Here is a 61,971-nt window from a genome sequence, read left to right as displayed (position 1 = left end):
TAAGAGATAGAGAACATTAAAAATTGGAAATTTGAAAATTTTTTCAATTGATATTTTATATTACATTCTTACACATGCATAACCATGTTTATATTATATAATTTCTCCCCTCCTCCCCCCAAAATGAACAGACTGGTATACATCTGTGTTATCTCTATGCAGAAATAGGACTAAGGGTAAAGAAAGAAAATCATGAGAGAAGGAAAATCAAAAGATAAAATTTTTAAAAGTGAACAAATAGTTGTTTCAGATTCTGTGTTTTTCGTTTTGCTTTGTTTTTGTTTGTTTTGTTTTTCTTCATTGGATGTAAATAACATTGTCCACAATGGATTTCCCAGGATTGTCATTATTCTGTGAACTGCTGAAAAGAACTACATCACACAAAGTTGATCAACTAACAATGTTATTGTTAATGTGTACACTACTTTCTTGGCTCTGCTCCCTTCACTCAGCATCAGTACCTATAATTCTTTCCATGTTTAATTAGAGTCCAATCATTCATGGTTTCTCATAGAATAATATTTCTCCATAAGATGAATATACCATAACTTGTTCAGTGATTCTCCAATCGATGGGAATCCCTTTAATTTCCAATTGTTTTGCTGCTACAAAAAGGGTTGCTACAAATATTTTGGAACTTGTGGGAATTTTCCTATATTTTATGATTTCTTCTGGATATAGGCATTGAAATGGTATTGTTGTGTCAAAAGATATGAACAGTTTTATTGCTCTGTGGGCACAGTTCCATGTGGCTCCCCAAAATTTTTGGATTTGATCACAACTCCAAAATAGTGAATTAATGTCCCAATGTTCCCACAATCTCTCCATCATTGATTGTTTTCCTTTTTTCATTTTACCAATCTGATAGATGTGAAGTGGTCCTTCAAAGTGGTTTTAATTTTCATTTTTCTAATAAGGAATGTTTTGGAACAATTTTTCACATGATCATATAAAGCTTCAATTTCTTCCTTTGAAAACTGCCTATTTATATCCTTTGACCAATTAGTAATTGGGGAATGTATATAACCTTCTAAATTTGATGCAATTCTCTATATATTTTAGAAATGTGAAATTTATCACGACCTTTAGCTGTTAAAATTTTATCCCAATTTTCCATTTCCCTTCTAATCTTGATAGCATTTGTTTTATTAGTGCAAAAATTTCTTAATTTAATATAGTAAAAACATACATTTTGCAATTTAAAATTTATAATATTACTTATTTGGACAAAAATTCTCCCTTTTCCATAGATATGGCAGATAGTATATTTTCTGATCAGTTAATTGGTCTATGTTATTGCCCTTTATGTCTGAATCCCATACCCATTTTATCCTTTTTTTGCTATCGTGTGTGAGATGTGGATCCATGCCTAGTTTTTGCCATACTCTTCTCCAGTTTTCTCAACAATTCTTGACTTTTAGTTGCTCCAGATGAATTTTGTTTCTATTTTACCTAGCTTAGTCAAAAAAATTATTTGGTAATTTGACTGGAATGGCACTGAATTAAGTAATTAAATATGGATGGAATTGTAATTTTTATTATATTATCCTGATCTAACCTCAAATGATTGACATTTTTTGCCAATTTTTTAGATCTCATATTATTTCTATGAAGAATGTTTTGCAATTGCTTTCACACAGTTTCTCTGTTTAGCTTTGGAGGTAGATTAACAGTTAATTTTGTACATAGTCACTTTAAATGGAATTTCTCATTCTATCTCTTGTTCTTGGACATTATTGCTCATATCTTGAAACACTGATGATTTGTGTGATTTTATTTTATATTCTGCTTCTTTGTAGAATTTTTTAAATGTGATTTAAGAAATTTTAGATGATTTTCTTGGGAACATAATGTATACTATCATATCATCTTTCAAGGAGTGAAAATTTTGTTTCCTCATTGTCAATTAAAATTCCTTCAAATTTTTTTCTCCCCTTATTCCTAAAGCTAACATTTCTAATATTATACTGAATAGTAATATTGATAATGTGCATCCTTATTTCGCCCCTGATCATATTGGAAATGTTACAAATTTATCCTGATTACATATATTATTTGTTGATGATTTTAGATAGATACTGCTTAATATTTTAAGGAAAATGCCATTTATGCCTATATTCTCTAGAGATTTTAATAAGAATTGACATTATATTTTGCCAAAGCTTTATCAACATCTATTGAGATAATCATATGATTTCTGCTGGTTTTGATAATAATTTGTTCAATTATGTTGAGTTTCCTAATATTGTACCATTTCTTGCTAACTGGTATAAATCTTACTGATCATGGCATGTTGTCCAATAATAACTTTTAATCTCTTTTCTAGTTTTGTATTTAAGATTTTTGCAGCAATGATCATTAAGGAGATTGGTCTAAACTTTTCTTTGTCTTTTTTTTCTCTTCTTGGTTCAGGCATCAACATTATAGTGGTATCATAAAAAGATTTAGGAAGAATTTCTTATCCTATTTTTTCAAAAGTAGTTTATGTAGAGTTGGAATTCATTACTTCTTAAATATTTGGTAGAATTCACTTTTAAATTCATTGCAAGCTGGAGACTTTTTCTTATGGAATTTATTGATGCTTTATTCATTTTTTTCTGAAATAGGTTTATTGAAGCTTTCTATTTTCTCTTTTTTAATCTTCATAGCTTTTTTTTTTATAAATATTCAGTCATTTCACTTAAGTCATCCAACTATTTGGCATACAGTTTGGTAAAGTAGTTCCAAATTTTCTCATTAATTTCCTCCATATTTGTGGTCAGTTCATACTCTTATAATCTTTGATACGGGCACTTTGGTTTTCTTCTTTCTTCATTTTTAAACTATATTAATCAAAGGTATATCTACTCTTTTGTCATGAAACCAACTCTTAGTTTTATTTATTAGATCAATAGTTTTCTTGATTCCAATTTTATTAGTTACTCCTTTGATTTTCCAAAATTTTAATTAGGGATTATGTTGGAGTTCTTTTATGGTACTTTTCCTAGCTTTTTAGTTGCATATGGAATTGATTTTTAATCCTCTTTCTCTATTTTATTTATATAAGTATTTTGAATTATAAAATTTTCCCTAAACACTGCTTTGGTATGCTATCTCATTGTTATCATTTCCTTAGATGCAATGATTCATTACTTCTATGATTTGTTGTTTAATCCACTCTTCTTTAAAATTAGGTCATTTATTTTTCAAATTTTTGGTTAATCTTTCTATGATCCTTTAGTATGTGTAATATTTTCATCATTATATGAAAAATAGGCATTTATAAGTCTTCCTGCATTTGAATGTAAGGCTTTTATGACCAAGTACATGGTTAATTTTTATATAAGTGTCATGCCTGGCAGAGAAAAAGAGTTTTTTCTTTTCTATCTTCATTCAGTTTTCTCTAGGCTATTGTCATATTTGCTTTCTAAGATTTTATTCATATTTTCAAATTCCTTCTTGTTTATATTGTGCTTTGATTTATCTAGCTCTGACTTAAGGAAGTTGAAATCCATTATTATAGTTTAGTTTGCTGTCTATGTCTCCTTGCAATTCAATTAGCTACTCCTTTAAGAATTTGAATAACATACTTCTAGGTGCATATATGTTTAAGAAATATCTAACTTCATTTCCTATGGTGCCTTTTGGTAAGATCAAGTTTCCTTCCTTATCCCTTTTAATGAGATTTATTTTTGCTATTGCTTTGTCTGAGACTGGGACCACTGTCCCTGATTATTTTTTTTGCTTCCACTGAACTATATTTTGCTCCAGCCTTTTAACTTTCCCCTGAATATATCTCACAGCTTCAATTGTATTTGTTGTAAATAAAATATTGTAGAGTTATGGGTTTTTTTTCTTTTCTAGGAAGAATTCACAAGCTTCATTTATTCTTAAAGTAACATTTTAGTGTCATTTATTTTCACATTGCCTAAATTCTCCATATTCACTCCCAATCCTAGAGAGTCATCCCACAGAACAAAGAATTAAAAAAAAAATCAGTTAAACTGATCAATATAAAAAAAGAAAAATCTTTGAAATGGCCTTCCTACTTCTGTGAAAGAGTTGGAAGGAGGAGTATCTTCTTATATCATATCTTTGGGGCTGTTCTAGCTCTTGGTAACTTTATGACATTCTTTTCATATACTGTACCAAAAACATTGATTAAGTGTCTATTCTCTCAGATGAACTTTTAGCTAACTCCTCCCCCCTCCTCCTACTCCAGGAAACACTTAGAAAGAATTAACTCTTTTTAACTGGAGTGTTTCTCAACCACCAATCCTCAATCTGTCCACCTCCCAGTACTTCTTTTTATTTAATTTCATTTAATGTTTATTTATTCTCATTTGGTACAAAAAATGTTTTTATACATTAATAAAATATTCTTGTTTAAGAGTAAACAAAATACCACCTCCCCCAAAAAACATATAGACTCACTTGAGCGATAAAGTAAAGGGGAGAGAAAAAAATTAAAATTAAAAAAATAGTAATAATTGTAGGTATAGCCAGGTGGCACAATGGACAGAGCACCAGCCCTGGAGCCAGGAGCACATGAGCCCATATCTGGCCCCTTACACCCAATAATCACTCAGCTGTGTGACATGCAAGCTACCCCAACCCCAGTGCCCTGCAAAAATGAAAAAAAAAAGAAAAACAATAACCAAAATAAAATAAAATAGTAATAATAGTAGTGGTGGCTCTGTGGCAAACAGAGCATTGGCCCTTGAGCCAGGAGCACCCGGGTCCCAATCTGGCCTCAGACACCTAACGATCACCCTGATATGTGGCCCTAGGCAGGCCACCCTGCCCCATTTGTCCTGCGCACCCACCCAAAATAATAATAATAATAAAAAATGTGCTTCAGTCTTTGTTCCAACACCAACAACTCTGTCGCAGATGGATCATATTATTTATGATAAGTTCATTGCAAAAGTTACTTCCATATTTTTCCACTATTGACATTGCTGATCTCAACTCTCTCCTTTTGTATTTCTCCACTACTATGTACTATATATTTTCTCTCTCCTTTCACTCTGACTCTTCTGTAGGGTAGCTGAGTGGTGCAGCAGACAGATCCCTGGCCCTGGAGCCAAGAGGCCCCGAGCCCCCTTACCACCCCTTAGCCCCAGCATCCACCTGGACCTATGGTCCTGGACAGGTCATCCAATCCCAGCCCCTTGCAAGAAGTGAAAATAAAATGCATTATATCTGACCACTCTCCACCCATGGTCCATCCTCTCCTCCATCACTCACACCACCCCCTTCCCCCTGTCCCCCTCCTTTTTTAGTCCAGATGTCTATACTCCATTGAGTATATATATATATATATATATATATATATATATATATATATGTACTATTTCCTCTCCTAGCCACCTCTAATGAGAGCAAAGATTCCCTCATGCCCCTTTGTGTTTCCTCTGTCCATATCATTGCAATAGTTCATTTTGATAAAGAAAAATCTTATTATATGAAATATCTTGCCCTATCCCCCCTCTCATTTTTCTTTCTCCCATGACATTTCCCTTTTTTCTATTGATTCCACTTTTACACCATATTTTATCTTCAAATTCAGCTTTCTCCTGTGCTTCAACTATAAAAGCTACTCCTACCTGCTCTATTAACCTAGAAAGTTCATATGAGTATTATCAGTGTCATTTTTCTATACAGGAATACATGCAGTTCATCATCATTAAGTCCCTCATATTGTCCCCCTCTCCTCCACTCTCTATGCTTCACCTGACTCCTGTATTTGAAGATCAAACCTTTTATTCAGCTCTGGCCATTCCAACAGGAACATTTGAAATTCCCCTGTTTCATTGAAAATCCATCTTTTTCCCTCATAGAGGACATCCATTTTTGTTGCATAGTTGATTCTCGGTTGCATTCCAAGCTCTTTTGCCTTCTGGTATATTATATTACAAGCCCTCTGAGATTTTAATGTAGTTGCTGCTAAGTCCTGTGCGATCCTGACTGCAGCTCCATGATATTTGGATTGTGTCCTTCTGGCTGCTTGTAATATTTTGTCTTTGACTTTGGAGTTCTGGAACATGCCTATAATATTCCTAGGAGTTGGTTTTTTGGGGATCTCTTTCTCAGTGGGATCGGTGGATTCTCTCCATTTCTATTTTGCCCCCTGCTTCTAGAATATCAGGGCAATTTTCCTGTAGTAATTCTTTAAAAATGATGTCAGGGCTCTTTTCCTGATCATGACTTTCAGGTATTCCAATAATTTTTAAATTATCTTTCCTATATCTGTTTTCCATATCAGTTGTTTTTTCAATGAGATGTTTCACATTTTCTTCTAATTTTTCATTTTTTCTGGTTTTGAAGTGTTGATTCCTGATTTCTTGTAAATTCATCAATCTCCCGAGGTTCTATTCTTTGTCTGAAGGATTCGTTCTCCTTAGAGAGCTTTCTTATCTCTTTTTCCATCTTGCCAATTTTACTTTTTAAAGCATTTGTCTCCTCCATAACTGTTTTATCCATTTGACCTAAGCTGGTTTTTAGCATGCTATTTTCTTCAGCATTTTTTGGATTTCCTTGACTAGGCTGCTGACTTCATTTTCATATTTTTCCTGCATCTCTCTCATTACTTTTTCCAGTTTTTCTTCTAACTCCCTCATTTGATTTTCAATGTCTTTTTTGAGGTCTGTAATAGCCTCAGCCCAATTTCTGTTTTTCTTGGAGTCTTTAGATGCAGGAGCTTGTGCTGCCTCATCTTCAGACTGAGTGTTTTGAACCTTCTTGGGCTCATATGCAAAATATTTGTCAATGGTGTTCCTGTTTTTCCTCTGCTTGCTCATTTCCCCAGCCTAAGCCTCTTTTGGGGGGTGCTTGCTGAGCTTTTGGGACACTCCCACAAGGGTCTCAGTGTTTGAGGCTGTGTCCTCCCTCCAGGTCTGTGAATGACCATATGTACCCCCCCACCACCACGGAGCTGAGGTGGGGGGGCACTCTGCTGTTCTATGAGGGGGGCCTACACTGAGATCAGGATCTGAATGTGGTCAGAACCACAGATTCCTGTCTGTTCCCACAATTTGTGCCTGGTGCTCCCTTTGGCATAGCTCAGCAAACTACCCTGCTGCTTGGGAGCCTCGGCTCCCAGCTCCCTGGGGCTGCCCCCGGGATGCTGAAGTTCATTCACTCTTGCGGGCCGCTCCTCCAATCCCCGGGAGCAGAGCCTTTCTGCTATTTTCCAGGTTACCTTGAGTAGCAGAACTGCCTCCCTGAGACCCTCTGTGGGTTCTGTCTCTCGAAAATTTGGTTGAAGTCCTTAGTTTCGAAGTTTTATGAGAGAGCACCTAAGAGACTTTCCTCTCTTGTCGCCATCTTGGCTCAGCCCCCCAGGGTTATGGTTTTTAATCCACTCTGCTATCCACTTCCATTTTGTGGGAGAGTTCATTCAATTTACATTTACTATTGAGATTAATAATTCTTTTTTCCTCCTCCATTTTAATTTTTCCTTTATGTACTTTTCTCTTTCCTTTCCTGTTATTCCTCCTCAGTTATGTTTTGTTCCCTTGTCCCTTTTAACTTTTCTTTTCAAATTTTAAGTCACTTTCACTTATATCTTTGCTTTCCCTTTAATCAGTCCCTTCTTTCCTTTTCTTCACCTTTACTCCCCTATTACCCAGAAGGGTAGGATCGATTTTTAAACCCACTTAGGAATGTATCTTATTTTATCTCTGGACCAAATCTTTTTAATAGGATTCATTTCATGTTCCTGCCTTCACTTCCTATGTTCTTCTATATAGATCTTTGTGTCTCTCCACTTGATATTATTTATCCATTAATGCCTAATCTCCTAGAATGGTCCTTTTATGCTTTTATTGGTTTGATGTCTTGTTATATCCCCTTTGTCAAAATATATTCCATTTATCTGACCTTATAGAAATACTGTTCTCAAATATTGATTGATTCATAGTTACTTAGTATCTCTCCTCTTTTTTCTTATTAGAAATACACTCCTCACAAGTTGTGAATTTCATGACTCAAATCAAATTATAATCATTTTATTGCTTACCCCTTTTCAATTACTCTCCAAGGAAACATAATCCTCATGAGCCAAAGCATCATGCAAAGTCAAATTATTTCATGAAAGTTTTGTATCATTGGCTTACCCAAGCATACTTTCTCCAATTGTAGCCAAAGCATCAATTAATTAAAACACATCTCTCCATGATGTTTCCATGTACAGACCTTCTAATTAGGCTCTCTCCCTTTGTCTCTATTCTACTCCAATCATAGTACTACAGCCCTTCTAAACCAAATTATGAGGTACCCTATCCCTCATTGTCCCTTTTGCATCCTAATCATTGAACTAAAAACATCATTAGCTAAAGTATGGATTAAGATTATATCACTTTCTAATCTCTTTATGTCCAGCTCCTTTAAGTGTTGCCCCCATCCTCCCACTTTCTTGACCTTCCCTACTCCTTTGATTCTAAAAATCTTTAAGTATCCAATATTTAAAACCACTTCTGATTTAATTATGTATGGAATCTCATAGTACACTAAGAATCTATATATCTTTCTCTTAAGAACTTTAGCATTGACTAAAAGGCATGGTAGATTCTGCTTGTTAAAGCATTCTTCTCCTCAAAAACTTTTTGAACTGTTTTATCCGTTTGACCTAAGCTGGCTTTTAAAATGTTATTTTCTTCATCACTTTTTGGATCTCATTTTCATGTGTTTCCTATATCTCTCTCATTCCTTTTCCTATTTTTTCTTCTATCTCTCTTACTTAATTTTCAAAATCTTTTTTGAACTCTGTCATAGCCTGAGCCCAACTTCTATATTTCTTGGAGTCTTTAGATGCAGAAGATTGGACTTACTCATCTTCTGATTGTGTGCTTTGGTCTTCCATGGGATCAAAGTAATTGTCTATAGTCAGGTTCCTTTTTTCCCTCTTTAATCATTTCCCCATCCTATGCCTCATTTTGGACTGCTTCCTCAGCTTTTGAGTATTATTGGGATCCCCACCCACAAGTACCTGAGTGTGTGAGGCTCCTACTGCTCTCCTGGTCTGTGAATGACCACAAGCTCACTCATCTGCCCCAGAGGCTGTGAGTTACAGTCATCGCTCTATGGGGGTCCTAGACTGTGACCAGGTTATGAATGTGGTCAAATCCCAGGGTCCTGTTCCAGCTACAGAGGACGGGCCTCAGTAGTCTCCATACACTCCCTTACCTTCTGTGGAATTAGCACTCAGGTTGTAGCTGTCTGAATGCTCCTGCTAGGTGGCTCCATGGGCCTCCTTCTGTTTCCTGGGACTTTGGCTCTGCTGAGTGCCTGGGCTGCACTGAGGGCCTGGGCTTCTGCTCACTCTGGCAGAGGCCTTCCTGCTGATATTCTAAGTAATGCTTGGTGCTCCCTGGGGTGCAGGTCAGGAAACTGCTTCTTCTGGTGGGAGCCTGCACTCCCAGGCAACCTGGGACTGTTCCTGGGTGGTTGAATTATCTTTGCTCCAGCATGGTACAGCCCCTACAGCCTCATGGAACAGAGTCTTCCCTATATTTTCAAGGTTACCTTGGGCTGGAGAATTGTTTCACTGGATTTTCCTGTGGGTTCTGTCTCTCAGTAATTTAGTTAGAGTTATAATTTTAAGGTTTTTGAAATATTTTGGAGATAGCACCTAAGAGAGTCTCTTCTACTGCTATCTTGGATCTACCTTCCCCTAAAACATTTTTATAAACAATACATGACAACTATATAAATAAATAAGTTATGTTATAAACAAATTGTTTAATATAAAAATGAATTATGAAAATTTCTTTTCAATTAAATTATATATATATATATATATACATATATATATATATATATATATATATATATATATATGTACATATGCTTCCTATGCTATTTAGGGAAGAACAAGACTTTAAAATTATTTGTTTTATGTTGTGTTTCTAATTAAATAGCTTCTCAAATTTCCAAAACCCATCTGCCTCTGGAGGAGAAAGAGAGTCTGTAACCTAATACAATACCTCCTCACCCAAATCCACATCATCATAACCTCAACTGTTGTTATGATATTCTTTGGGAGTGAAGGACAAAAATTAAAATTCCCAAAGCAATGTAACTTGAATTTTTCTTCTAATTCAAATAACACTTTTTATTCTTGTTTATCCTGTTCCCCCAGATGACAATTCTGATACAATTTAAGGTCTTTTAAATTTGCATTTAGTGATATATTTATAACATTTATTGAGTGTTTTCCTACTTTAGTTCTTTAAAATCTATCTACTTGAATAAATCTTCAAACTGGTTAAGTAAGCCTATGTAGGAATAGACAAGTATATAATTTAAGAAATGTATCAGGAAGTGAAAAGAAAATCATAGTGAGTATTGAATTGAAAACTGGGCATTACGCATGAAGTAACCCTTATCCTAGAATTATTATATACATTTGAGTTTATAGCATATTAATTTTTTGAAATATTTTAAATTATATAACATGGCTGATAGCATATTTACTTTGCAAGAAGTACTTGGGCATAATTCAAAGAAACATTTTTGCTCAGATGCCTGTAATATGCTTGGAAACTATTATAGAAATTAACTTGAAGTTCAGTTTTGCCAAATACATTCTGTCATGGGACTAAAAGGGAACATTTTGTTGAAACATCTCATTTATTTCAATAAGTGAATGTTCTCTATCCAACTCTCTTTCTTATGTCAAGGGATGGCATCAGTGTGGAATTAAGATTTTTATTATATTTATTCATGCAGAAGGTTTAGTGGATTTATTTAAATACTACCCATTACTAATTGAAATTCAATGAAGAACCACAAGGGGAGGATAAAGAAATTTCAAAAGGCAATTCTAGGGAAATGACACTAGGAATACCACAAGTGAAACTAATTCTAAGGTAGAAAACTGAAGTGAACTTAATTTATCCTTCCTTTTATCTTTCCCATTGTTTCTAAGTAAAAGGAATCCAGTATATTGTGAACTTTGTGTAAGCATATATATATATATATATATATATATATATATATATATATATATATATATATATATATATATATATATACATACACACACATGTATGTATATTCACATATATGCACATATATGTAAATATGTACACATACCTACATCTGTATATATAAATATATGTACACATATATGCACATATATACATATATTTGCAGGAACTGCATACATAATTTGTTTCTATACTTTTCAATTATGTAATCAATATATTAATAACTATGTGGATTTCAGGATTAATAGATAATTAACTAATTGAAATGTGAGTTCTTTGCTTCAGCAGCCTTCTGCTTCAGTTTCCTCATTCAATCCTAGAAAAAAAAAATTGCACTCAACAGAGAATGCAAGTCACATAGCTAAAATTCAGTCCTATTTCTTCTAATGACAACTTTACCACTGTTTACAGTGGACTATGCTGACTCTAGCCATAGAGGCATGGTTAGAATACTAGGACTAAGGGCTAAGATTAATATTATTTCAAATGTCTAATAGGAGTACAAAAGTATTAACTGTCAGATATAGAAAGAAGTGAAGCATTTATGACTAAACTAGACATTATGAAATATATGAAATATAATTTTGATTATATCAAATTGAAAAGGTTTTACATAAAGAAATTCAATGCAAACATGATTAGAAAGAAAGCAGAAATCTGGGAAACAATTTTTACAGGCAGCATTTCTGACAAACGACTCATTTCTAAAGCATATGGAGAACTGAGTCAAAGTTATTAGAATACTGGTCATTCCCTACATAATAAATGATCAAAGGATATGAACAGACCATTTTAAACTGAAGAAATTAAAACTATCTGGAGTTATAGAGGAAATGCTCTAAGTCATTCCAAATTAGAGAAATGTAAATTAAGACAACTCTGGGGTACCACATTTATCAGATCTGTTAAAATGACAAAAACAGAAAATGTTCAATGTTGAGGGGGATGTAGGAAACCTGGGAAAATGTTGGTTGGATTGTGATTTGATCTGGAAAGCAATTTGGAACAATGTACGAAGGGAAATAAAACAGTGCACGCCTTTTGATTCAGCAAAACCACTATTAGACCTGTATCTTAAGAAGATCATTGAAAAGGGAAAAGTTTACATGTATATAATTATTTATAGCAGTTATCTTTGCAGTGGTAAAATACTAGAAATTAAGGGGATGTCCATCAATTGTGGAATGCCTTAACAAATTATGTTGTATAAATGTTATGGAATACTACTGTTCTGTAAGCAATCATGAGGCACTGAACTTCAGAAAAGAATGAAGAAACTTGTATGAATTCATATTGTGTAAAGTGAGCAGAATCAGGATAACATTATACAAATTAAAAGCAATGTTATATAAAGATGAACACTGATGGACGTAAAACTTAACAGTACAGTGATCAAGGATAATTCTAAAAGTTTCATGATTGAAAAATGTCCTCAGCCTCTAGAAAAAAATAAGGAATTTGAATGTAAAAGGAATCATACTATTTTCACTTTTAAAAACTTATTTTGTTTTCATTTTCATTCTCATAGTTTTTTTTTTTCTTTTCATTTAATTCCCACTCTACAACATGACTAATAGGGAAATATTTAAGAAATGATTATATATGTATCACTTCTATAAGAGAACTTGTTGTCATGGGGGGGGAGGGAGGGTAGTAAAAATAAGGAACTCAAAAGTTTACAAAAATAGGAATTTTGAAAACTATCTTTGTGTGTAATTAGGAAAAAATGATAAAATAACATTAAAAGAATTTTTAAAATCTGTATTCTGTACTTTCACTACACATAACATCATTTGAAAACATACTTCACTTATATTTTAGTCTTTATGCATTAGAATTTGTTTTTCTAGAACATACATCCAAATAACCTATCAATTCAATATTTCTTGGTAACTGGAGTTTATCTACTCCTTAACTATTCAAGGTCTGGGTAATTTATTTTTAATTTCAGATTAGGTATCCTTGATGAAGTTTGGAACTATCATATTTCTTACAGGAATTGTTACTTAATCCTAGATGATGTTTCCCAAACATGGAAATTTGATACATTTAATATGATTAATATGCAAAACAGCCTACAGATAACAGATAGGGGAACAATATCATTTTAAGAAGGTAAATTTAAGAGGCTGTTATAAATGATAAATAATCACTTTCAATTTTCATCATATTTAGAGAGAATATATAGAATAGAAAGTTTGTGAAATGGATCTATTTTATAATCTAAAAACAGTAGAAAGTCTTTTTCATGAATGATCATGATGACAAAGAAAGGAATGATATACTAAAATGACATTTATTAAAATTTTATTAAAACATACAAAAACAGAAAACTGGGGAAATATTTTTAAGGGGTGAGAGTTATATAATGGGAGAAAAGGAAAGGAAATTATCTATCATAAAAGAGAGTGGGAATATTTTTACAGTGAAGAGGAAGACAAGCAAGATGAGGTGTGAGGGAATGAACCTTAGTCTCATTAGAACTGATTTTAAGAGGAGATAATATGAATAATCAGTTGTGTGTAGGAAAGTTGCTAAGGAAAGGAATGGGGTGTGATAGAAGGGTGGGGGCAATCAGAAGCAAAATGCTTTTGAGGTGGGAACAGGTGAAGGGTGGGAGAGAACAAAACCAGTGGGAGGAGGGACACAAGATGGAGGGAAATATATTTAACAATATTAACTGTGAAAAAAAATTTGAAGCAAGTTTCTTTGATAAAGGTCTCATTTCTCAAACAAAGAAAACTGAGTCAAATTTATATAAAAATAAAATAGAAACAATTCCCCAATTTATGAATGATAAAAAATATATATGTGAATGCTGGAGGGAAAATAAGGAAAATGGAAAATTAATGCAACATTGGTGAAATTGTGGACTGATTTCACCATTCCATAGAGCAAATTGGAACCATGCCAAAAAGGTTATAAAACCATCCATGCTCTTTGAACTAGCAATGTGATTACTAAGTCTATATGCCCCCAAAAAGAAGAAAAGCAAAAATTAAAAAAAAAACTTTTTTATACAAGGATATTTGTAGCAGCTCTTTACTTGTGACAAATATTTGGAAAGTGAGGGGGTTTCACTCAGTTGAGCAATGGCCAAACAAATTTTGGTATCCAAATTTGATGGAATGCTGTTCTGTTATATGCAGTGGTAAGTAGGATGATTTCAGTAAAAAATATTGAAAAGTACTATTCAAGTTAATAAAATTTAAATGAACCATGTACCCAGTATCAGCAATACTATAGGATGAACAACTGTGAATGACTTAAATTTTCATAGAAATACAATGACCCAAGACAAGTTTCATGAAAATATGATGAAGAATTCTCTTCATTTCTGGGAGTTTGGGAGGGAACTGATAGTTTTCAGAATATAGAGTGAAGCATCCTTTAACTTTCTTTTATTCCTTGAATTTTCTTTTCATGGAGATATTCTATTTTTCTTTCATGACTTGACTAGGATGAAAATGTTTTGTATTAATCACAATAATAACTTATACTAATTTGCTTGTTTTCTTTTTTCAATTGATATTATATTTTATTTTCCAATTACATGTAATAAAAGATTTTCAAAATTCATCCACATATATTAGCATCTTTTTAACTTACATAATTTCCTTCTGCCTTCCCTTCCCACCTCCCTTCCCTCAGTGGCAAGCAACCAGGTGAATATTGCACATATATATTTGTGGTTGATGTGTTTACAAATCACTCATTTCCAGTGAGGAATCAGGGTTTAGGGAAAAGAAAGAAAACCATGTGAAAGGAATGAAATACATAAGAGAATTTTTTTTCTTAAAGTGAATGCAATGCTCATTCAGATTAAGCAGGATTTTTTGATTTGTTTTGTTTTTCTTCCTATGGATGTGGATAGTATCATACATAAACAGTCTCCAAGGGTTGTTTTGGGTCTCTGAACTGTTGAATGGAGCTGCATCCATCAAGGTTGAACAATTCATAATGTTGTTGCTAATAAGTACAATATTCTCTTTATTCTGCCCTCTTCACTCAGCATCAGAACCTTTAATTCATTTCATGTTTCTCTAGCTTGACCATTCTTGGTTTCTTAGAAAACAATAGTATTCCATAACATTCATATCATAGATTTTTCAGCCATTCCACAATTGAAGGACATTCCCTCAATTTCCACTTCTTGACATTTCAGAAATAGTTACTGTGAATATTTTGGAAGCTGTGACACTTCTCATTTTTTAAAAAAGTTTCTTCTGAATATAGCATTGGAATTGTAGGGGCAAAGGTATGATCAGTTTTATTACTCTTTGGACATAGTTCCACATTGCTCTCCAGAATGGTTAGATCAGTTCACAACTCCACCAATAATTCATTAATGTCCCAATTCTGCCAAAAACTCTCCAGCATTCATCCTTTTCCTTTTTTGTCTTAACCTAACTGATAGTTTTGAGGTAGAACTGAATAGCTGTTTTAATTTGAATTTCTCTAATCAGTTATGAGTCTGAGCATTATATAGCTAATAAGTACCTATCTGGGTGACCTTAGGCAAGTCAATGAAGTTCATTGCTTTGTAAAAAACAAGCAAAAATTGTACTTTGGCTCATCCTGCATCCTCAACTTCAGGAGACATACTATGATGGATTGCACAGGAAAAACTGTTGAGATAATTTTTTCAAGATCATCAGCAAGGTCCTTATTGACATTAATGATGACAGGAATGAATGGGAAAAACACTGAAGCAGCAGCATTCAGTCAAATTGCAATGTACCATGAATTCAGATGATAACATTTACCAGGGAAATAGCCTTAGGCCTGAATATCATGGGAGGAATTAACCAGAATGAAGGTCCCCTGGTAAACATTCATGAAATAATTGCTGGAGGAGAGTGCCATAAAAAGGAAAAGTTAAAGCAAGAGGATCGCCTTGTGTCCATAAATAAGAAGTCACTGAATAGTGTTTTATTTTAAGTAGTTAAAACCATAATTACTAAAGCAAAAGTAAGGACAGAATCTGCTTGGGAGATAGGGTTTATAAGACAAAAGCTTATCCTGAGTCAGCAAGAAACTCCACAGTATTCAACCCTCTTGCCATCATCAGGAGAATGTGAGACTTGGGTTTCATTGTCTTCTAATATCCTCTCTCAACATATGAAATCTGATGAAAAAAATGTAATTCACTTCCAACACTGTACATGCCACCTTAATCGTTTTAAAAAACTTAGATAAAATCTGGATTCAAGAAAAGAGAGTTGTCTACAATTATTTCCCAAACAACAAACCCCGGGAATATGTCTAATACAAATAATAAACCCAATGGGTTTGATGACTCTGGATCTCTAGAAGAAAATATTTCCTTAGATCCCTCCATTTGTTTTAAGAATGAGAAGCTGGGGGTGGACCTAAATTATTGTGATATTCAGTACACCTAGGAAGAGCAAAAAGTCCTGAGAAAACAAGTGCAAATTTTCTCCAGGGGAATTGTGTCTTTTGGAGATTTTGTTCAGATTTCCTGAGAACTGTTCCACTTAATGAAGTAGGTGTTGGACAAAAATCCACAATGCTTTTATCCCATTTATTAGACTCAATGCTCTTTGCCTGTGATTATTCAGGAAGTGATGAAGTAGAAAGTTTTTTAATTTTTTATTAATCTAAGGGTTGAGTGATTTACCCAAGGTCATATAGCTACACTATTATTGTCTGAGTTTGGTTTTGTACTCAGATAGTCCTGACTGTAGGACTGGTTCTCTATCCATTACACAATCTCCAGCCCCCATAGAAAGTCTTAAACATGAAAGAAATCAAGCACTCCAGATTGTGAAACAAGAAGCTAAAGCCATGTTAGGAGAAATAAGAACTCTGTAAAAAATGCATCATCTCACTGAAGCAACACAGAGGCAGATCTATGGAATGGAAATATACTATGAGGGAGTAATTTGCCTACTAGAGATTGAAATTATGGAGCTAAAGACCCAGCTCACTGACTGGTAAGAGCAAAGAAAGTTTTCAAGACCTGAGAAAAAGAATCAAGGTGGTGGACTGCCAATTGCAGAAGTCAGAAACAGCTCTGACAACCTTAGAACTTACAACTGAGAAGTTGTTGAACTTCTCATAAGCCAAGGAGACCATCGAGAAAAATCCAAGAAGTGTTTTCTTATTATTTTTCAATAGTCAAATTTAAGTGACAAATCATCAGTGTTATAGTCTCAAACATTGTTTCTAAAGCTTGGAATGAAAGTATGAAATATCACAGCAAACCTTGTCTAAGAATCCAGGGAGCTTACTAAATCTGTTCCTGTTCATCTGGATGTAGACCTTCTGCCTTATGAATGGTAGAATGGTTACCCAGAGGAAGAAATCAAATACTTTGTCAATCATGTAACAGAGACCACATCATGGATTGTCCTGAATTTGTCCTGCTTGGAAGAGAATGAAGAAAATTGTCCCAGGGAATCTCCCAACCAAAAAAGTTGAAAGTTTCTATTAGAGAGAAGAGTTACAGGGTAGAGAGGTATCATTTTCAGATTAGTTTGAATTAAAGAAACTGACATACAATATGCAATTGGGACAAACTCTGTCATTTGAACAAGTATAAAATATGAGGCAATGAATTTATCTGGCTTGTTTAAAACAAACATCCCATGTACATTTCCTTTTCATTTCATTTAACATTTACTTATAGGATGTACTAGTGATATGCTGATCATTTTTTTAAAAAAGTAATCTCTTTACATTTTTCTGTATGATAAATAATTCATTCTTTGCAAAAATTATATGAGCAATTATTTCTTCCTTTGGAAATAAGATGTGATGTCTTTGAAATTGATTCATATTGAAATCTATGAAAAAATGAAAAAGTAAATAAATGTTTTCATGTTTTCCCTGAAACATTATTTGATAAGACAGTAATTCTTCATTAATTTGAAAACTGTCTGTTCATATCTTTGACCATTTATTAATTGGATAATGACTTTTAATCTAATCAATTTGATCCAATTTTCAATATATTTTATAAAAGAGACCTTTATTAGAGCCCCCAACTGAGAAAATTGTTTCCCAACTTTAGGTTTTCCTTCTAATTTTGGCAGCATTACTTTTTTTAGTCCAAAACCTTTTCAATTTAATATAGTAAAAACTATACATTTTGCTATTTATAATGTACTGTGTTTCTTGCTTGATCAGAAATCTATCACCTTTTCATAGATCTGACAGATAGAGTATTTCTTGGTCTTAATTGGTCTATGGTGTCCCACTTTATTTATATATCCTGTACCCCTTTTGATCTTATTTTGTTATAGGATATAAGATGTGAGTCTATATCTGTTTTTTTGCCATACAATTTCCAAGTTTCCCAATAGTTTTATTAAACAGTGAATTGTTATCCCAAAAGTAAGTCTTTGGGTTTGTCAAATAATAGATAGTAAATGGTCTTTTACTATTGTTTCTTTTGAACCTATCCTATCCAGTGCACCATTACTCTATTTCTTAAAGATTACCAGGCAGTTTTGATGATAACTGCTTTATAGAGTAGTTTTAGAGCTGGTAAAGCTAGGTCACTTTCCTTTATTTTGTTTTTTTTTTCATTACTTCCCTTGATATTCTTGACCTTTGCTAGATCCAGATGAATTTTATTGTTATATTTTTACTAACTTGATAAATAAGGATTTTGGATGCTATATGACTAGGTGCATACATGTTGCATAATGACATAGCTTCATTGCCTATGATGCTTTTTTAAGAAGAAGTAGTTTCCTTCCTTATGCCTTTTTAAAAAGATCATTTTTTGCTTTAGTTTTTTTCCTAAGATCTGTATTGTTACTCCTGATTTTTTTTTTATTTCAGCAGAAACAAGATAAGTTTTTCTTCAGACTTAAATGTGTTTCTTGTAAATAACAGATTGTAGTATGGTTTTTAATCCTTTCAACTATCCACTTTCATTTTATGGGAGAGATCATTTCATTCACATTTACTGATAAAACTGCTAATTCTATATTTCCCTCCATCCTATCCTTCCACATCTCTATTTTCCTCTTTGTTTTTCTATTAATCCCCTTCAACAAACTTTTACTCCAGTTCCCCTTTAACTTTTCTTAACTTCCATCTTGTTTATTTTGTGGTTAGATTTATCTAGATCTAAGAGAGGGAGGTTGAGATACCCCATTATTAAAGTTTTGCTGTCTATATCTCCTTGTAAATCGTTCAGCTTTTCTTCTAGGAATGGTATGATATACTTCTAGATGCCTATATGTTTAATAAATATATCTAACTTTATTGTCTATGCTGCTTTTTAAGAAGGTCTTGTTTGGGGCAACTAGGTGGTGCAGTGGATAGAGCACCAGCCCTGGAGTCAGCAGTACCTGAGTTCAAATCCAGCTTTAGACACTTAATAATTACCTAGATGTGTGACCTTGGACAAGCCACATAACCCCATTGCTTTGTAAAAAAAAACAAACAAACTTAAAAAAGGTCTTGTTTCCTTTTCTTTTAAATTTTAACTTTCAGTTTACTTTCCCTTATATCTGCCTCTGACCTTTTATCAGTCCATTCTCCCCTTTTTTTGTCCCTTCCCTCTATTTCACTATTAAATAGGGTAGATTTTTTAAAAACCTAAATGGGACTTATTACCTCTCTGGGACAAATCTATGGAAAGGAATTTACTCTGTGTTCACACACTCTGTTCTTTCCTTCTACTATAATAGATCTTTGTGCCTTGTTCTATCCATCAAGTATTATCAAAGTGCTATAAAACTAAGGTTAATTGATTGATTGCTTGACAGCATGATAAGCAGCATTGCCCCATTGGCTCTAAGTACTATTCTTCTGTCTCATTAGGGAAGCAAGTCTCAAGAGTCAGTAATCAGGACAGCTAGGTTGCATAATGGTTAGAGCACAGGCCCTGGAGTCAGGAGTACCTGAGTTCAAATGTGGCCTCAAACATTTAATAATTACTTAGCTGTGTGGCCTTGGGCAAGCCACTTAACCCCATTGCCTTGCGAAAAAAACACCTAAAAAAAAGAGTCAGTAATCACATCAATTTGTAATCATTTTATAACTGACTGTCTTTTCAAGTACCCTCCAAAAACACACAATCCTCATCAGACAAAGCATCATGCAAAACAACATCATTTCTTGAACCATTTGTACCCCACTCAAGAATACTCTCTTCTATACTCCCCTTACTCTTTAGTTCCCTAACCAGGGTACTTATACCATTGTTAAATGATTTAAGAATTAAGTCCAGTACTTCTAAGTTTATTTTTACCATGTGCCCATAAAGTCACTTTCGATACCTTCAGGAGAAGGTATAAGTGAAATAAAGTTTAGTCTCTAAGGGCTCTAAGTTCTGGGAAGCTCTTAAAGTTTCTCTTAAGAACTTTACAATTGATTGTAAGGTATGGGTTTCACTGACTCCAGACCATGCAGCATAGCATGACCTCATCAGCGAAGTTGTTAAGTTTTATGAGCAAGACAAGATTAATTAGGTCATATGAAACTGAGACACTTAAGTTTAGAGTACACACTCCAGTTTTTCACCTGGGCTTTTTGTGTCAAATATATTAAGTAATGTTATCTTGGTACTCTTCAATCAAAAGACAAGAGCCAAGAGCCATATACTCTAAATCCAGTCTCTTCAATTATATTCAACATTTTTACAATACTGACAGAAATACAATTCTGATGAGTTATGTGTTGTATCTTCCCTTATAGGGTACTATACAATTTGTTAGACTTGACTTAAATTTCTTATTTTCTTTCTTTTCTTTTACCTTTTCCATTCATCTCTTGAGGCTTGCACTTGCTTTTTATCTTTATGTTTTTGCAAGGCAGTGGAATTAAAAGACTTGCCCAAAGTCACACAGCTAGATATTTATTAAGTGTCTGAGGTCAAATTTGAACTCAGGTCCTCCTGACTCCAGGGCCAGTGCTCTATCCACTCTACCACCACTTAGGCTTGTATTTGGAGACTGAATTCTCTGTTCAGTTAAGTTTTATTATCAAGAAATTTTGGAAGTCTTCTATTCTACAGAACATTCATCTTTCCCCATGACAGAATATACTGAACTTTGCAGAGTAATAAATTCTTGATTGTAATACAAAGTCCTTTATCTTCTGCTGCTCCTTCAATTTTAAAGTCTATGTGAAATTCTTTTGTTTTTAAATTGACATTTTTTGGATGGATTGTCTCCTTTATTTGAGAATTTTGGAATTTAGCTGTGTTAACCCTTGGGGTTTTTAATCATTTGATCTCTTTCTGATGAAGTTATATGTATTCTCTCAAATGACTATTTTGTCTTCTTACTGTAATTGATTTGTACAGGTTTCCCTGATAATTTCCTGAACCATGTTTTTAAGCATCTTTTATGGATATAGGTTGTTTTCTAGTAGTCCAATGATTAGTAAATCATCTCTCCTGGACTTTTTTCCAGGCTGTTTATTTTTCTAAAAAGGTAGAAGAAAATTCTTTTAGGTTCCTCCTTCTTAGTTTTTCTTCATTTTTTACTGCCAGTTTACTCTAGTTGATGGAAACTTGTGGTGTCTTAGATTCATTGGTTTCTGTTTGACCAATGATAATTTTTAGTTTTTTTTTTTCAGTTAGCTTTTGTGTTTCCTTTTCTAGTTATTTAATTTTATTCTTTGCTAAGTTACAATTCTTTTCAAGTTGGTCAGTTTTATTTTTGCAACTGTTACATTCTTTTTTTAGTGATCATTTTTGGTTTTAAAGGAGTTGATTTCTTTGATCAGGATTTATAATTTTCCTGCAATTTTCCCCACTCTTCTTTGGATTTTAAATACTTTTTTAAATTCTTCTTTGCACTTTTGTGTTTGAATCTATTTCACAGACTCTTTTGATACTTCCTCTGCGTGTAATTTTTCTTTGTTTTCGTCTACTGAGTTATATTGTTATATTTATTTGCATATTAGCTTTTTATAATGATTGCTCCTTTATTTTTTTGCTCTTTTTTTTTTTTTTAGCTCTGATGCTGGGGTATAGGGAGTATAGACCCAAGATTTATTCTGGAGATGGGACCTGGTCCCTAGCTTGTTGACAGCTGAGATGTTGACTAGTCCAGGTATTGCTTCTGCAAAGGTTTGTTTTCCTCCTTTTTTCCAGGCTCAGCCTATGTAGTAGTTTGTTTCCAACCCAGTCCTGTCTTTTACCCTAGTGTTCCCAGGGTTCAGACTTTGTTTGGGGTTTGATCCCTCCATGCTGGTTTGCTCTCTAGCTGCCAGGACCTATGCTATTTCAAGTTTTGGGGACCTGGACCACACTGTGGCTAAAAGTCTCCTACTGACTTTTCTGCTCTTCTGCCTAGTTGGGCTTTACATAACTTTTGCCTTCAAACAGAAGGACTTTCACTTAAGATTCTCCATGATGTCTACTATTGTCAATGTCTTTGGATCTTGTCTTTATTGATGGAATCTGTACCTTTAATGTCTGTCCAGAGACTTCATTTCACTTTGTGTAGGGAAAAGATCCAGGAGTTTGCTAGCTTCATTCTGTTAACTTGGCTCAGCCCCTGAAATCCAAATTGCTTGCTTTCTCAAATGGAATGTATTAGAAATAGAAGAAAGCAGGGATTTTGAAACTCAAAAGTTTTAAAAGAATGAATGTTAAAAAAAAAAAAAAAGAACAAAACTTTTATATCCGCACACCAACTGCCAGGCACGCAGGCGGTCCCGGGAAGAGGAGGTATCTAATAGCTCCCAAAGGGGCAGGGGGCTGGCCCCTCTGTCCCCGCCACGGCGGGGCTTACCCTGTGCTGGCCTGCAGGCGTGGGAGCCCATGGCGCATCACATCGCTCTGCCTCCTGCCTCCTCCCTGGCGCCTGTGCCCGGGCTCCCGGGCCTCCTTGATGGGGAGGCGTGACTGGGGCTCGGGGTCCCGGGCCCCTGGGAGGCCAGTGTTTGGGCCATGGTGCGGCGCGGGGGGCCCAAAGCCCCTCGAGGCGGCTCTTCGCCGGGGGCAGATTTGGCCCGGTCGCGGGTCCCGGACAATATAAAGAAGAATCAAGTTCATCATGAATCCCAGAAGAAATGGTTGTAAATTTCAGTGGTGGGATCATCTGGTCTACTTGTTAGTCTTTTATTTTTGAATGGTGATGATGGTGTCACTGAAGTTTTGGCTCATCATAATGAAATTCTACATAACAGGTTTATTGAAGTGACTTGTTCTGAGGAGTATGACAGTCACAAAAGATTTGAAGGGTGTACACCTAGAAAATGCGGCAGAGGCATAACAGATAAAGTAATCACCAGAGAGGAAGCTGAACAGTTACAGCATAAAAGCTGAAAAGGGATTGTCACTAGGAGGATCTGAAGGAGGGGCTTCCATCTTAGACTTACATTCTGGAGCACTTTCTTTTGGAAAGCATTTTGTAAATCTGTACAGATACTTTGGGGCAAAAATACAAGATAACTTTTCAGAAGAGGATTTTCAGTTATACCATGATGTGAGGCAAAAAATTCAACACGCAAATGGTCAAGCTTTTGATATCAACATTTGATCTATGTATCTGACAAAGCCTACTTTCTTCTCCCGGATAAATAGTACAGAGGCCAAGACAACTCATGATGAATATTGGCATCCTCAGATAACATATGGTTCCTTTCATTATACTTCGTTGCTGTATCTCTCAGATTATATGGAAGGCTTTGGTGGAGGATGATTTGTGTTTATGGAAGAAGGTCTCAACAAGATGGTGGATCCCAGAGCTGGCCGGGTCTCCTTCTTTACCTCAGGCTCTGAAAATCTGCATTGGGTAGAAAAGGTCCATTGGGGTACCCGGTATGCATTCACCATCTCTTTCACCTGCAATCCTGAGCATGGCATTGGTGACCCAGTGTTCCTTTAAGATAAGGGCCCAATGGATTCAAGGAAATGTTAACAACTTTGTGGGGAACATCATTGGAGAATTAGCACCAAAAACAAAAATTGGAAGCAATAAAGTGATAAATTTGAATAATATAATTCCAAGACCATACTTAAAAGTATCATTTATTTACAATGAATTTTATTCTGTAAATATTTAAAATTTTTAAAATCAGTCTTTGAATTAGAAGAACAAAGAACTTTTTTTGAAAACTATTTTTATTCATTTAAGAAATAGAGAAAAAATTCTAGGCTGAAAATACCTACCTTTGAATAAAATAACTGACTTTATTCCATATTTTGAGGAATGTATATAATATGACCTATATTTAGAAACATTCCCATTTGTGCATAATCAGACTGTTTTTTTAAGATGTCATAGTAAGATTTGGAAAATCATTTTAGGGCTATTCAAGATTAATTAAAATTTCAACACCATTTAACACATCCCTCATTCATATAAAACTAGTATTTAACCTTCTTGCAGAAAAAAATCAGTACAACAATTAAACTTTAGGGACCTTGTTATTGTTCCCAGAGAACCAATGACATCAAAGAGGGCTTGCCATTTAATTGGTTTTAAGTGAATCAAGGCTAAACAGAGTTATCAGCCTCATTTACTCCTCCAGAGTCATCTGAGTATAAGACATAGGTCAGAATGACTGGAGATAACTCCAGAAACAGTGGGTAGACCTTGGCCTTTTTAAGCTAAGGTCTTCCTCTTGTCTCAAATTGTCTAGGGAGAAACTGAGATTAGACTAACACCTCACAAGCTATACCAAGATAAGATTCAAATGGATACAGGATTTTGACATAAAAAACAATAGTATAAGCAAACTAGAAGATCAAGAACTAGTTTACTTTTCAGATCTATGGAAAAGGAAGCAGTTTATGACTAAGGAAGAGAGGGAGGACATCACTAAAAACAAACTAGATGATTTAAATTACATTAAATAAAAAAAGCTTTTGCATAGACAAAACCACTGTAACCAAGATTAAAAGAAATGTAGTAAACTGGGAAACAATCTTTATAACTAATGTTTCTGACAAAGGACTCATTTCTAAAATATGCAGATAACTGAGTCAAATTTATTTTAAAAAAAGCCATTCCCCAATTGACAAATGGACAAAGGGTATGCAAAGGCAATTTACAGATGAGGAGATCAAAGCAATCCATAGTCCTGAAAAATTGTTCTAAATCAAATTGTCTAGGGAATTCTTCAGATTGGTGTTGTTTTCTGCCCAATTTAAATTTGAGATGAAGTTTTACCTAACTTTGGATGACCCTACATTTGAACTTCTAAATAAACACATTTCTACATATGGGCTAAAACACAAATTGTACAAATTCATTGTGGTTACAGTTACAGTAAGGTATTTTACTTAATCTTTGATTAGATAGTACTTGACAGAAAAAAAGAGAAGGACCATATTCATTAGAGACTATTTGTCTTTAGGAAAAGTATAAGGGAGTGGGCCAGATTTGAGAAGGAGAGTACAATAGTTGGGGAGATCCACATTTATCAATAATTTGTATCATTTTAAATATTACAGTTTTAAAATCCATCCAATCAGGAGAGCTATATTTAGGAAGTATATATTTTGTTCCTTTTCCTTTGATTTCTTCTAGTTCCTCAGTTTTTAAACATTGTTGTTCACACATATCAGAAATGTTTTACTCTAATTTGTGCCTCCATTTGGATTTTTCTTGGCAAAGATACTAGAGTAGTTTACCTTTTCCTTCTCCAGCTCATTTTATAGATGAGGGACTAAGAAAAATAAGGTAAAATGACTTGCCCAGGACCACAAGTATCTGAGGTTATTTTGAACTCAGAAAGATGAGTCTTCCTGACTTTAAGCCTGGTATTACTTCCTTAGTATTGGGATACATTGTGCCACTTAGCTGTCCTTTTAAAGATTTTCACTATAGTAAATAATTTGCATCTTGCCTGTAATGTGAATTTACATTGAAGACACAATATTCTAAGTTCATCTTGCACTGATTTTTGACATCTTAATTTATATGAAAGAGCTATGTTACCACAGATGACTGTTTTGCAAACTTTGCTGATTGTTTTATGGAGAACCTTACATACTTGCTATATCTGAGAAAAGTAATAAAATATTTTTAAGAAATCAAAAATAAACCATTTGAGGGGTAGCTAGGTGGTGCAGTGGATAGAGCACAGGCCCTGGAGTCAGGAGAAACTTAGTTCAAATCCAGCCTCAGGAATTTAATAATTGCCTAGCTGTATAAACTTGGGCAAGTTACTTAACCCCATTGCCTTAACCAAAAAAAAAAAATTAAAAAAACACTTTTTTCATGTAGCCAAGAGAAAGAGAAATACTAAATGATTAGTTCTTTTGAAAATAAAAAATAATGAAATTACAAGCAGGATGATTTCATAAAAAAACCCCTGAAAATATACATTTACATAAACTGAGGTGTAGTGTACTTCGAAGAAGTAGAAGAATAAAAAACATAAGAGCAAAAAAAATGACTTAGCTATTCTCAGCATTACAATGATCCAAGATAATGTCAAAGGACTAATGAAGAAGCATATCACCTGCTTCCATAGAAAGTGTTGATGTTCATTAAATACAAAATGACAAATATTGAAAAGTTTTCATAATTGCACATGAATAACCTATACCTGATTGCTTACTGTCTCACAGAAAGGGGAGGAGAGTATGAAAGAAGAGAGCAATAGATGGAACTCCAAAGTTTAAATAAAAATATTTGTAAAATTTTCAGAAAATTCAACAGGGAAAACAATAAAATAGTGGTAAAATAGATAACAAAAATCACCACAAATACATATGTTTAGAACTGGAGTCATGATAAAAACAGTAAAGACATGGTCTTGCCCTAGTTCTAACTCAAATTCCTTTAAATTATGATAACATTTCTAGAATAAAATAAGTCTCAAAAATACAGACAAAAACATTTTCTAATCCTAGCTAATTTGGAAACTTAGCAGGAAATATCTCTTGCATCGTGGTGAGAGAGGAGAACAATGTGGTTCAGGTCTTAACTGCCCACCATTGGTCCCAGAAAATCAGAAACAGACATGGGGAGACTGAATCAAGGATAGTAGTGGTGGTTTCATACCTCTCAGCCAAGAAATGCCAAGGATTGCTTAGAAGATCAGCAGGAAAGAAATGTCCCAGGAGAATAAGAAGGGAGCAAAGTCTAGCATACATAAACCAGTACAGCCACACCTCCAGCAAAGCAGGAGCATGCCTTGGAAGTCACTGAATCATCATCATCATCAACAGCTGTTTCCATAGTTATCAAACCAAAGATGAGAAAGGGGTCAAAAATTTTATCAGAAGGATAAAACAGAGATCTCATTGTTAGCACTGAGGTAGTAGTCTGTTGACCATACTTGGATTTTGCTTGCAGTCCTAGAGTGAGGAGCAGCAGTCACATACAAGAACATAGTAGCACAGTATAGAGGAGAGCATCTTCATAGTTACAGAGAAGAAAAGAATGTTTATGATCACTTAGAGACCAGAGAACAAGTCAGTAGAATAGCAAATATATCTCCTTAGAGCATACCATCTTGGAAGAGCTGAAAACTTAACAGTTCCCAGAAGTGTCACTGAAAACAATTGTCTAAATCTCCTGTAGCTTAGAAGAGCTTACCCCTTCCCCTGACCTCTCTCTACTCAGAATTACCATTTTAAACAAAGAGTTAAAATAGAGTCATAGAAAGGAAAAATAAGCAAACTATAGGAAAAACAAAACAAAACAAATCAAAAAGACAACCTGATTCAAAAAAAGTTACTATGGTGACAAGAAATTTCAAAACACACCCCAAAGGGTAGCTATGTAGTACTGTGCTATGAGCACTGACTCTGGAGTCAGGAGGAACAGAATTCAAATTCAAACCCAGATTCTTAATACATAGTTAACTATGTGAACTTGGGCAAGTCACATAAACCCATTGCCTTGCCAAAAAAATAAAAATACCCAATGGAGAATATAATAAAATCAAATTTCCTAAATGCAAAGGTTTCAAGAAAAATAAGAATTGATCTCATACTATTTGAAGAGTTAAAAAAATGTTAAAAATTAATTAAGCAAAGAAAAGCAAAAAAAATTGAATGAGTCAGCAGGTTGGTAAAGGAAACACAAAAATCTCTGAAGAATATGACATTTCTGCAAAATGGTAAAAGAGATTAAATAAAAAACAGTCAGTAAGGAGAATGTCTTAAAAAGTAGAACTGACCAAATGGAAATAAAGAGGCACAAAAATTTACTGAAGAAAATACTCCTTAAAAAGTAAAATTGAGGAGCAGCTAGGTGGTGCAGTGGATAAAGCACCGGCCCTGGTGTCAGGAGTACCTGGGTTCAAACGCAGTCTTACACACTTAATAATTACCTAGCTGTGTGGCCTTGGGCAAGCCACTTAATCCCATTTGCCTTGCAAAAACCTAAAGAAAAATAAAACTGATGGGGAGGCTAGGTGGTACAATGGATAGAGCACTGACCCTGGATTCAGGAGTACTTAAATTCAAATCCAGCTTCAGACACTTAATAATTGCCTAGCTGGGTGGCCTTGGGTAAGCCACTTAATCCTATTGCTTTTTAGAAAGAAAAAAAAAAACCTAAAAAAATAAAACTATTCAAAAAGAAATGGAAATACAAAAGCACAGTGAAGAAAATCATTACTTAAAAATTAGAATTGAGTTAATGCCAGAGTGGAAAATAGAAATTGAAAGAATTCATCAATAACCTCTCCAAATTGATCCCAAATTGAAAATACTAGAATTAGTTTAGCCGAATTCTAGATCTTGCAGGTCAAGGAGAAAATATTGCAAGAATCCAGAAGGAAATAATTCAAGTGTGGTTGAGTCCCAATCAGGATAGCACAAGATCAGCAGAATAATATGTTCTGGAAGGCAAAAGAGATTGTATTGTGATCAAAAATCAACTACCCAGCATAACAGCACACCTTTTCAGGGGAAAAGATTACATTTAGTGAAACAGGGAAGTTACAATTTTTTCAAATGAAAATGCCAGAGTGGAATAGAAAAATTTGATCTTCACATACTAGACTCAAGAGAAGCATAAAAAGATAAACAAGAAAGGGAAACTCTAAGGGACTCAATGATGTTAAATTGCCTTTATACCTATGTGGGAAGATGATACTTGTAACTCATGGGCCCTTTTTCATTATTAGTGTAATTGGAAATAGTATATCTAAATCTATATTTATACTAATGTAGACACATGCAAAGTAAAAATATGTATACATATGTAAATATGCATAAATCTATATAGATATGTATACATATTTTGATTTATGTATAGAGTCAAGAGAAAAAGATTTTCTAATGGAGCAGAAAAGGGGAAGGATAAAGGGACAGTAAGGAAACCTTACTCAAATCAGAAATGGCTCAGAGAGAGAACAACATAAACACTCAATCAGATATAAAAATGTATCTTACTCTAAAGAGAAGTCAGAGAGGCAGGGATAAGTGAATTGAAGGGGATGATAGAAGGAAAGGTACATTGGAGAAGTCATTAGACAAAAGCTAGCAACTTTTGAGAAGGGACAGGGTGAAAGGAGAGAGAATGGAATAAATGTGAGTGTAGGAAATATGATTGAGGGAAATACATTTAGGAATAGTGAATGTATAATTAAGGAATTTCTATGGTACAGATCTCATAATTTCTCAAATACATATATACATATATATGAATACTATATATTATATATGTATGTATGTATGTATAATATGTGTGTGGGTGGGGGTGTGTGCCTGTGTGTGTGTAAAAGAGCCATTCCCCAATGGATAAATGCTCAAAGATGTGAACAGATTTCAGATGAGATTATCACTATTGTTTGGAAAAATGCAGTTATTAGAATGGCTAATAGGACATAAAAGGAAAATGAATAATTTGGGTGGGGTTATAGGGGAAAATGATAGATTAGTGCAATGGTGAAGTTGTTATTTCACCATTCTGTCAAGAAATTATGAGCTATGTCAAAAGGGATTATAAAACTATGCATGCTCTTTAATCCACCAATGTTTCCATTAGGTCTGTATCCCCCGAAAATGATAAACAGATTGTTTGTACCAGGTCTGTGCTCATTGCAAGGAATTGGAAATGATGGGATGTTGAGGAATTACTGAATATATGACTATGGGAATTTGATGGAATGCTATTCTCATATAAGAAATGATAAACTGTATGCTCTCTAAAAACAACAACTTAGAAAGGCTTACATAAATTGATGCGAAGTTAAATTTACCATGTGAACAATAACAGAAACATAGAAGAATGGTGAGCTCTCAATAACCTAAATTTTCTCATCAATATAACAACGCAATGCAACTTTGATGGATTTTTGAGGAAGAATGCTATTCATCTCCCTGGATGGGGGCGTGGGTGTGGTGGGGGTGGGGACAGAAAACTTGTTTTAGTTTTCAGAATACACATTGAAGCATGTTATTTTTTTACTTTGCTTTCTTTTTGGGTTTTCTTTTTTATTTCACAACATAACTAATATGGAAATATTTTGAATGACCACATATATATGATCTATATACAACTGATTCTTTCTTAATGAGGATACTGTAGATAGGGAAGAAGGCAAAGAATTTGGAATTTATACCTATAAAATACGATGCTATAAATTGATTTTATGTGGAATTGAGAAAAAGAAATACTAAATGACTAAATTTTAAAGTCATGAAAAATTACAAAACGTAATAAATATTGAATATTAAATTACCTGAATTCAACATGAGATGTATTAACTAATATATACTCCTGTTCTGGACATAGTAGAGGGTTTGTACGCATGAGAGACAGCTAATCTATTAGAAGTGAAATGTAAATGAAAAGTTAAAACATAATATTGGAAAATCTCAATAAATATAGTCAATACATGATGCCTTTGAGATCATTGATATCAAATGTGAATTTCCTTTGAAAAGTCTTCTTTGGAAGATAATGATGTACAGATAGGAAGTTGTGGGAGATTTTCTTGATCCAATTTTAAATGAAGTATCCAAGCTTCCTCTAAAGTAAATGAAATGAATCCGAGTGAAAAAAATAGAAATTTAAAAAATAGAATAAAACGAGCTATCAACTCAAGATTTTGTGGATAAAAGTGGGTAAAAGAGGACCATAGCAAAGCATAGGCAGGAGATATGGAAAGCCAGACAGTGACCCTGACTCACTGAAGAGCTCAGATCTGGGCTCAGCAAGCTAGGGGTGCCTCAGGCCAGCAGTAAGGGTTTCAACCCTGAGAATGCAAAGTTCAAGACCCAAGAACTCTGGGGCAGCAAGGAAGGACTGAATTGGTCTGCTTTAATATAGGTAATACTTCTCTCATACCTGAAAAAAATATAGACAATGCCAAAGGAAAGTGGTAAGAAAGGGTCCAGATCCCTCAGTACAAAATGCTTGGTACCAGGTCCCTTTTGCGAGACGAGCAGAGATCCACTATCAAAATAAACTGTTATAACACCCCCCCCAACATGAATATAAAATGCATTAAAAGCTACTATCTGAGAGGGACAATAAAAACATTATCTCACAAGAAGAAGAAAGCAGTGTCAAAATGCCTATATGTAAAGCCATAAAGGGATTTTCAAATTGGTCTCAAATCCAAAAAAACATCTCTTGGAAAAGCTCAAAAAAGTATTTTCGAAAAACAAAGAAAAGAAGAAGAATAGAGAAAAGACAGGAGAATTATGAATAATTGAGTGAAGAAAACAATACCTTAAAAGTAAAATTGGACAAATGGAAAAATAAACTTTTTTAAAAATAAAAATGGTCACCAGGAAAAGAAAAATATTAATGAATAAGTAAAACTGACTAACTAGAAAGGAAAAATATCATCTAAAAATAAAATTAAATAATTGGAAAATGAAATACAAGAGTTCACTGAAGAAAATAAAAGTATAATAATTAGAATTGAACCAATGAAAGTTAATGACTATGGGACAACAATATCCCATTAAAGAAAACCAAAGGCTGAAAAAATAGAAAAATGTAACATACCTCTGAAAAAGAAACAATGTGGAAAATACATCTGGGAGAGATAATTAATGAATTATTCATCTACCTGAAAGTCATGATTGGCAATATCTTGCAGAAAATTATTGCCCTAATATCCTAGAACAAAAAGATAAATGAGCCTTTGACAGAATCTATCCTTCACCCCAAGAAAGATATCCAAAATTAAAATTTCAAGAATATTGCATCACATTTCATAATTTTCAGGTAAAGGAAATAATATTGCATGCTGCCAAATAGAAGCAAATTAAATACCATGGAGTCAGTTAAAATTACACATAAATTATCAGCTTCAACATTAAGGGATAAAAGCACCTAGACATTCATATTCTGGAGGATAAAGAAACTTGGTTTACAATCAATAATCAAAATTCTCTGCAAAATTCAACATATTCTTTTAGTAGAAAGGATGGATTTTGAATGAAACAGAGGACTTTCAAACTTAACTGATCAAAAGACTGGATTGGACCACTTTAATGCAGGGAACACATCTCTTGAACCTGAAAAAATCCTAAGGCAAAGCCAAAGAGAAGGGTAAGAAAAGGTCTATATTTCTCAGTTCCAGTACAAAATGCTTGGGATGGGGCCTCCTTTGCTAGAGGAGCAAAGACAAGGTGATCCTCAAATACAAGGCACAGAAATGTGTAAAAAAGGTAAATGGAAAGATGCAGAAGGTTATACTGAATTAACAATAAGGAAGTAGTCATTATTTCACATAAGAGTATACTGGAGACAAATTTGTTATGGTATCATGAGTTCAAGTCACTTAGAATCTTTAATAGAAAGTAGAGCTACATAAATTTATTCACATAAATAATGAGTACTCATAATGGTTTTTGAGGTACAAAGTGTCATATTTGTTTTAGGGAACAATGATCAATTAATATAATTTTAATCAGCTTCTTTATAATAGATTCTCATTTAAGTAATGTGGGTGTTTGTGTGTGTGTGTGTGTGTGTGTGTGTGTGTGTGTGTGTGTGTGTGTAGATATGTGGTTGTGTATATAAGGGAGATAAGTTTAGCTTTAGATATATTTATTTTAACACATCAAAATATTGAGACAGAGCCAGAGCCAAGATGGCAGAATAAAGATATAATTCTGTAAACTCTACCCCAAACCAATCCAAACACCTTTAAATAATGATTCCAACCAAATGCTAGAGTGACAGAATACATAAAAAGTTAGAATGAAGCAATTTTCCAGCTCAAGATAACGTGGAAGTTGTGCAGGAAAGGTCTGTTTAACCAGAGTTAGAAAGGATCTGCAGTACTACCCAACTGTTCTGGAATAACTTGCACCAAATATACAGGAATAGACCGAGGGAAATCAGGGATCTTGGCAGAGGAGTAAATTTCCAGACCCTTCAGTCCAGGGATAGCCAAGGACAATTAGAAAATTTAGCAAGAAAATTCTGTTAAAGAATGAGAGTGGAGCCTAGTCTAAGACAGACTTCAGCACAGACCCAGACCCAGAGTACCAAGAGTGGACCTTGGGAGCCACCTGGCAGGGAGTCACCCAATTATTACTTCCAGAGTACTCAGGCCAAGGATGATTAGAGGAGTCAAGGGAGACTGCAGAGGTCCTGAGGCAAGATTCTGTTACTTTGATCATACTCAGATCCAGGTCACAGTCCGGGACCCCATTATCAGGAAAAGGTACAACACAAGCAAAAGAGGTTACTGCCTGCAACAGGACAAGTACACTTCTCATGATTTCAGCACAGAAAAGTGTGTTTGTGCATCATTCATAGAGCAGAGCATGGGCCAGGAGAATAGACATAGCCTCTCAGAAGTCTTTGAAGGAATTAACAATTTGAAGGTCTCTTGGGGAACATCCCTAAAAACAACTGTAAAAACACTCAAAAAACTGGTAAGGGGCCCCTATCCTAGAAGTAGAGCCCCACCTTAACAATGAGTTAAAAATCAAATTGGAGAAATGAGCAAACAACAGAAGAAAAAATAATCTGACCATAGACAATTACTTTGTTCCTATAGAGGATCAAAATACATACTCGGTAGATAATAAGGTCAAAGTTTCTGCATCTTCTATGAAAAATATGAATTGGTTGCAAGCTATGGAGGAGAGAAAAAAGATTATGAAAATAACATAATGGGGGTAGAACAAAAGTTGAGAAATGAAATAAGAGTGTTGAGGAAAATCATAAAAACCAAGTTAGGAACTTGGTGAAGGAGATATAAAAATAATGAAGAAAATAACATCTTAAAAACCAGTTTGCATCAAATGGAAACAACAGCTCAAAAGGTCAGTGAGGCAAAGAATACCTTGTAAAAGCAGAATTTACCAATATGGATAGGAGATACAAAATGTAGAATGGCATCAAGGGAAGCTGTTGACTTTGTATGAAATCAAAAAACCATAAAACAAAACCCCAAGAATGGAAAACTAAAAGAAAATGTGAAACATCTCACTGGAAAGTCAACTAATCTGGAAAAAAAAGATACAGGAAAGATATTTAAAAATTATTGAAAAACCTGAAAGTCATGACCAAATGTAAAATCCCAGAGAGCTTATTTCTTTTTGCTTTTTTAAAGTTTATTTTATTTTTTACCACACTTATGTGCAAAAGCAAGTTTCAAAATTAACTTCCTAAACCTTGAACTTTAAATTCTCTCCTTTCCTCCCATCCACTCTGCCCATTGAGAAAACAAGTTACTTGGCATTGGTTAAAATGGGTATCCAAGAGACACATTTCCACAGCAGTCATGTTGTAAAAGGAAACATAAACCTCCCCCAGCCCCAACACACAGACACTCAAAAGAGAAATCTTAAAAATAAAGTGAGAGTTTCAACCAATGGTGGTGTGAAACCAGTACTGTTTTAAGCTCTCCTGCCTTTCCCTCAGAACCAACTGGAATCAAGTCTCTTAACAAATTTTGGATCCTCAAAACTCACAGAAGAACAGAAGGGAATTTCTCCCAGCAGGGTCTGCCACTGGAAAGCATGGGTCTGCCCACAGCAGAAAGCAGAGATTCAGTGCAGGTGAGGGGGCTAGTAGGGGTTAGGTCAGGGGACTAATCTGTGAACAGCACAGAAGGCTTTGTTACATGCAAAGCAGGCAGAGGGGAGAGCACCAACATAGCTGTTGAGAAATCTATCCTATTCGTTGGGTTGGTGTGTAAGACCCTGGCCACAAGTCCCCATGTTTCTAGAGGAAGAACCTCCATGTTTCCACTTAGCCCCTCCTCCTTCCCAACTTGTTCCATGGGAGGGCTTCACTTTCTCTAGCACAAACACAGAAACAACCTCAGGTGTTTGCATCTTGCCCCAGGATCCAGGTGTGTGGGCAGATATCCCACAGAACTGATTATACTAAGAGAACCTATAGCTTTTGTAGCCTGAGGGCACAGCTCAGATTGTGCAATCCTGTTCTAGGCCTGTTGAGTGGGCCATTGACAGCTATAATATAGACAGTCCAGAGAAACATTCTGGAATTCCTTACTGGTAGATGCATTGAGTAACAGCTTGGAGTTCATAAACCCAGTAAACAAGGCCTCTAAGCATCTTAGCATCAAAGGTTTGCAAACCAGTCCCTCCTCACATATCCTAGAGAAAGGATACAAAATGAAGAAAGGCCAAAACAAGCAGAATCCATTGACTATTATCTTGGATATAGGAATACTAGCTTGGAAAAGGAAGACAGAAGGGTTGGAGCATCAGAGAAGAATTGTTCTCCAACCCAGAAAGACTTCTTAGAAGAGGTCAGAAAGGAGGTTAAAAATCAAAAGGAAAAATTGGGAAAATAAATGTAAGAGAAAATAAAAATACAAAAGAGAAAATTAACATTTTGAAACAGGAAAAAATGCACTCGGAACTATTTTCTCAGAAGCACATGGCACCTATATCAAAATTGATCACATACTAGGGCACAAAAACATTATAATGAAATGTAGGAAGGTAGGGATAATAAATACATTTTCTCAGACCATGATGCAATAAAAATTACATGCAATAAAGGGTCACCAAAAACTAATTGTACATTAAATAACTATCTTAAATAAATTTGATGGACCACATGGGTGGGTCATATATCAAATAATATAAATAATCAATAATTTTATGCAGGAAAATGATACTAATACTACATAATACCAAAATTAATGGGATGCAGCTAAGGCAGTTTTGAGCAGTAGCATTATATCTTTATAAATGCCTATATGAATAAAATAGAGAAAGAGAGATAAATTAATTGGGTATTTAAATGAAAAAGCAAGTAATGGAGCAAATTAAGGATCTCCAATTAAATATCAAATTAGTTCTTAAAATCATGGAAGAGATTCATAAAATTGAAAACAAGAAAACCATTGATTTCATAAAAAAGAACTAAGAATTGGTTTTATGAAAACAATAAGATAATAAAACAACTGATAAAAAATAAAGAGCATAACTAAATAACCAGTACCAAAAATGAAAAATGTTAGCTAACCACCAATGAGGAGAGAATTAAAGACATAATTCAGAGCTTCTTTGCTGAACTCTATGCCAATAAATTGGATAACTTGAGTGAAATGGATGAATTTTTACAGAAATGCAAACTGCCCAGATTAACAGAAAAGGAAATAAATTACTAAACCCCATTTCAGAAAAATAAATTGAAGAAATCGTCAATAATAATAATAATCATCAATAACCTCCCTAAGAAAAAGTTTTCACGTTCAGATGGATTTACAAATGAATTCTACCAACAATTTAAGGAATAATTAATTCCTCCCATACATAAACTATATAAAAATTAAAAGTAGTTCTGCCAAACAACTTTTATGACAACAATTTTGTGTTGATACCTAAACCAGGATAAACTGAAACAGATTAAGAAAATTTAGACTAATGTCCCTAAGGAATATTGGTGCAAAAGTCTTAAATAAAACTTTAGTAATAAGGAAAAAAGAAAATGTAATTGGACAAAAGGAGAAAGGATATAATTTTGAAAAGCACAATTGCACAAATAGAAAAAGATAACTCATTATAAATAGAATTGATGAATAGGAAAATGAAATTCAAAAGGAAATTCAAAAGAAAGTTCTTCTGTTAAAAAAGATTGTAATCAATGGAAATTAATAATTTCAGGAGACACCAATAATCTTTTTTTTTTCTTTTTGCAAGGTAATGGGGTTAAGTGACTTGCTCAAGGCCACACAGCTAGGTAATGGTTAAGTGTCTGAGGCCGGATTTGAATTCAAGTCCTCCTGAATCCAGGATTGGTGGTCTATCCACTGCACCACCTAACTGACCTGACACCAAGAATCTTTTAAACTATTTTTAAATGAAAATAAAGAAGAAAATGTAAAAGACCTGATTGACAAAAACAACCGCCCTGGAAAATAGAGGCAGGAGAGACAATTTAAGAATAAAAGAAAAAACCTAGAAAAAAATGAGAATCATAAGACTTCTTGAAAACTTTGACAAAATAGCCTGTACTCCACACTTCAGAACTGCCCTGATACCCTGGAACAAGAGGGCAAAATAGTCATTGAAAGAATACTTCAATCCCCTCCTAACAGGGATCCCCAAATGAAAACTAGAAGGAATATTATGATCAAATCCCAGATCAAGGAGAAAATCCTTAAAGCTACCAGAAAGAAGCAATTCAAATACCAAAGAACTAGAGCCTCAGGATTACACAGGTCCTGACTGTATAAACAGATTGTGACGGAAAGATCTGGAATACGATATTCCAGAGTGTAAGGATGCTTGGATTGCTTCCAAGAATTCAATATCCAGCAAAAGTGAGTCTGTTTTTTCAGGCAAAAAGATGGACATTTACCAAAATTGGAGACTTTCAAATTTTCTTGATGAAAAGACTAAAGCTAAATAGAAAAAATGACCTTCATACAACAAATACATGTAAAGGTAAACAGCCAAAAAGAAAAAAAAACTGTTATCCAGTAAGAATAAACTGGTGACACCCTCATCTAAGAGAAATATTCTCATAAGTTTTGAGAATTGTTACTTTATTAGACTAAATATACTAAGAATTAGGAATAGACATTCATGATATGTCTGTGACTTTGATGAAATGGTTAAAACATATCTCATTAAAAAAGGGGTGCACAGTAAAGAGATGGGAGGAAGGTAGAGATTGAATGATATCAGCTACATCATTTGAAAAGATTTAAAGGCTCTATTACAAAACAGGGGAAGAAAGAAGGAGCTGAGAGTCACCTGAATCTCATTCTTATATACACCCAGATGAGTTTAGAAATGTATCTACTTTTCAAGAATTAAGGGGGGATCTGAGAGGAGAGGGAAGGAGGGAATAATAGAATGAAAGAAAGGAAGAAGGAGAAAAGGAAAAGGGGAAAGAAAAGGAGTAAAGACATTCTAGGAGGCAGTATTCACAAAAAAATACTGGGAAAAAGGGATAAGGTGAAAAATACAAAAGAGGGAAGAAAGCATGGAGGGCAATAGAGAGCTAGTAATTACAACTTTTAATGTGAATGGGATGAACTCTCCCATAAAACAGGATTGGATAGCAGAGTGGATTAAAAACCAGAATCCCATTTCTATATATGACTAGCAAGATGCAATAGAAAGCTAGAAAGAGTAATCCTATTCAAAGTATCTTCAGACAATATAAAATACCTGGGAATCTACCTCCCAAGGCAGACTCAGAAACTTTTTGAAAACAATTACAAAACACTTCTCACAGAAATAAAATCAGATTTAAATAATTGGGAAAATATCAACTGCTCATGGATAGGCCGAGCAAATATTTAAAAAGGACAATTGTACCAAAATTAAACTACATGTTTAGTGCCTTACCAAACAAAATTCCAAAAAAACCTTCAATGAGTTAGAAAAAATTTTAAGTAAATTCATATGGAGAAATAAAAAGTTGAGAATCTCCAGGTATTTAATAAAAAAAAAGGACAAAAGAAGGTGGCTTAGTCCTACCAGATCTAAAATTATATTAAAAAATTATATTATATAACAATTTTATTTCATATAGCATATTACATTATATAGCATATTTACATTATAAAGCATCAGTCATCAAAACTTTCTGGTATTGGCTAAGAAATAGAATGGTGGATCAGTGGAATAGACTAGGTGCAATAGTAGGAAATGACTATAGTAATCTGCTGTTTGTTAAACCCAAAGAGTCCAGCTACTGGGATAAAAAATCTCTCTTCAAAAAAAAAACTGGTGGGAAAATTGGAAGTTAGTATGGAAGAAACTTGGATTAGACAAACAACTCACAGCCTATAGCAAGATAAGATGAAAATGGATATAGGATTTAGACAAAAAAAAATTATTAGCAAACTAGATGATCAAGGAGTAGTATACCTGCCAGATCTATGGAAAGGGAAATAGTTTATGACCGAGGAAGAGATGGAGAACATCATTAAAAATAACCTGGATCATTTTGATTACATTAAATTAAAAAGCATTTGCACAGAGAAAATCACTGTAACCAAGATAAAAACAAATATAGTAAATTGGGAAACAATTTTTAGAAGTAAGGTTTCTGATAAAGGACTCTTCCCTAAAATATATAGAAAAATGAGTCAAATTAAAAAAGACAAGCCATTCCCAATTGACAAATGGTCAAATGATATGCAAAGACAATTTACAGATGAGAAAATCAAAGTGATCCATAGTCCTATGAAAAATTATTTTAAATCAATAATTATTAGAGAAATACAAATTAAAACATCTCTGAGGTGCCACCTCACACCTCTTAGACTTTGCAATATGACCAGAAAGGACAATTATCAATGTTGGAATGGATGGTGGAAATCTTGGACAATAATATTTTGTTGATGGCACTGTGAACTCATCCAAACTTTCTGGAGAGCAATTTGGAATTATGCCAAAAAGGCAACAAAAATATGCATATCCTTTGATTCAACAATAACATTACTGGATATATAACCTGAAGATATTATGAAAAATGTTAAAAACATCACATTTTCAAAAATGTTCATAGCAGCTGTTTGTGATGGCAAAGAAAGGGAAATTGAGGGAATGTCCATCAATTGGGGAATGACTTAACAAATTGTGGTATATGTATCTTGTTGAACACTATTGTTCTATTAGAATCCTGGAAGGATGGGAATTCAGGGAAACCTAGAAAGATTTGCATGAACTGATGCTAAGCAAGATGAACAGAACAAGAAGAACATTGTACACCCTAACAGCAACATAGTGGGGAGGATCAACCTTAAAGGACTTGCTCATCTAGGGATGGATGGTAACTAAAGGAATAGAGTGATAACTTCAGAAACTTAATTCTGAATATTAACATCCAATAACAAAAACAAAAAAAGTTCCATGTATTTATTTTCTTCCCTCCTCACATTTGTCCCTTGAAATGACAAGATATTTTGTGATTGAATTTTGAGAACTTGACAAAAAAAATCGAAGTGTTAGGGGATTTTTTGCATAAATCTAATATTTTTGCTTTTACTTGAGTGTATTTTATTTAGTTTGTGAGATGAATTAAAAATTAATTAAATAAAACTTAAACCCATTCATCAATTATTAGTTCTGTAATACTAGGTTCCACGTAAAATTTTAGTTTTAATTTTGGGGTTACCCCTTCACTTAAGTTAAAAAAATCTCTTTACACATATATCTCTCTTCTTGATAATGTTGATATTCTGTTAATTATGGATATTGCAGATTTTTTCATATTTGTTTTAATGTTTGCCTCATTGAATTTACTTTAACAGTCTTTAATTCATAATTTAATTTGAAATTTCCATTCTACCCATCCTCAAAAGAAAAATATTACTTTGCATGCTAAGAATAATTGGTTCTGTCTCTCTAATTTTTCATCAGAACTTTTATCTCCATTGTCTGCATTTCTACCACTTAAATTCTTTTAATACTCAAATGGAAACATTAAATATATATACTACCCATGCTCTTCTCTATGAATCTATTAGCCTCTATTTATCATCAATTAGTTATTCAATTTTGATTTGATGATATCTGCGAATATATTGCCCATCAATGAGGATATATTTGTTCCAATTAAATAAATTAATTAATATTTATTAATTATTTAATTAAATAATGATTACAAACAACAATCAGCCCTACAGCACAAAAGAGAAAGGCATACAGAAATGAAGAATTAAATAATGTACAATTAACACGATATAAAGCATAAAAGAAGCATTTTAGCAATTAAAGATCAGTTGTTCATTTTATAGTTCCATCCAGAGATGTAATTTATATTATATTTATTGTAGAAAACACTTGGATTATTTACTGACTTCATAATTAGAATATTGATAAATTTTTAAATAATTTTTTTTCCTCAAAGCCAAAATAATTCATTGAAAAATATGAAAATTTATCATTGTATTTGTTTTTTTTCTCACAAAATCTAGATGACCCAAAACTAATTTATTTATTCTGTGTCATTACATAAGGGATGTAATTCAAGAAAACTTGGAAGAGTGATGTTTTGGAAATATTTTTAAAATGCCATCACCTGGGAAAGTTTAGGGAAAAATTTAGGGAAAATAGGCATATATATATATATATATATATATGTGTGTGTGTGTGTGTGTGTGTGTGTGTGTTTGTGTGTGTGTGTGTGTGTGTTTATGCTTTTTTTATGAATAGTTTTTGCTATAAAATTAAAACCATTTAACTTGAGAATTTAGGTGAAAAAAAGAAACTTCCCTATTAACTGTTTGATTAATTGCCACAGTTGTCCAAAATGTTATGGCACATCTGGAAATTTTAAACTATCGATCTTTCTAATTTACTTTTAGATTAACTGAAAGCTATGTAATTTCTTCAAAGAATCGTTTTAGCTGACAATGATAATTTATACATGATCTAAGTGAACCATCTCATTTTACAAAATGAGGAAATAGAGAGGAAATGTGATAAGCCTAAGAATAAAAACATAAAGTATTGAATATGAAAATTGTGATGCAAAAGTAGAATATATCTTTCCAAATCCATTTTTTCTAATATAGTTAATAAAAACATGAAAAAATTACTCTATTTCCTAATGAAATAATTCTCTTAAAATTTTAAAAAAGAAATAATTCTATTTACTCACTATCAGGTGCTATTTTCTTTCAAAAATTTCTGCCATTTACACTGACATTTTACTCCAAGGACCAAAAGATCATTTCTTTATCACCACTATTGAACCCTCCTATATATCTTACCTCTTAATTTTTGTTCTTCATTTTTTTAGATCATAATGATGCCATGACAAGCATGTGAACTGTATCTGAGTGAAGGGATGCTGTGCTAAGTCACCAGTTTCATTTTCTCCTCCAAAGCCATCTAGGTCCAGTGCTAAGATATGCATAAAGATGACTGAAGATGGCCCTGAAAGCAAGGCAGTCAGGGTTACGTGACTTACCTATGATCACACACTTAGTAATAGTCACATATCTGAATCTAGATTAGAATTCCACTATATCACCTTGGATAGAGCCCCACCCCTCAAGTCATGTGGCTCTGGAGGAGAAAATGAGACTGGTGGCTTAGCACATCATCCCCTCACTCAAATCTAATTCATGTGCTTGTCATGACATCAACTCCCTAATGTCATGGTCATTTTGAGAATAAAGGAGAGTCTCCTTCAATCACAACTTAACTTTTGGTGATCAAAGAAGTTTAAGATTATTTTTTTTTTGTATATCCATCACACAATACTTGGGACTTACTAAGAGCTTAAAAAATGTTTTTTCATTAATTTACTGTGTCACTAATTAATCTAGAGACTACTTTTTTTATTTCCTCCACTCCCACCTTGTCCAGGATTAGGAAATAATATCCATGCATCCCTCCACACTTTTTCATTTAGTCATTCTTAGAACGACTGAAACATTTTCAATATTGTTATCTAGAATCAAGGAAGGTCCTATCCTGTAGCCATAGCTGAAAGAAAAATATAAGACATGAACCAAATATAAATATGTGTATACATGAGGCAAAACTGCTATTTTTTTTATTCTAAAGTTTAAAATTATCATGATAATTTATTAATATGTATAGTTTCATAAATAACAATATTGGTAAAAATAGAATAATTGTCAAGCAATGGTATTTCACTGATTTAATCAGAGCAGGAACTGTTTCACTAATTTTTTTATTATCCCAGTGCCTAAAACAGTATCTGATATACAATAGGCTATTTTATGTTTTTCTTGTAGCTTTTGAAATATTAATATATGTGTGTGTGTGTGTGTGTGTGTTCTATATAGACACATTAAACCTTGCAGAATGAGAACTATTTGCAAATGCTAATATATATACATATATGTGTGTATATATATATATATATATATATATATATATATACATATATATATATATATATATATATATATCAGCTTGATTTATAGGAAACTGTTGCCTTACTTATATTCTGTGGAATTAAGGAGCGATTTCAGTCACAGGTGCATTTCAAAATTGAATTGTATGATTTCTAATTCCAAGGCATGAGTTTGTTAGACATTTAATATTAGTAATATTTACATTAAGTGAAAATATTTTTCCTGAATTAGAGCACTCTTTATGAGAGTTCATATTTACCTTCATTATAATGTCATTGCCATTCATTAAGTAGACAATAGCTTACTTTGCATAGGAATTCTTAAGAAAATTGACTTGGTTTAGGAAATGTAATTATTTAATCATAGCTAAGATTTCGGGAGGCAAAAATAGAATAGAAGGGACTCTAAATTCCATACAATATATAAAACCTGAGAATTAGTATTCCTGAGACAATTTTAATTTCTATAGGAGTATCAAATTTAATAAATTTATCATTAAAGATCCTCAAACTTAAACTAAGTTGAGTAGTCTTTATTACAATAATTTTATTAAAATGATGCTAACCATAGTGAACATTTTTTAGCACTTACCATGTGTCAGGCAGAATAAAATTATTATTACATTTGATTCCCCCAGAAACCTTGGGAAGTATGTACTATTATTACCCTCATTTTACAGAAGAGAAAGTAAAGATATGCCGAAGTTAAGTGACTTGCCTAAGGTTACACATATACTAAGAGTCTGAGACTGGATTTGGACTCAGGCCTTCATGTCCAACTTCAAGTCTGACAATCTGTTCCCCATAACACTTAGTATTGTACCCACCTATTAAATTTATAGTAGCATATGAAAATATTTTTCCAGGTGATAATGCACTGAAGATGATGCAAAATAATCCTGAATATAATGCATAGGAATAAAATGTAATGTACAATATGTCCTTAAATATCAACCTGATAGCTTGAGTTATAAACTTAGCTCAGCTCAACTCTTTTCAGCTCTCAGCTCCACAACCCTTTATATTTTCTTTAAGTAAGTTTTTACAAGTAGTGAGTGGCAATGTTGGTTGGGTGTTTTGTCCCCAGACTCAACTTGTTTATCTCCATGGATTCTTCTTAGACTCAGTTTTGAAGTACTGATCAACTACAAAGTTCCAAATCAAGATTCTTTGAAATCATCCACCTCTATCTTAGCATGAGGCATAATTATTTATTTTTGATAAATAAGTTGCATCTAGACAATAAATAATCATTCAACAATCAATAGTTTTACATATTAGGATTTCCTTGCCTTGTAACTTCAAAATCCTCATATAAATCCTATACAAATTAACCTGAAAATTGAACTCTGAGTATCTTTACTTTTACTTTTTCTTTTCCTTTCTTCCTTTTCACGATGGCCTAAGTTTATACTCCTTCTAATTAATAAATGTGCCTACATCAGAATGGAGAAATATCTTATACATTAAAATTTGTACCACATTGAATGTAGTCTATGGACATTTTTCATGGTAACTACGGTTCAATATTTCACTCTATCAACTGCTTGTTTTCTCTTTCTGAACTAATCAAAACTGCACTGAACTAGAATCCAAGAAATCAAGTATACTGTGGTCAGAAAGTATGAAAATCAGTGATATTAAAAATTAATTATAAGCATCCCAAGACTTCTGTACTGTGCAAGAAAAACATTTGTCTTTGCAGAAGTAAATGACAACAATGGGAAATGTAGGTTTGCCTAGTAGCATGCTAGAAAACATTTGTGTAACTTATTAATTCATCAGCCTCCTGAAAACTGAGTGTTGATTTAGGCATTGTATACTTCTTAGGGAATATGGGACATGAAATATATTATAAAAATGAACTGGGATCCTTTCATTATTATGTTTCATTGCTTGCATCTCTTTTTTCCCCCCCTGAGGAAATGCAAACAATTTCTATATGAATACTTTTCTGTTTGTTTTCCTTTGGCTAAGTGTAGCCTTTCACATTAAAATCAAATGAAATTGTAATTTATTGCTTCCACAACCTCCTTATAAATTCCAAAGAAAACAAAGAATACCAGTAATACACACACACACACACACACAAATATATATATATATATGAATATATGTGTATATACATATAGATATGTAAGTGTAAGTGCATTTATATGTGTATATTTATATATGTGTGTGTGTGCGTTTGTTTATGTTTGTAACTTTAATTTTGTAAAATGTGTACCAAAACTCTAAGCATGCTAAGTCAAAATTAGCTAGTTAATTCTCAAATTTTTAAACATGGCACAAAAGTACTCTTTGCCAACAGGAAAGGTTATATTTATTGTTTGGAAATTTGTTTATAATCTAGTGCTATACTTTTCATTTCTCAAGGAAATCTGTAATACTTTTGATTAGAAATTCTGCTGGTATACTTTTCTGGTATTTTGAAAGTCATATCTTCAGACACCCAATTTTGCACAAATTATTACTACCCTTAAATGGGTTATTAAAAAGATAGCAATTTTACCCTAGTATCTCCAATAAACAAGAAACCAATGTAACATAATGATGTAGGGTTTGAGCCCCTATCCTGACACACTCTGATCTGAAAGTAATATGGTTTAATTCTAGTTGAGAAAAATTTAGATTGAATCACAGACGCATAGATAGCTGACCAGAACAATAAGGCCTTGGACCATTGAAATAAATCATTAGTTTCTAGAAGGCAGGATGATATGTACTTAAAATAATTCCCTGAGTTTTTAGTATCTTTAGGCAGATCAAACTACCTTTATAAAAAAAATAAAAGCATATAAAAGCTTATGTGAGTGCAAAAATGACCTTTCGCCCCTATCTCTAACTCAAAATTTTGGTAAATTTTTTGGGGGAAGGGTAGGGGGATTAAGAGTTGAAACTGTCATATTCCTTTAAACAATTTAATTTAAAATAATTGCAACAGGAAAAAAGTGGAACTAGCTTAAAAGACAATAAAAATGACTTAAGAGTAAGTAGATGAGATTAAATTCAAGAGAATTCTGAAGGTAATTCAGAAACTCAATGCCAAAATTAATTTACAAAATTATTGCAAATATTTTTCTTTTTGGATGCCTGGAATAGGACAGTTTTTGATAGAGGTTTATCTAAGTCTAATATCTAAGTAACACATTTAAGCAAATAGATATTGGATTTATAGTAAAGTCTGACATTCTTTTAACATTATTGACACTTGATAACTGTGAATAGGTTAGAGACAGAAAGACAGATATAGATGGATGATAGATAAACAGAAAAGCAGACATATAGAACAATTTATAGAAAAGGAGATAGATAGATACAGATGACTCTAGATATCTAAAATGGTTCATTGCTATTTTATATTAATATCAACAATGACATCTATATTATTTAAATTGATATTTATATCTACATCTATTTCATTATAGATGTCAAATATTGCATATCATACATGTAGTTTTACATATCCATATTTATGCAATATACATCTCAATTATATCTGTATGAATACGAACAATTGTATGTAACTATAAATCCAATGCATTGGGAATTGAAAGCTGACAATAATCTATGACGTGTTCCAGCTGGGATTAAACAAAATAACGACCTAGATATTATCTATTATTAAGGTATAAATTTTTATTACATGATAGAAGAAACATCTTCATATTGTTAACAAAGCAAAATCATTTTATTTTAATACTTACTTCTGTTTAAAATAAGAATTACTCTTGGTATTTACTGATATCTTTGGTACAGAGCTGGTAATAATGAAGTTATAATTTTACCCTATCATTTGGAGTAGATTGGAGGGGGAGTAGTGGGAGTCAAGGAATAGAAACCTGAGTAGAAATAGACAAATGAAAGACTTTGGGAACATATTTAGAGCTATCAGAATCCTTAGAGTTCATTTAATCATCATCTTCATTTCACAGATGAGGACGTTTAGTCTCACAGGCAAAGTAATTGTGTCCAACTGCACAAATAAGGATAGGTGCTTTGTTCTACATATTTCTTTTACTCTCAACTCAGACAGCTATTCTGGGAAAGTAGTTCTGTTCACTTTCTATGACAAGTCAAGACAAATCTTTGTACCTTAAAATTAAGATATATCGACATGCATTCTATTATTATACAATTTGCAAAAAAAAAAATAATTTTAAGACTAACAAAGGAGCGGCTAGGTGGCGCAGTGGATAAAGCACCGGCCCTGGGGTCAGGAGTACCTAGGTTCAAATCCGGTCTCAGACACTTAACAATTACCTAGCTGTGTGGCCTTGGGCAAGCCACTTAACTCCATTTGCCTTGCAAAAATCTAAAAAAAAAAAAAAAGACTAACAAAAATTATTGTTGATTACATTTCATTTTAATGATTTATGTTTTTATTTGAACTACACAATTTCCTGAAATCCACATGCCCAAATAGTTTCATTAAATATCTGCCATTCTGATTATCAAGCTTACTACAGAACTTACTTTAAAAGACTGTAGAACTTTTTCACCATACAGGAGTTAGTTATGATCCCCCAATCCCACTACTATCACCAATTTATTTGAAGTCAGGAATATTAATGGGAAAATTTAAGGAAAGCAAACTGAAAATAAGTGAAAATAAAAGAACTCTGGAGATACTATTTATGTCATGAATGAGATTAAAAAAGAATAAGATGATAGGTATTAGAAAAGAGAATACAATGAAAAGGCCATTTAAACAAAGCAAATTGTAATGGCGATAATTCAAGAAGTTAAAAAGTTACAAAGAACTTAGGAGAATGATAGCAAAAATAATAGAACTGAAAAAACGGATCTTACTCATAACTTTAGTGAAAGCAATTTTTGAAGAATAGTTGTTAGCGGCCAATTTTCATTGCCCTTTATTTTATCATTCCAATCATATAGGACACTCTACTTTAAAAAAAATTCAATTTGTGTTTCACCTCTGTGACATTGTCATATTGTTATTCTCTTTTAATACAGTGAGTTACCTGGTAAAATTATTGGCAACTGATCTGTATATTTCAGGATAAAAACTTTTGACTTAATTAAATTGGCAATTCAAACAATGAAAATAATTTGATGATTGATCTAAACATTTAATTTTAAGTTTAGCTTTAAATGATCATACCACATAAATGATTATCTTTTGGGGAACACAGCATTTAGAGCTAGAAGGAATCACAATTATTCTTCAATTTGGAGAAAAAAGTGATTTCAGAACTGAGTGCATAATGTAATTTTATTTTAAATCCTTATATTACAGCATAGCTAACCTGACTGTGAATGAAAATGTGAAAGAACTTAGAAGCATTTCTTTGGGGACTAAAAGCTCCTCCTAGATCATATTGTCCCTTGTCTTTGAGAAAAGCATGGTAATAAATAAAATGCTGCTACTCATCAAAAGAAAATGTCATGAATACAAAAAATTGATTATAATGATTAAACAATATTACAAAAGAATAATGCCTCCATTAATTTGTCTAATTGTGGAATAAAATATCAAGAAATAAGCATATTTGTTAACACACTGACTTCAGAAATAGCTATCAAGTAGGTGGGGGGATTTAAATAATAAATTTTAAAAGTTTGGAAAACACTGATGAAGGGACATTTTTATATTCTTTTGAAACCTTGAATAGATATGAACAGAAGGACTTTGGTTTGAAGCTTTGTTGTTTTTTATATAAAGAGGTGGATTGTCTTCTACAAGTTCAGACAAGTATCTGAGGAAATAATTCATAAAATGTTTAATATTCTCTAGATGTGTGCCTGCTGAACATTGTCTTAACTAATGTATTTCTATCTGCAATTTTAGCAAGCTCTTTCACTACGAGACATGATAAAGTTACTTCCAATCTAGCATATGTTGCAGTAAATAAATATGTATAGTGATTGTGTATTTAGATACCATGAAATGTATTGAAGTGTCAAGGCCATATAGGCCATCTCGAATGAATTGTCTAAAACCTTTAACTGATATAATGACTAAAATCTTCAGAGGATATTAGTCATCCTAAGGGAATTCTAATATTGATCATTATGTCATAATTAATTGACTAAATAATTCATTTTTCTCAGAAAGGAAAAAAAATCTCATTTCATCTCAAGTGAAAAGTCTTCTAAGCCTACATTTTACTTCTCCTATATTTGTTTATTCTGTATTATTAACTTTGTGTAATAATATTATGTTTATTTCCATGTCTGGCTTCTCTCCAACTATATTATGAATTCCTTGAGGGCTAGGTTGTTGCCTTGGTAATTTCTGTATCCTCTCATAACACCTAGTAAAAGCTTTGCAAGTAAGTAACATCCAATAAGCATTCATTTAATGGAAGTATAATTAATAAGAATTAAGAGATTTTCCACTTATAAGACACCAATGAGCTAGATACTTGGCAGTGAATATGTAAGAAAGTATTACTGAATTGACAATGGAAATAAACTTCTTCCTGTGCCAAATATTTGTATTGGAAAATATCCAATATTTTATTCATATAATTTCAAGTAATTAGTTTTTGTTCCAAATTATGTTTATGATTCCCTATCTCTACCTTATAACAATAAGTTCACTTAACTTCACAGAAACTATATAAAATTATTTTTATATTTAATTTCAGGCATAAAATTCACTATTATTTTGAATAGAAAATAGTGTATGTCTCTTTTAGAAGAAAAATTTCAGTTATTAGAGCAATATTGCAATCTGCTGATGCTAACTGATAATATAAAATTGTATTTGTGTATGTATCTATGTATATACACTCACATAGGCATGCACATATGTGTATGATTGCATGAATTAATATATTTGTACTTTCACTAGATTTAAATAAATCCTATGAGAACTATAAATTAAAAACTATAAATTAAATAAATCCCTCTACCCATGCACATGGATAGAAAGGTTAATTGTTTTGTTCTTAGGGATTTTAGAGTTTTAATGAGTTTTAAATGATGTCAAAAATCTAATTCAAATATCCTTGGTAATATAATATATATATATATGAGAGGTGAGACTTAAACCCAGTCCTTTTTAATTCTAATATCAATCCAATAAACATCATGACAAGATGCTTCTCTAAATTTAAATAAAACTACTAAATATTAATAAAACAAAATATATGTATATATACATATATATATTCATATATACAATATATACAATTCATGAATTTTATATATAATGTATTTCAATCTGCAATTTATGATGTCTTTTTGCACAGAAATTGTAATAAAATTCCTTCAGAAAATTCTTGCATAACTTGAAATAAATAAATGTGTTTTGTGTATATATATATCAAGCATTATTTATGAAAAGATATATGATATAAAAATGGCTTTCAAACTGAATTTAAGACCAAGAAGATATAATCAAGTTCCAGTCCTATCTCAAGTACAAGTTGATTGCATACCTCTGATTAAACCATTTTAGCTCAGTCACTTACACATTCTGGTTTGGTTATATTCACATATATTTTTGCTTATTATTATGGTGAGTTTGTTCATTGGAAGTTCCCTCTATCAGTTAACAGCTTGGTCTGGACTGTCTGAAATATTTAACAATATAAAATTGTGTAAAAATATGTTGACTTATAGACTCAGAATGTTGAAGAATCTTGCTGGTGAACCTGAATTTTGACTAAATCAAGTGAAAGTTATGCTCTCAGTATGTAGACCTTGGTTCATTGGAGTATTTTGTTTTGGGAAGAAATGGTAGAGTTTCTTTATCAGCCAAGGACCAGTGGAACAGAAGATATCTTCTGACCACAATTTGAGGGTTGGCAGGAGAGAATGGAGCCAGGATTGCAAAGTGAGAGGAAGCAATTTAATATGCTCCTCTCTGTAAATAAAAGATTTAGAAAATTCAACAAAACTCATGCTAATAGGGAGACCTAGATTAAAAGAACACAATGAGTCCTTTTTCCTGCCTGACAAGGAGGAAAAAGAAAGACATGCAGGAGTGGGGTCAGGGCAGAAATCCATCTGGAATAATCCAAAAAACCTGGGGCATACCGTGCTCCTGGTAACAGGGAAGTCCAAGAAATATACAAGGACACTCCCAGCCCTATAGGAGGACATTTTATTGCCATAATAGAAGCAGTGTTAAGTGAGAAGAAAATCTGATGATCAGTGTGCAAAGGTAAAATAAAAGTTCTGAAACCCAAAGCAGCAGTAGTAGTAGTGGTGTGGCTCAAATTTCAGGTGCAAAACACAGTATTTTTCCATATTGAGCCCACACTGCAGAGAAATTATCAAGGCAGAAACCCTTGACCAAAAATGAATCAATAGAGTTTACAAGGTGGCTGATGGAGAAGAGTCAAGCAAGTTTATTCCTCTGAGAACCAAAAATATTTTAAGAAATTGCAGAGATCATATTAAAGGGAAGGAATCAGACTGCTCTCTTTCAAAATTATTTAAAATACTAAACACCTCTGGGTCCATACCTTATCCCTGAGATGCCAGAATAACACAAATTTTCACACCCCAAGATAGGAGCAACAGGTCCAGTTAAGACATTCTTTTTCAGGATACTGCAAAGCTCAGTTGTAACAACAAATATGAATTCAACAAATAGGTTGGAAGAAATGGCAACCAAACAAACAAAAAAAGAAACCCACTATAAGTGGCTCTTAAAGTGGCAGTGACAGTGAAAATATAAATAGGGCATTTAATTACCTCAAAACTACTTAATCAATATCTGGGAGAAAATTAAAACTTGAAAATATTTCAACCAGTATCCATGGAAGAATTAAAGTACTAAGAGCTTACCAGTGAGATTATTTTTGTTCTATTTTGTTTTATAATTGAAACGAAAGTGTTTGAGGAAAAAATGGAAAAGAAGAAATGAGAGCTGTGAAAGGATAAAAGAATAAAGAAAGAAAATTAAGATACTGGCACAAGAGGTCAACAATTATATCCACAACAACAGAAAAAAAAATCTAAAAACTCCCTAAAGGTCTGAAAGGATCATATTGATGTCAACAGTTAAATGAAGCAGAAAGAAATACTGAAAGAAAATCAAAAGGGTAAAAGAAAAGTAAATATAAGGTATCTCATAACAAAAATTATCTGACCTGAAAAAGTGTGGTGGAAAAAAATTAAGAATCATTTGGCTATCTAAACTAAATACTATGACAAGCAAGGGACCAAGACCCTTTTTAAAGAAATCTTTAAAGAAAAATATCTCAGTCTTTTGCATTCTTAGTTTGAAGAAGAAATAGAAGAAATCCACCCACTATCTCCTAACCCCAAATGAAAATTCCCAGGAAAATCACAGTCAAAAATCCACAACTTCTGATAAAATAAAATTACCAAATGCAGTGAACAAACAAAACAAAACAAAATTCAGTGAAATAAAATTGATGTGAACCACAATTTGTATCACATGGATTTTAGTATCTGTCAGCTTAAATAAGTGAATATGATGATATTCACAGAAGCTAAAATTACTTTCCTTGGTATTTGAGAAAACCATACAAAACAAAAAAGTCTAAGAGAAGATTTTCATGGATTATTTTAAAAAGCAATTAGCTTGTTAATAGCAAGTTTATATTACCAGTATTTAATCACACACAAAAAAAACAAAAGGTGAATATTCTTGGATAAAACAGGTAGCAGAACTTTAATATTAATTTTTGGTTAAGTTCACTTTATTTGCCAATGCAATATGAATGTTTAGAAGTCTAATATATTAATATTATTTATTATTTTTCATTGCCATGCATAGTTAACTGAATAATCTTTTTTCCATTCACCCAGTCGATAAATAATAACATTGTTTTTAATTTTTTGTCTTGGAATGACCACCAAAGAAAAATGTACTTTCTTTGAAATCTTCAATTAATAATTTGGAAAAACTGTATATGGGAATATATTTAAAGTAGAATATGATTATTCTTATAATCTTAAAAAGCAACTTAGTGCTTAGGATAAGTAGCATGAAATTTGGATAAAAATCATCAGATCCAATGAATGAACTAGGAAGATACCACCTTCAAAGGAAAATAACATTATTGAAATATCATGAGATCATTGATAGATACTTTGTTCTCTGCTTTGGACTATAAGATAGATCTAGTCCATTAAGGAGCTTACATACATGGCATACTGGTTTTGCCGTCTGTTAGCTTATTTTTTCCACTAATAATTCCATCTAACTGAGTGCTAAGTTGAGAAGTAAAAATATTGACAATACCATCTATAACCCTATCTCAGGACATAATTTCAGTTTCCTGACTTTGATTCTAGTTTTGTTTAGTTCAAAGCAAACATATCTGTAAAGCTATAAAAACTGTCTAAAATTTAGAAATCTATTTCTCTCATCATATTTTTATTGGTACAGAAGTTAGGGTGTCTAGAGCATAATTGTTTTCCTAAGAAATCAAAATATAAGTTCTATAATTTTCTGAATGCTTTTATTATTTGTCTCATAAGATATTGGTACATGGAAATTTTCACTTTTTCTGCTTTAAAAATATAGCATTTTATCTCTTTGAAAACCTCAAACTTTTAAAAAATACTGTTTTATTTTATGTAGTTATTAATCATAAATTTATAAATTGTTATAAATGGTATAAATTTATTTTAAAATAGATAATTTTTAGAGATTTCATAGTCAAAAATGACAAAATCATCAAAGAAATAATTAAGCATTAACATCTAGCTCAGGTCCAAGAATATATTACTAAAAACATATTATAATAAGCAATAGCTGCTCATCAGTTATATTATTACAGGAATTTTAATTTAGAGGCACTTAGTAATAACCTATACACCTTTGGAGAAGTACAATTGATCCATGCTTATGGAACTATCATATGAAAAGCAGAGAAGGAAGATATCATGAAATGCTCATTTTAAGTACAGTAGTATAGGTATAACCAGAACCCTACATTTATTTTCATTTTTCTTCACAGTTTCTTTATCACTCTAGAAGATCATAGGAAAATCTCTTACTATTCAGAGCATTATCATCAGTATGGTCAGATTGATAGACCATACGTCTTATAAATATTTCAAAGAACTCCACATTTTGTCCCCTTCCTTGTTGTCCCTATATAGTCACAAAGTATAGATCTTTAAAAACCCTCTTCAATTTAAAGAAAATATCTTATATAAATTCTTTCTCATTTTCCTAGGGCAAATTCTGTCTCTGGTTTGATGGAAAATGTTTGATAATCAGGTGCCTGTGGCGGGATGTTTGCAATTTTAAGTATTATCATTAATTTCATCCATTATTTTCTTAAATCTAGGCAATTAACAAAGCAATAAACCACACTTTGATTTATAATATTTGCCAATTTATAAACTAAAAACATATTGAAAATTTAATAATTTAGTGACTACCCAGTACAAGTTGACTTCGTCAGATTTCATTAGTCCATAATAATGTAAAATAAAATAATCTTTTATCCTTTAAAGACTATAATAGAAATGGGGAAGCAGAAGAAACAAGCTTTTAACATCTTGCTATGTGACAGATATTATGTTAAGCAGTTTATAAATATTCATTTAATCCTCTCAGCAAACTAGTGAGGCAGGTGCAATTTTGAACCTCAGGGACAGTTAGATGACAGTGGATAGAACACTGCCTAAGAATCATGAGGAATAGCAGTTTGAAACAAGCCTCTAGCACTTACTAGCTACCTGACCTTGGGCAGGCAAGTCACTTGACCTTCATTATCCCACATCCAGGACAATCTCCAGTCATTCTAATTCATGTCTGACCACTAATTCCAGATAGCCATGGAGGACAAAGTTAGGTGGTGACTCCTGAACCAAAATTCAATTCATGTTCTTGTCATGGCATCATGTCCCTGATGTCATGATCTTCTTTGAAAATGAAAGAAAACTTTATTTTGATCCTCATTTACACTTGAGAAAATTGAAACAAACTTTTGACATGTCCACTATCATGCACTTGGTATCTTAGGATAAATTTGTACTAAGGTCTTCTTGATTCCAGATCCAGTCATCTTTCTCCTACATTATCTAGCTGCCTAGGTAAAATGTATAAAATATGCTTTCTAATGTATATATATATGTATATTATATATATATATATACATATAAATTTTACATTGGGTTTTAAAAATTAGGGGAAGAAGATAAAAATATAGCTAAGCCACAGAAAATGCAACATATTGAGATTATATACATGTATGTATACATTTACATATATTTACATATATATGTATATATTTATACTCATTTTTCTTCATGCTGCATCTCCAACATGTTTGAGTTTTTGTTGTTATTGTTGTTATCTGGCTAGTTTTTTTTTTTTTTGTTTTGTTTTGTTGTTTTTCTCTTGTCAATACAGGAATAACAAAGTATCAGAGGAGCAGATGAAGTATCCATTGATTAAGTGTCCTCTCTATCCCTATGATACTGTCTCACTGTTATATTTCTAGATTATGTTTTGCTTATTTATTTTTCTTTTTTAAATTTATGTATTTTGATTTATTTATTTTATGTTTTTACAATAATCTTGTTATGAGAGTAAACAAGAATATGAGAAACCTCAAGAATAGTGAGAGACAAAAAATGTACTTCAGTCTGTGTTGAGATTCCAATGATTCTGTCTCTTCTTTATCATATGTCCACCAGAGAAATTGCTTCAATATTTTTAACAGCTGCTATTACTATTTGTATTTGCTTCTACTCTATTCCTCCCCACCCTCATTTATTCTATTGTCTCTCTCCTTTCATCCCGCCCCTGTCCAAAAGTATGCTGTATCTGAGTACCCTCTCCCACCATCTTCCCTCTCTTCTATCATCTATTCTCCCCTTCTCTTCTCCATTCCCACTTATCCCATCCTTTTCTTCTCATTTTTCTCTAGGACAAGAAAGATTTCTATACCCTATTAATTGTGTATGCTATTTCCTCTTTAAGTCGTTTCTGATGAGAATGAAAGTTCACACATTCCCTTCCACCTTCTCCTGTTCCACTCCATTGGAAAAAAAGGCTTTCACCCAAGTCCTGTACTTGAAGATCAAACTTTCTGATCAGCTCTGATTGTTTCAATAGGAAAGTTTGAAAGTCACCTGTTACACTGAAAGTCAATCTTTTACCTTGAAAGAGAATGTTAACTTTTTTTCTGGGTAGTTGTTTCTCAGTTGTAAAACAAGTTCTTTTTTACTTCCAGAATATTATATTCAAAACCCTACAAGCCCTTAAGGTAAATGATGCCAGATCCTGTGTAATCCTGACTATGGAGCCTCAGCAGTTGACTTATTGTTTCTGGAAGCTTTTATTATTTTCTCTTTGACTTGGGAGTTTTGGAATTTGGTTATAATATTCTTGGAATATTTTCTTATATGATGTCTTTCAGGAGGTGACTGGGGAATTGTCCCAATTTTTTTTTACCTTCTGTATCTAGGATCTCAGGTCAATTCAGCTGTATAATTTCTTCAAAAAATATCTCTGTATAGGCTCTTTTTTCTGGTCATGACTGTCAGGTAGCCCAGTAATTTTTAAATTATTTATCCTCGATTTGTTTTCAATATTGCTTGTTTTGTTTTTCCAATGAGATATTTCACATTTTCTTCTAATTTTTGGCTTTTTTTGGAAGAGGTTTATTTCTTCCTGTTTTCTTCCAAAGTCATCAGCTTCCTTTGCTTCCATTCTGCATTTGAACGAGTTATTTTTTTCAAAGAGCTTTTTTATCTTCTTTTTCATCTGGAAAGTTCTACTTTTTAAGGTATTCTCCTCATTTGACTTTTGTGTTGCTTTTTCCATTTGGTCCAATGTGGTCTTTAACATATTTCTTTCAGTATTTTTTGTATTTCTTTCACCAAGCTGCTGATGTGATTTTCATTATTTATCAGCTTTGCTCTCATTTCTTCTCCCAATTATTACTCTACTTCCCTTAATTGCTTTTCAAAGTCATTTTTGAACTCATCCAAAGCCTGTTCCCATTTTCTATACAGAAGCTTAGATTTTGTCATCTTCTGAATCTTCCATTGGACCAAAAATAATTTTCTATGGTCAGATTTTTCTTTTCCTTTGTTTGCTTATTTCCTCAGCCTAGGCATAATTTACTGCTCTTCCAAGGCTTTGGTGGGGAGAGGTTGGGACACCCCACTTGGATCTTTATTCCTCCAAGGTCTTATACTCTCTTACTTGTGCTTTGATATGTAGATGACCACTGTACTTTCCTCTGCCCTGGAGCTGTGAGGAGAATCCCTGCTTGGCTATGGTAGTATGGAAGCCCAAACTGGAATGTGGGCAAACAGATGAGTCTTGTCCCAGGGACAAGAGAGAGATTTCTGCAATCTTCCTCTATCCCCTTACAATATGTGGGCTGCACTCTGCAGGTACAAGCTAGCGTTCCCAATCCCCACAGTAGGTTCTCACTGCAGGGCTGTTCTGAGGCCAGTGCTCACTTCACACCCACTCTGGTGTAGCAAAGTTCTCTCAACCCCTGTTCAAGCTGTTCCTGGTCATTTGTGGGCTGCACTGTGCTGTGGCAGCTAGCTTTTGCCCAACTCCTGGTCCCAGTAAAATGTACCTTTCCCATGGACATTCTTATTTGTCTTGGACTGGGAAATTGTATCAATCAGTCTCCTGAGGGTTGTGCCCCTCTAAATTTTGCCTAGAGTAATAATTTGGTGTCTTTTAAAGTCTTGGGGGAGGGGGTTTCTAGGTATTACTGCCTTCACCCTGGCATGTTGGCTCCACCCTCTCCCTAGCTTTTATCTGTTTTTCTTATGAAATCCTTTACACTTGTTTTACCAGATTCAAATATGTGCAGATACTTGTGCTTTGAAGGTTCACATATAAACAGATCATATATCTGTTCATAGGATACATATCAACTTAGAATGCAATTTAATTTTTGTATGATTCTGGTGGCTCTTGACAGTTTTATTTCCAAAACTATTATAGTATCTGAGTAGGACTTTCTGATTGCACAATTTCTAGTATAGTTCATGAGTAATCTTTAATTTCTGTAAAATTTTAGATTGCAGTTTTCCTTGATGAATAGCTAAGTAACACAGTGGATCAGCTACTGACCCTGGAGTCAGGAAGATTTATCTTGCTGAGTCCAAATCAGATATTAATAGTGTAAACCTCAACAAGTCATTTAATGCCATTTGACTTAGTTTCCTCATTTTTAAAATAAAATAGAAAAGGAAATGGCAAACTGCTCTAGACCCTGGCTAAGAAAATCCAAAGTGGAGTCATGAAAATTTAAGACTGAAAATAAACTCATCTACAACAGATTATTACCTGAGTCATAACTATACAACACAGGAAGAATGCTGATTTCAAGAAAATGGCCATGAATCAGCTTTGTATTTTTGAAATAATTGAATTTTTCCCCCAAAAGTGATAGGGCATGCTTATTCCAGCTATTTGATTTGGGGCCTAGTTCATTGCTCATTTGGATTTGTATTTCTAAAGTATGATGGAAGTAGTTGGGGTTAAAAGGGGAACAAATTTCATTTCTCTCTTTGAAAGCTATTTTTCTTATCTTTTCTTTATTACTGATATCACTTCCACAGGAAGAGACATCTTAAAAGATATCACACCTTGAAGAGGATGTACATCTTCATCTTTCATTTCTTTTTTTTTGTTCTTTCCTCTTTCAATTTCCTGGCATCTATTAAGTTCTAACTCTTGACTCCTACCACCTTAAAGGACCTTAGCTCTTTTTATAATAGATAAAGTCCGAAGTACTCTCTCAAAATAGATAGATAAAGGCAGCATTGCTCTAATAGTATAAAAATATAACTAAAATATAGATGTCTTGAATTTCTTTCATGGATTCAATCAATCTCTTACAAACTCCCAATAGTTTATTACATGTAGAGAATTTCCTTTGACTTTAATGAGAGTCTCAACTTTAAGAGAAGTATTTGAACATGCAGAAATAGATTTTCAGACAAGTAACAGATTATTCTCAAGAGTTCAACCCTATAGATGTTGGCAGTGGCATAATAATCGTCATCTTTCTGGTTTGCTAAAATATCACTGAATGTCAATAGTCTGGGAAAACCACTGAGAACCAGTCTTATATGGATTTAAACAATCCCAGACCAACAACAGAAATCATGTACATTGCTATATGAAATGATGGCTCAAGTTTGTATGTCCTGGAAAGTCTAAGGATAATTAATAAAATGTGATCATATTTTATTGGGCTGTTTGACAGAAAAGGAGAATATGATAATTTTATTTTATCTTGACTTCATTAATAGTTTTATAATCTCTTAATATTATTGGAGATGATATGGAATCTTGTGACCTAAAGACAGTGTTATTATTTGAGTTAAGTTTGCTTTAAAATATGTTAAATGGATATGCTATATTTAAAGAGATTAAAGGATTCAAGGAATGTGTTTCTTTTAAAGTTTTCCTGCTATATTACAAATTATAAAATCCTTTCCTCTTTGATACTTACCACCTATTAATGTCCATGGCATGAAAGGCTGTAGCTTATTAATATTGTGGAAACATTCAGGAACTCATTCCCCCTAAATATTAAACAAATAGGAAGGTAAAATATTGTATATTTTTCTCAGACTATAGATAACAATGAAAGTGATAATCCATATATTGCTGCAAACAATGTTAGTCAACTTAATTATTATGAACACTTCTTGCAAATTATCTGTCATCTGTTTTTTCTTTTACAATATTTTTACAATAATTTTACAATATTTCTTTTACAATATTACAACAGCATTCTATTGCTGATTTGTATCTTTTCCCAGCTTTTTTTCTTCTTTTTAAAATATTATACATATGCCCATGAAGGTTCCACAACCTTTAATCATAAATTGAACATAAATTGAATGATCATTTCTCAATCTAAACGCTTCCTAAAATGAGCGTTCACAACTTTGTTCTAGAGGACAAAGTAGTTGACATGCAGTTCAAACGGACATTTATATGAGTTGGTAGTAGGTATTGGAGATGGAAAGCAAAATTACCTACAGATTATAAGTATTAGTATTGGGTGTATGGAGCAAATGAGAGTGTCACATAAAGAATATTGAAAATACAAGGACTACAAAGCTAACTTGAAAATTTGCACTGTGAACAATGGATAGAAACAGTTATTTAAGATCACATAGTTGGAATGAAATCAAGTTAAAAATAATAAGTAAAGATCTAGAAAGGCAGGCAGTAGTGATAATAAGGTCCAATTCTAGATAATATGCAAAAAGCCCTAATGAATGACTATATAACATCAATTTATCATTTGCAAAACAAACAAGTACAGTACATGACAGAAAATGAAATAGCATACTTTTACAGCTATTCAATTGACAAGAATAAGACATTGTCCACTATATGGAGAAGTGGCACAGAGAATCAGTAGGTATGCTTGTGAATACATAAAAACTTGATTGAAATGTGAAGAACAAAACTTGATTTTCTTACTAAAACTTCTGTGACAGACCACAGAAGTACTAGGATACTAAACTACCTGAGCTATGGATTTATAGATTTATTTTGCATACAGACATTTCTCAAGACTTCAGGAATTAGCCTAGCCTGAAGATGTAGGCTCAAATGAATCCAGATGGTAGTTTATAGGTCTGGGGAATATAATTATTATAGGAATCTATTCATGTGCATGCCATCAAAATTTGAATAATCCTTCAAATCAAACCATGTCTTGAAGAGTAAAGCAATTTTTTAAATTTTATCTATTTTATAATTCTAGTTTGTGTTTTTATTCTGCTCTTTCTCATTTCATACCATTGTTTAATGAGTATCTTCCCAAAAGTCTTCTTTTAGTCAGTTTGTACTTTTGTATTTAGATATTAAATTTGGCTTATCTTTCCCAATTGATGGTCAATTATTTAATTTCAAGTTCTTTATTACTTTTGAAATGCTGCTATTAATACCTTAGTATGTGATATACTTACACAAGGTTTTTAACGTTTTTGTGCTTTAGACAGGGTGTGATGTGACTGAATCAAAGGAGAAGTGAATAAACATTTAATTCCAACTATATGCTATAGTATGTTAAAATTATTATTACATTTGATTCTCACAACTACCATAAAGAGGATGTGGTATCACTATGCTCACTTTGAAATTGAGAAAATAAGTCAGATAGGTTAAATAATTGCCCCGTTTCAGAGAAATAAAAAGAGAGGGAGTCTGCATTTGAATCCAGGTCTTTCTGACACAATTCCAGCAATTTATCAAATGCCTGACTTATTTGACTGAGACAAATAGATTTTTATTATTTTTCACAAAATACTAATTTGTTTTCTTGAATGCCTAGAATAGTTCACACTAATAGAGGATGTGATGTGTATATATATTTGATAGCACATATATATACATAACTATATATGTCTGCCTTCCTACATTTTCCACATGTTTAGTTTCTTTAAATAATAATTTAAGTGAATAATTTTTTCACAATGTTTAAAAATGTGCTTTTGAAAAGAAAGAAATTAGTATAGGTCTATCATAAACAGAATTGACATTTTAATAAACTCAAGGCAAAAATTAAAATTTTGTTCAATAAGGATTTTTAAGTGCAGTAGTATTTGCTAAAGGCAGAGACTCAGACTAAATTTAACATTTTCCAATTTAAGGTGTACTCTGAAGAATATGATATTCAAATATTTTACAAAATTTCAATTAGCATTAATAACAGAGAAGTAGATAAATTTTCATTTATTATTTTTTAATGTACCCATTTTGCTTCTTTAAAGTAATTTTATATAATTGAAAAACAGGAATTATTTAGTCTAAAGAAGACAGGAGTGCATTAGAAAGAATGAAGTGGATATTCAGAAACACTCATTTCAAATATTGCATCTTAAATAGTATTATTAAATCACACAGACTATATGAACATATGGAT

At 32.9% G+C, this 61,971-nt stretch overlaps 2 pseudogenes; both read left to right on the top strand.

Moving 5' to 3' along the window:
* The first annotated feature begins 15,651 nt into the window (after positions 1 to 15,651).
* Positions 15,652 to 17,417, top strand: LOC141492252 (syntaxin-binding protein 4 pseudogene; annotated as a pseudogene).
* A 5,417-nt stretch (positions 17,418 to 22,834) lies between these two features.
* On the top strand, positions 22,835 to 23,797 carry LOC141491888 (2-oxoglutarate and iron-dependent oxygenase domain-containing protein 3 pseudogene; annotated as a pseudogene).
* Positions 23,798 to 61,971: the final 38,174 nt, after the last annotated feature.

The sequence above is a fragment of the Macrotis lagotis genome, chromosome 6 (genome assembly GCF_037893015.1).
Source record: "Macrotis lagotis isolate mMagLag1 chromosome 6, bilby.v1.9.chrom.fasta, whole genome shotgun sequence".
Classification (NCBI taxonomy): Eukaryota; Metazoa; Chordata; class Mammalia; order Peramelemorphia; family Peramelidae; genus Macrotis; species Macrotis lagotis.
This window is presented reverse-complemented; position numbering and strand designations above follow the sequence as displayed.